The sequence below is a fragment of the Physeter macrocephalus genome, chromosome 8 (genome assembly GCF_002837175.3).
Source record: "Physeter macrocephalus isolate SW-GA chromosome 8, ASM283717v5, whole genome shotgun sequence".
NCBI lineage: Eukaryota > Metazoa > Chordata > Mammalia > Artiodactyla > Physeteridae > Physeter > Physeter macrocephalus.
This window is the reverse complement of record NC_041221.1, coordinates 74,825,149-74,897,237: the sequence shown is the minus strand read 5'-3', so window position 1 is coordinate 74,897,237 and position 72,089 is coordinate 74,825,149. Positions and strand designations below refer to the sequence as shown.

The 72,089-nt window shown below is 39.2% G+C and overlaps 3 protein-coding genes across 4 annotated transcripts in view; 1 reads left to right on the top strand and 2 right to left on the bottom strand.

Moving 5' to 3' along the window:
- ARHGEF28 (Rho guanine nucleotide exchange factor 28) overlaps positions 1-4,519 on the bottom strand; it is a 325,739-nt gene extending 321,220 nt beyond the window's left edge. The window contains exon 1 of the mRNA XM_024122262.3: positions 4,450-4,519. The gene's annotated coding sequence lies outside the window, so the exon portion shown is untranslated. The remainder of the gene's footprint in view (positions 1-4,449) is intronic.
- Positions 4,520-24,200: 19,681 nt separating this feature from the next.
- On the bottom strand, positions 24,201-43,455 carry UTP15 (UTP15 small subunit processome component). Of its 2 annotated transcripts, none has more exons than XM_007120765.4 (13): positions 43,324-43,455; positions 40,167-40,335; positions 38,234-38,326; positions 37,930-38,114; positions 36,617-36,795; positions 35,261-35,386; positions 33,522-33,657; positions 31,808-31,892; positions 30,813-30,962; positions 30,003-30,104; positions 28,359-28,492; positions 28,131-28,189; positions 24,201-27,626 (listed from the first exon to the last, which is right to left on the bottom strand). In XM_007120765.4, the coding sequence occupies exons 2-13, from the start codon at positions 40,254-40,256 to the stop codon at positions 27,406-27,408; spliced, it is 1,560 nt and encodes a 519-aa protein (XP_007120827.1). In that variant the 5' UTR covers positions 40,257-40,335; positions 43,324-43,455; the 3' UTR covers positions 24,201-27,405. The 2 variants fall into 2 exon arrangements, with proteins under 2 accessions (XP_007120827.1, XP_028348776.1); XM_028492975.2 differs by lacking the exon at positions 43,324-43,455 and adding an exon at positions 41,796-41,906.
- A 262-nt stretch (positions 43,456-43,717) lies between these two features.
- On the top strand, positions 43,718-54,197 carry ANKRA2 (ankyrin repeat family A member 2). Its single transcript, XM_007120764.4, has 9 exons — positions 43,718-44,080; positions 46,481-46,873; positions 47,505-47,663; positions 49,357-49,422; positions 51,426-51,523; positions 52,029-52,154; positions 52,449-52,515; positions 53,022-53,102; positions 53,676-54,197. The coding sequence occupies exons 2-9, from the start codon at positions 46,585-46,587 to the stop codon at positions 53,729-53,731; spliced, it is 942 nt and encodes a 313-aa protein (XP_007120826.2). The 5' UTR covers positions 43,718-44,080; positions 46,481-46,584; the 3' UTR covers positions 53,732-54,197.
- The last annotated feature ends 17,892 nt before the right edge of the window (positions 54,198-72,089 follow it).

The following is a 72,089-nucleotide window of genomic DNA, read 5'->3' as shown; positions in this document are numbered from 1 at the left end:
GACAAATGCCCTCCTCACCTTCAAATTTCAGGACAGCATAGAATGTTAGAACCAAAGGGTCCTTAGAGACCATCAAGTCTACCCCTTTCCGTTTGACCAGATGAGGAAGCTGAGACCCACAGAGGGGTCATACTTGCCCAAGGTTACACAGATGAGAGGCCACAGTCAACAGTCTCCATCCCTGCCTTGAACTCCCAGCCTAGGGCGCTTCCCCTTGAGATCACACGGACATCTCACTGCCTTCTGAAACCTGGAAAACCTGCTCAAGCTCCTTTTTTTAAAAAATGTCTATTTTCTATTTGTTATAAATATAACCATCATTTTCTGGCACTTAATCTCTGCCAGGCATTACCAAAAGGGCTCTCTGCAAATTAACTCACTGAATCCTCCCAACAACCCTAGAGGGCAGGTTACAATGATTATCCCCATTTACAGATGGGAAACCTGAGGTAGGGAGAGGTGGTACAGCCAGGACAGAGCCAGGACCATCTAATGAGACAGGCTGGCTCCAGAGTCTCCACTCTTAACCACTTGGTTAGAGTTTACGAAAGATAATTGCTTTAACTTATAAAATGATGGAAGAAGAGGTGCAAGCCTTAAAAAGGGCATGATCACTAGTGTATGATAATGAATTTAAAAGCTAAACCATACATTTCATTAATATATGCAATATACGGGCTTCCCTGGTGGCGCAGTGGTTGAGAGCCCACCTGCCGATGCAGGGGACACGGGTTCGTGCCCCAGTCCAGGAAGATGCCACATGCCGCGGAGCGGCTGGGCCCGTGAGCCATGGCCGCTGAGCCTGCGCGTCCAGAGCCTGTGCTCCGCAGCGGGAGAGGCCACAGCAGTGAGAGGCCCGTGTACCCCAAAAAAAAAAAAAAAAAAAAAAAAAATATATATATATATATATGCAATATATTTCATGATTATTTATTAAGGGAATGTCTGTATATTTGAGGGAAATACAGAAAGCATGTTAACATCTTAAGCATTTTTTAAAGGCAAAATGATCATGTGCACACCAGTCAAACAAAGCCTGCCACTTGAAATAGGCAGAATGTTATCTGAGTGCTGAGTACACACGCTATTATGTAAAGCGAAGGTGTCGTTGCCCATCTCCACCTATGCTGGCCTTCACTCGTGGCTATGAGGCATTTCTTTTACATCAATTTTCTATAGAAACCAAACCTCAAATTAATAAACTGAGGATTAAATAAGAAAACACACCTCTGAAAATTAAAATACATTTTTTATAAAAGTGTTCAAAACCAAGATCACTGGAACAAATGCCCAATATTCAATTATGTTTTCACTTTCCTTCATACTAAAAATTATGTCAAATCTCATTACCTTGGTTATCCAGGAGAAGAAGTCCAGGAGCAATAATGGTAGAAATAAGCAAATTTCAATTGTGCCAAAGAGCAAATTTCAAGGGAAAAATTGCAGTCAAGTTAAGAAGATGTACTATCACAGAAAAAGTAACCTGCCATTTTATCAGCCAAATGTCTTAGTGTTGAGTGCGGAGAGGCCCACTCAAAATGCAACAGATCCTAAAAATTCTAAAATCAGAAAAGTACTGTCTTAGACATGAAATCCACAGTCCAGAGAATTAAAGCAGAGAGCAATGCCAGGCATATAGTAGGCCCTCAAATATTTGTTGAATAAATATAAGAAAATGTTCACAAAAAGAGAGGGGCATGATAGAGACTACCAAAATGGCAACATAGCAAAGCAACACTGCTTTGAGGTTTTGGGAACTTTTAAACACCTGGAAAATAACAAAAGAACTAACGATTATAGACTGGACAAAAATGGCAGAGTACCATCCAATCAGGGCAAAATGCTCTGTGGTCTAGTACCTGACCTGCACTTAGTAAGAAAAATATCTCTAAGCCCAGCTTTGCCTATGGGAGGGATCTGGACTCAAGCCCTACAGCGTGGCATAATATTTACAGTACAACTCTAACATGGCAAAATTCCCTGAATTTGGTGCACTTCAAGTATAACACTGTTTTTAATTTAGAACTCTCAGTGGGAGTTGCCCAGCTTGACCCATCTCTTCGTAACAAATTTAAGGTCACAGGAAAATTATCCTATAGCTTCTCTGCTTCACTAAAGCAACATAAATATAAATGCAATTAGACAAAACCTACATAAACCAGATCCGTCATATCTGATCAGTAAATTAAAGCATAATAAAATTACAGTCAGCCTGGGAGTTTGAGAGTAATTTGGACTCTCTGCAGTACCATTCTAACCATGTGCCAATTGTAAAGGGTTTTCCGACATTTACTGGGTTGGCCAAAAAGTCTGTTCAGGTTTTTCCGTAAGACGTTATGAACTTTTTGGCCAACCCAATATGTCATAAACCTTTTTTCTGGGGAGTCACACTTGGTCATAAACTCTGGCAGAACTTGCAGGTAGAGCTTAAGTACCAATATAATGGTTACCAATTTTGTACAGAAGTAACATTATATTCCTTTATTTGTTTTAATACCTATTTAAAACACAAATCCTTTTCTCATTTACCAAAGGAGGTCATGTGTCACAGCTCACCTGAAATTCCTGTGCAACTTAAGTCTTAGCCACAACAGTAGTTTCTTATAAGAGCACAATGAGAAAATATTCCAAACTCTTCTGCAGTACTCACATGATTAAACAAAAAAAAAGGTGTGAAACACAAGTGAGGCCCCTGACGAAATTTCATAGAGCCTTAGTTACCAACTACTATTTCCTCTTTACCTTTAAGTGTTTCTAAACTGCTCAGAGGACAGGAGAGGAGCTTCAAAGGAAAGTCTAACGACACACCTGTTACATAACCTGTTCTTGGTTGGCCAGGCTATGTGGTTTTGATAAGGAAGAAAACACAATCAAAAGCAGGACAAACACTGATTCTCTGCTCTCCATTCTCCCATTAGCCAGGGCATTCACCTGAGTCAAACGCCCAATAGCTAGCTCTGTGCCTCAGTTTCTCTAACCACTAAATATGAGGTCTGATGCTATCCAAATTCCTACTTGATCAAAGTTAATGAGCACAATAATCACACAGAAAGTCCACATCAGAACATTACACTGAAATACTATGTTGTATAAGAAAACTCCAAAGGTTTTTGCAGTAGTCATTTCTTTTGCTCCAAATACTACAAAGGAATCAGATTGGCTATTAATCAAGATAAGGCAAATACCTATGTGCTTTAAGTATGTGTATATAAAAACCCAAGACAGATATACTAAAAAGCTTCCCAGGTAATCTGCTTGGATTATCATGTGCAAAGAGCAACCCACAGAACCCAAGAGAACAGGTCTTTGATTTTTTGTTGTGAAGAAAGGACTTCAATTCCCCTGACATCTTCAGGGCCTAGAACACAAGATGGCAAAGATTTAGAAAACCAGGGACCCCATGGGACCCCAAATGATCAGTTCCTTCTAAACATCTTAACGTTTTCGTATTTCTTACCCAATTGGCGCGGGTCTGGTGGTAAACCTCTTTAACTCTGGGTCTGCGGGGACTTGTCTCGACTCAGGCAGAGGTCAAGAAGGGAGACGCTGCGCAAACACAGATGTTGCTGCCAGCTACAACCAATGGGGGGCGGGGGGGCGCTGTGAGCTCCTAGGGAGAAAGATGGATTCTCTCCTGGAAATCTAATTGGTGTCTGGGAAACGAGAGTTGGGTTTCCAAGGCTGCCTGAGCACCCAGCTTCCACAAAGCCCTGCATAGGCGAGGATGCCTCCTTGGCCAACAGGCCGTCATTATGCCCCTGTGGAAACTCCCAGCACGGGAAGGTTAGGGGACCACCAGACACACCCCAGGTTTCCAAGAGGAAAACAGATCCACGAAATAATCCTAAGGAAGTCCAACGGAATTCTGGCCGTCTCTCCTAACCAAGATAACTGTAGATGCCTTTTAAAGCACAACATGTGTTTCCACATGAAAGAAATGTTAGCGCTTGTGTCCTGAGCTTCCGCTTGGTCTGCTGCTCTCTGGGGACCCGGCCCCGCCGAGCACCCTTACCCCGGAGCCAGGCACTGATGGGGAAGGGAAACCCCAGCTTTCGAGGCTCTGCCTTCTCCACCGCAAGGCCATTTATTTCCCCGGCGCCCGAAAGACAGCGGCCGGGCTTCCACCCGCCCATCCCCGGTCCCCTGAGCGGGGCCGCCGGGGGCGAGAGGGGCCGCGCGGTCCGGGCGACCCAGTGTTCCGCAGCTGCAGCCGCCGCGCCGGCCGCGCCGCCTCTGCACTTGTTGCCGTCCCCGAGGACAGGGAGGCGGCGGCCATCCCCCGCGCCGCCGAGCCCGCGGCAGCACCCCCTTTCCACCCCCGCTGACCCTCGAGCCCTCCGGGACCCTGGAGAAAGTAGCTCCGCGAGGGCGAACTCAGGTGAGGCGGCCAAACTTTTCCACCCCGGGCAGCCAGGAGACGCGGGGATGGAGCCCCCAGAGAGCACTTACCCGGAGCTGCTGTCCCGCAGCCTCCGACGCCCGAGCGAGGCGCTGCCCCTGCGCCCTGCCCGAGGGCGCCCGGAACGCACCGCCGGAGCCGGGGAGGCTCTCCCGAAGCGGCCCACGCCCGGCGGCGGCGCGGCCCGGGCAGCGCGAGGGGGCGGAGCCGAGGCCGCGCTCCGGGGCCGCGCTGGCTGCGCCCGCGGCGGGGGCCGCCCCGCTCGCTCCGCGCCTGCCGGCTGCCGCTGGATCTCCGCCTGCCCGCCTCCCGGCCCCGGCATCACATGGCCGGGCCCGCCCGCCGCCGCGCCCGACACCGGCTCCAGGAGGAAACCTGAAGCTGCCCGACCGCGCGGGCTCCACCGGCCCCCTCCCAACGCCCGCGGCCGCTTGCCTCGGCCTCGCTCCCCCGGCCCCGAGCCCCGGGACAGGGGGGGGCTCTGAGCCCGGGGAGCGCGAAGTTGCGCCCAGAGCGAGGGGTCGGCTGCCGGCTCCTGAAAGGAGACGTGCCGGGCCCGAGGGAGCCCCAGGCTGTCCTCGGCCAAAAGCCACCACAGTTGTGACTTAACGTGGCCCATTTCTTACCTAAACATCTGTAGACGCCCTCTTGTTTCTCGAGGCTCAGTTTCCTCAAGCCGAGAGCTTCGCGAGCTGCGATTCTCTGCGCCTTCACGCCAGCAAGGGGCTCCATTAGAAGTCACCATAATATGAAAACCCTCTTTCTTACCATGAACAGCAATATGAGAGGGACCCCCTTACCATCAATGCACTTTTCTGGTTAGAACTGATCGCAACCCCAAGCAGAGAAGCCTCTCCATCAGCCAGGCCTTCCTAAAAGAGACTTCGGATAATGATAGCAGCTTTAAAGGCAAAAGTACCGATTTGATTTTTCTAATAATTACCTGAGTCTTTGTTTTGGTTTTCCTGTGAAGACCTGCCTCCCGCAGAACCAGTAATCTCCACAGTCCTAACACAGGGCACCTTTGGAGTATTTCATATTTGTTTTTTTCAAGTGAAGTAGCCCGAGAGAGCTGGCCACCGAGACACCCCTCCCCAGCTGTCACCAACACCTCTCCTGGGCCTTAGCCATTTTGGCCTCCCTCCTGGTCCTCACCTTGCCCAGCCCACCTTGCCGACAGAGCAGCCTGAGGAAGCAGGCAAGGCTGAAGAAGAGAGCAAGAAAACCCTGCCTTGTGTCCTTCACCCTGTTCCAAGGCAAAGGTCCGGGCTTCTGCCTTGATAAAGGGACCCCACCCTGGCATTGCTCGCCTGACCCCATGCTGCAATCCCAGCTCCTGCTTCACGGAGCTGGGACCCCAAGTCCTGGCCTCAGGCACTGCCTTTTAAAGAAAAAGAAGTTCCTGCCCATTTCCAGGACTTCAAAGTACTCAAGACAAAAAAAAATAAAAAGTTTTATATTTTTCAAAACTAAAAAATATTTCCAACCCTAAAATGTGTACTGGAGATTAACTGAACAACACACTTGACAAAAATGGTTTCCAATCCGTGGTGAGCAAAAACATTGATGAATTTGTGGCCTTTGTTGTTATGCTTCTTTTTACATCACTGGTACTGTGCGTTTTCTTTTCTTTCTTTCTCCTCCCTCCTTTTTTTCATTACTTCTGTCAGATACATAGAAAAAAAATAAGAAAATGTGGGAGGAGGACCAACTATTTTAAGAAATTACCCCAAACCTCCTTCCCCACTAAAATTAAGAAACAAACAAGCAAAACTAGTACTTGTGGAACCCTCAGCAACTGAGGACATATAATCATGCTATCTGCAGTTTTCTTGCCCTCTCTCAAGCACTGAGCTTGATCAATATTTAAATATTTAAATATTTAAATAAGTACTTGGCTTTCAACTTCTCTTGGTTCAAATATTAAGCAAAGTGTACTCTAGCAACCTTAAAAGAAGCCCGTGGATGTATGCAGCAGGAAGCTATCAATCCTCTGCATCTGATTGATTTTGCTGCTCCAGATATAGGTCACTCAGGACACTGAGATAGTGCTAGGCTTGGCTGAGATGGCATTTGTTTAGAATTCAAAGACTACGTATTCTCCAGCCCCAGAAAAGGGACATTCAGCCAACAAGAAACCAGGCTGGTAATTCAGTTGGGAAAATTCTTACTTCCCAGTGAATATTAGGCCAGTGTCCCAGCTCAGCTTTGTCTTTTCTAGTTATTCAGTCTCCATTCATCCTTACAGACTTCAGACAGAACTCCTCCATAAATCCTGTCCAGTTTCTGCCAGCCTCTGAACTTTGGCAAAGTTTAATGACCTTACCACACAATTTAGCACCTGATTCTTTTCACTGTCATATGTCAGACTAATTCAGGTCCTTAGCCTCTTCACTTGTCATTTCAAGGGCAAAGACTGTTTTTTATCCCAGTAATCTCCACAGTCCTAACACAGGGCACCTTTGGAGTATTTAATATTTGTTTTTTTCAAGTGAAGTATCATATCAGTTATGCAGGTTGGAAAATGTATATCACAATTTTCAAACTTTTCTTTAATGGATTAAAACCACTCAAAATTCTATTAGCTACTTAATTCTTTCCTGGTCTTCATTCTATTTCCTTTGCCAATAATTCTCAAAGACTGAATAATGGTAAATCTAATGTTCGGACATATGAGTTAGGAAATTATCAGTGTTTCCTAAATAAAAGCATGACACTAGAAGACAATAGTTTGGGGGTGGGGGGGGACAAATTTTGGAACTAGAAATTGGATAAGCTTGGGAAGAGCCAGCCTTTCTAAGCCTCCATTTCCTCAGCTGTAAAATGAGCATAAGAATAGTATTTATAATCATGGTGAAGATTAAAGGACTGAAGGTGATTATGGGACACATAATAAGGATGTAGGAAATGGTGGCAATTAATTTTTCGGGGTATGTATATATTAGGAGAACACTTTAGAACTTTGAGAATTAACAGAGCATGTCAGACTCCAAGGTAAGAAACTAGTTCTGGACTACACACTTGGTTGCTCAGACTGAGAAGGTTAGGGAAGACAAAAGAGGCCAAAATGATCAAAATCAGGGGGCAAATCTTGTGGGGAAAGGCTCACAGTTCTCATTCTGGCTCCACATTAGCATCACCTTAGAAGCTTTAAAAATAAGACCTTGAGTCCCACAATCCCACCCCAGACCAATTATTTCAGAATCTCTAGGAGATGGGTCCCACACGTTGGGTTTTTTTTTTTTAAGCTCCCCAGATGATTCCAATGGTCTGCCAAAGTTGGGAAGAGCTGTACTAAAGGAACTGAATTCATTGCCACTGGAGAAGAATGAGAGCCAGCCCTCGATTAAAGGAGGCTAAGGGAATCAGCTCTTTCATTTCTACTAATGATGAACAATCCTATTTAAATTGCAGGCCAGTGGTGCTTCAGTGTGATGTCCATGTGAATCACTTGGAGATCTTGTCAAAATGCAAATTCTGACTCAGTATCAGATAGAGGCTGATACTCTGCATTTCTGACAAGCTCCAGGTGATGCCACTGCTGCTGGCCTGTGGACCATACTCTGAGTAGCAAAATAATAAGTCCAAAATGGACATTAGGAACAAAAAGTAGACAAATATTCATATTGTTAGAAGTCTTGACATCTCTGAATATTTTTAATCAATTAATATTTATTGTACACCAACTAAAAATATATTTTGCAATCTTTTAAGAAAAGAATAGGCCATTTCCAGCCAGTTTTTAAAAAATTTGTTTTTAACATTTATTTATTTATTTAGGCTGCATTGGGTCTTGATTGCGGCACGCCGGATCTTCCTTGCAGCATGAGGGATCTTTTTGTTGTTGCTGCGGCTTGCAGGATCTTTAGTTGCAGCTGCAAACTCTTAGTTGCGGCATGTATGTGGGATCTAGTTCCCTGACCAGGGATCGAACTCGGGCCCCCTGCATTGGGAGCGCAGAGTCTTAGCCACTGGACCACCAGGGAAGTGCCTCCAGCCAGTTTTAAGTGTGAGGACTTCTCTAAAGGGAAGGTACAGCCTCTCAAATAGGGCCAACTTCTCCACCAGGCACAGCAGGCTAAGTGCCCAAAGCCCACCATACTTTTAGAAACCAACAAAATGTTTTAATTTCTTTTATAATGGAAGAAAAAAGATGAACTTTTAGGTCAAAGAAAATGTTTTAACATATAATATTAATATATTTGTCTTTATAACAGTGGAGTCATAAGATGTAATTATTTTATTTTACTTTATTTTTTATGGAGGAAGAAACCCATGAAGGCAAAAGTGCCTAGGACCCACAAAAATCACAATGTGACTGTGTGCTCAGTCTAATTTAGTCCCAGGTAGTTTTAGGAAAGCACATGAAGCCTATTGTGGCTGATATTTACATGAACAGGAAGATATTGGGGAAGATAAAAATTGTCCCTTGAGTGGAGCTGCCCCTATAACCACACAGAGTTCATCACTTCCTACATGCATGATATGAGGAACACTGGGGATGCTCCACTGACAAAACATTGTTCCTCGTCAGCTGGTTCCTGAGGCTCTAAAATGCTACCATTAGAGACTTTTTCCACCGCCAGAGCCAGTCTATAGAGACACACTATCTAGAGACCCTTTCTCTGTAACATCGGCCTTCTTTCAGCACCAATTTTTTTTACCTTCCAGATCCAGGACCCCATCTCAGGAACTTATCAGGGGATTTTCTATGAAAAGAAGAAAACATAATAATGAGATTCCATTTCATAAGAAACACCAATTCTAATCAGCTCCCAAAAATTTAAATGTGGCCATACATGGCTAAACAACATCACCTTCATCACTATTATTCAGTACAGAAACCTCAACAAAAATTACTGATTGTTTTACTGTCCACTGCTATAGCCATTAGCTAGTAGACTACTTAAACTAATTAAAATGAAATAAAATCTAAAAATCAGTTCCTCATTGCACTAGCCACATTTTGAGTGCTCAGTAGCCACATGTACCTACTGGACAACACAGAGATAGAACATTTCCATCATCACAGAAATTTCCATCAGACAGTGCTCTTTCAAGGGTTTGAGTAGAGAGGGGACCACCCTTCTTGGACCCTCTGAAATGCAAGGCCAGTTGGGGAAGTATGCAGACTCTAGCTCAGGCACATTGTTTTGGTTCCCATTTGTCAACTGATCTACAACTACCCAGATCATCAGTCACTCTGCTCTTTTCTAAACCTTCCGAACCAAACTTTCTAGAAAACCAACTTTTTGTTGAAATTCCCTTGCCTTTCAAGAAAGCTAGACCTTTTTGACTTGTCAAGGGCATTATATACTATTCATGATCCACCCAAGGAACATCAAAGGTTTATCCCAGGATCTACAGCAGTCTTTATCCCAAAAAGTGATTGTTTATTTGCATCACTGGTATGTTTGGGTTTTATCCTTGCGGAATGACTCTAGCTGTCCTCAAGTTGTAGATGACTTCTTAAATTTTAAACCAACTCCAAGGGCCCTTTTTGATCTCCCAGGCATAACTGTACAAGGCAGGCCAGCTGGATAATGCCCCAATGCATGTGTCTATAAATAATCTCCCATCATCAGCAATTTTGTTTCCAAGAGCCCTGCTGGAGTGCTCAGGTATGGGGTGTGGGGCAGAACAACTACTCTCTAGCATTTCTCCAATCCCCTAACACCTGCTAAACACTCACATGAACATATTAAATCCCAGCCTGGAGCAAGTCTTCACAGCTATATAATAAAAGCCCTGAAAAAACAGAGTTGATAACTGAGATACTAACACCGTCCTAATTAGGGAGGAGATAACACGGGTGGGAAATAATGTGTGTGCAGCTGTCACATGGGCTGTAATTATGTTTAAGACTTCTGGTGACATGACAGGGTGAGAATGCAGCTTCAGTGTTCTGCACATGATGTCATCTGGAAGCCTCAAAAAGCACGTATAGCTTTGGGCAGCTATTACTCACTAAGGAGGATCGAGATCCTGTTTTTCCATTTACAAAGGGCAGGCAGAGGAAGGGAAAAGACAGGAAAATCTATAAATAAAATTAGTATGAATCAGTTTCCCCCCCACAAAAAAAACCTATATATTTTAACTCAGCTTTTTGATTCAGACCCATTTGATTGCTCCTAATACATAACCCAAGAGCTAAGTTTGGAATCTTGCTACTAAAGGATCCAAGAATATTTTAATAGCCTCAGTTAAATATCCTGGAATTTCTGAATCCAACTCAAAAGACCAAGATAGTCAATACCAAGTGCAGTGCACAAGAACTGTTTTGTGGTTGATGTTGTCGTTGTTTTGTTGTTGCTGTTTTCGATTCTGAAAAGACCCCGTTCCCACTCACCCCTGAAGTTGGATATTTTGGCAGAATTTTTCTTCAGGACTCTAAGGAGGTAGGTAAGGCAGGTAAGCTTACCGAGGGCCCTGAGACTCCAACTCAGATGGAGAAACTTAAGAATCATCCATAATGTACAAAGGAAAATGCAAAGACTTGGGAAAAAATGGAGAGTCCAAAAATAAAATGTCTTTAACTTCTCTTGTTTTTAAATAACAAAGGGTCCTATCCAGAGCCCTGCCATAAAAGGAAGTTAATTCTCTTCTATCAGAGAAAATGTCTTTAAATTAGCACTCTCTGATATTATTTCATAGTGCAAATAATTCATTGTTTTTCATCTTGAAAAATAATTTCAGCCATAGATGAGCATGGAAAGCAGCCACAAGAGAAGTGGTGAACAAACTCAGAGCTTACGAGATGGCCTCTGCCTGCCTCTAGACCAGGGGCCAGCAAACTTTTTCTGTAAGGGGCCAAATAGTAAATATTTTAGGCTTTGTGGACTGTATAGTCTCGGTCACAACCACTCAACTATGACACTGTAGTACAAAAACAGTGATATACAATATGTAAACAAATGAGCTTGTCTGTGTTCCAGAAATTTGTATTTACAAAAATAGGCAGTGGGCCAGATTTGCCCCACAGGCTGTAGTTTGCCTTCCCACTGTTGTAGACCACTGGAATATCATGGGGAGCTCTAAAAATCACTAAAGCCTGGATATTACCTCAAATATGGACAAATATATTACCATATGGAAATCCACAATATGGCAAAGAGTTCAAAATTCAGCTATCGAATTAAACTACAGAAATTAAAAGTTAAGCTACAGGGAAAAAAATAAAACAGGGATAGTGAAGGGAAGAAAAGAGAACTTCCATAAATTCTCAATAATATACTCCAGAGGTATAAAAGAAAATAATATATCTATCAAACAAGAACACGATGCTATGAAAAGGAGACAATCAGCGGACAAGAAGGTATACTCAGACATTAAAAATATAAGGTAGTAAAGTTTAAAAATTCAACAGAAGGTTGAAGATAAAGTTGAGAAAATATCCCAGAAAGTTTAAGAAAAGGCAAATGCTGGAGAAAAGGGAACGCTCCTACACTGTTGGTGGGAATGTAAATTGGTACAGCCACTAGGGAAAACAGTATGGAGGTTCCTTAAAAAACTAAAAATAGAGCTACCATGTGATCCGGCAATCCCATGCCTGGGCATATATCTGGAAAAGACAAAAACTCTAATTTGAAAAGATACATACACCCCAATGTTCACAGCAGCACTATTTACAATAGCCAAGACATGGAAGCAACCTAAGTGTCTATCAACAGATGAATAGATAAAGAAGATGTGGTATATATATACAATGGAATAGTACTTAGCAATAAAAAAGAATGAAATAATGCCATTTGCAGCAACATGGATGGACCTAGACAATATCATACTAAGTGAAGTCAGACAAAGATTATATGGTATCAGTTATATATGGAATCTAAAAAATAATACAAATGAATCTATTTACAAAACAGAAACAGACTCACAGACATAGAAAACAAACTTATGGTTACCAAAGGGCAATTAGGCGGGGGGATAAATTAGGAGTTTGGGATTAACAGATACACACTACTATATATAAAATAGGTAACCAACAAGGACCAACTGTATAGCACAGGGAACTATATTCAGTATTTTCTAATAACCTATAATGGAAAAGAATCTGAAAAAGTATACATATATATAATATATAAATTATATATATATAACTGAATCACTTTGCTGTACACCTGAAACTAACACAACATTGTAAATCAACTATACTTCGATATTTAAAAAAAGAAAGAGAAGGCAAATGCACAGAAAATATGAAATCAAAAGTAAAATTTTTAAGGATTAAGCTCACATATTCAACATACCACTAAAAAGAGGTCCGGGAGAAGAAAGGAGAGTGAAAGAAAGTATCAAAGATACATTTTTTTTAAGCTCTAAATTCAGGGAAACAAGTCTATTCTAAGAGTTTATCCTAAAGATATATGCAAGGGCATGAAGATACATACACAATTGTGCTTAGTGCAACATTTCTGTAAGAGCAAAAATCGGCAACAACCTAATTGTTCATGGTTGTTTGGTTACATAAATTACGGAACACCTATACTTATGTAGTTGTTTTAAAAATAATAATACGGTTCTAGATGTACTAACATGGCAATATGTCCAGCTTCTGGCACTAAGTGAGAAAAGCCAGTTGTAGAACAGTATTATTACGGGGAGCCCCTTTATATTTGAAAAATAAAATAAATAAAATGTTTAAAGATCAATATATGTTTGCAAATTGCAGCTAGTCTAAAGAGTTACTTAAGAAACTGTTAATAGGAGTTATCTCTTGGGAGAGGAGCAGGATTGGGGGGTTAGAGGAATAGTCCTTCAGCTTTGCATTTACATACATCTACATCGTGGCCTTTTTTTTTTTTTTACAATGTTTATATGTTTCTTCTGTAATTTCTAAAAATCAAAAGCAATAAGTAAATTATTTACAATATTATGGAAAGGAAAAAAAAAGTTTATCCCTTTACAATATCTCTGGGAAGATTATCAGGGGTCTGGAGGAAAAGAAAATGAAATTCCTAATTAGAAAAAGACCCAGATGAGGAACACAAGCAGTAAAAGGTATTGCCAGGCCCTTCAGGAGCTTATGTTAGAGTTAGGAACGTAGACTCATACAGATGGCCAGCGGTGACCAGGGCTCAGTGGTATAGCCTCCTGTCGAATTGTGTAGAATGTCAAAGCCTGAGAGCTTGGAGGGCAGAGACCTATGAAGACTGGAGTAGCCAAAGATGCTTCATGAAGGAAGTAAGACTTGAAGGATCATAAAGGCAGAAAGGAGAACATTACAAGCCAAACAGCCAGTAAGAGTAAAGATATGGATCCCAATGAGCATGCAGAATTCAGGCAAAGGTGAGGAGAGTAGCCCATTGAGATTAGAGGGATCATGTTAGTTAGGATTGGGTTTGGCTGCTTACTTAAGCCACTTATTTAACGGTGGCTTAAATAAGATAGAGGTTTAATTTTCTTTCATGTCAAAGGAGGCCAGGGATACAACGTCCTGGGGTATTTCAATAGCTTCATCATCATCAGGGCCTCAGACTCCTCCCTTCCTGCCTTACCATCTTTAGCACTGCTTCCAGTCTTCAAGGTAGCCTCATAATTGCAAGATGGTCTCTGTAGCATGAGCCATCATATCTATGCTCTCTACCGCAGGAAGAAGGAAGGAGCAAGGAAAAGAGACATACCTCCCAATCCAGCCAACCTCTTTTGAAGAGTTTCCTGGAATCTGCACCCAACAATTTCTACTTACATCTCATTGGCTACCCCTGTCAATTACAGGAGGCTGGAAACATGTAGGCTTTTTAAGCTGGGCACATTGATGTTCCTATTAACATAAGATTTGTAGAAGTAAAGAAGGACTGTTAACCATCTCTGCCAAGTGATTAGGTTAGACTATAAAGGTTTTTGAAAACAAGGCAGACAAAAGAATTTACATTGGAAAAGGGGAGAAAGAAATTAGCAAATTACCTATCATCCGTAAAGAAACAGGTAGAAAAATGAATAAACTTAAATGGAGTTTTAAAAGCATAGAAGAAATAAAATTTAAAAATAAATGAGAAACACACTAATAGCTACTTTTAAAAGTAGCTAATGTATTAGTTACACAATGAAGTGAATATACTTAATATTACTGAACTGTACACCTAAAATGGTTAGGATAGTAAATACTATGTTAGGTATATTTTTCAACAATTATATTTAAAAAAATTTTTAAGTAGCTAATTTATACTTTTGTAGTTACATACCTGAACTTACAGAAACGTGTGGCCCTGCTCCATTCGGAAACTTTGAACCTTCTCCTATTTTCTAAAAAGATTTAGTAACACTTATCCATGTACCCCTTATACTACCAATATAGGGTAGACTTCTGGTCTGCAAATGATGACAGAAGTCAGCCTTTCCCCCTTCTCACCCATATGCCCATGGTATGCTGAAGACACTACTATAACAACAGTTATCACCTTGTGCTTTAATTGATTGTTTATGGTGCCAGTTAAGAGGGGATGTGACTGAGTAGAAAGAGCAGCATAAGCTTTGTTCAGAAAGACCTGACTTTCCCCTTGCTAACTATTTTCCTCCAGCAAGTTACTTTAACTTTCAAAGATATGCTTCAGTTACCATTAAAGTGCAGACTATAACATGAATCTTACACATATTTTTCCGATTGTAGTGAGGACTGGAGCCTAGTACTCAGCAAGAACTCAGTAAAATAGTAGCCTTCATTATTGTTTATGTCTTCCCTTCTGGATTCAAAGGTCTTTAGGGACAGGGCATGTCTTACTTATCTTTTTTGTGAGCCCCTAGTGTCTAACACAGTACTGGATGCCCTGATAAGAGTCATCTGAGCAAACAGAAGGTCAACTGACAGATGTTCATGAAAGCTCTAAAGTCAGCAGTGTACAGCCTGCTCCTGTGGCGTGAATGTCACTGGCCCATCGCAGTACCCCAGAGCCAGGAGGGAAGCCATAGGAACTAAACTTCCCCGGGGACAGTAAGTGACATTGTAGAATTCTCCTTGTGGGACATTTGAAATTCTGAGATTCTAGATGCCTAACAATTGTTGCTTCTTTTCCTTTTTTTATACTTCATAGTTTAATAAATGTTTTATATTAACGAAGTTTCCTTTAGGTGCACTGTGTCCAATGTGCTTGTTTTAGCGTGTTTCCTGACAAACTCCCACATGGACAGTCCCTTTCGGAATGTGGAGATGCATTCAAGCCTGAAAAGTCCCATCTGTGTCCCCTCCTTTTGGGAATCCACCTACATCAATATCTTCCCTGGATGGTTGTGATGTAAGAAGCACAAAGGTTCTGCAAAAGCTCCGCAGACTCTCCCTTGTCTTACCTAAGGCAAATTTCTAAAGCACAGGGCACTCTACCCTAATCCCTTGGGTTGCAAAGCTCTTCCGATGCTCCTATTCCTTTATCTTTTGCCTCTCCCTGTCTCTTGACATTTGCACATGGGAGCATCAAATTGCAGGGTGGAAAGGGAAACCATCTGATTTCTTCTGTGTATTCAGGAAAACTACCCAGCGGCAGAGTGTGCCTGGCATGCACCTACGCTAAATGCATTCCCTTGTCGGGTTGCTGTCCCACAGTCAGGCAGAGCCAGCTGTGCTTTTTTAGGCTAGGCGCCTGAGCAGACATATCACCTGGAAGACCTTTCCCCATCACTCATGCCTGGGCCCCGCCCCTGGAAGTACTGAGTCAGCATATCCTGGGAGCATCCTGGGCATGTGTACTTTGAAAATGCTCCCCAGGTAATTCTATTAGGTTCTTCTCCAACTCTACCCTTGGGAAACACCAATGTTACCTGTGCTTCCCTTCTGAAGAACTACTCTTGGCATTGCTTCCTAAAAAGCCATTTTCTCATTGGCCACTGATCTCATTCACCAGTGCTATAAGGAACTGCGCTATAGAACATGGCCTCAGAACCCTGAGAGTGGCAGCTACCGCTTATGCTTAGCACATACCGGAGCCCTTTACTTATCCAAATTTATTTAACCTCACAACAACACTCTGAGATACTGGTGGTGTCTCCTTTTACCAAGAAAGAAACTATTAAGTGGTAGAGACCAGATTTAAACTCAGCCCATACTAGTAACCGATACTCTACATGGCCTCTTGCACCAAGTTTCAGAAGCCTCAGGAGTCACATATTCCTTTATGGTCAAACTAACCCCAGTCGCCTTGCTGACCACTTCTACCCTGGTCCATCTGGCTCCACCACCAGCCCCAGCCTTCCCCTATCTTTGGTCTGCTCAGCCACATAGCTTCTAAAAACAATATTGCGGATCTCAGTGTTTTTCTACTGATTTCCTAAGCCTTAGCTCAGGCTCTCCTTCCAGAAAATGTTCTCCACCCTCCACACCAAGCTGGGTTAGGTACCTTATCCACACGTCCCTCTTGCTCTGTGCATTTCTTGATCACCAAACTTACTATGTGGCATCATGATGGTTTGTGTTGGCTTCCATCTCCCTCAGTTGAGAGTTCACTAGGGTCAGGTGTATGTTTCAGTCATCTCTGATTCCCTGACACCTAGTACAAAATCTGGCAGAAGCAACATATAACTATTTGTTGAGTAAACAACATCAGCTTCAGTGATACCTCCACCCCTCATGTTACAAGAAGGGCTTATTAATTCTCCTCTGGAATCTGGGGCAAGAAGGAACATCTTCCATCAGCCCCTTATTAAGACATTATCTCTAGACACTACAGACATATTCTTTGCATCTATATTCCTCAAACCCCTGTCCCAATATACATATATTCTTTTTCTATAGCTGAGGTGCCAGGGACACAAGAGTCATGCTTAATATGCAAAAGATAAGCTCCTATTCAAACTCCAACTTTTCTAAAAGATAATGTCCCCTTTATCATCCTTAAATCTCTCTTTCCCACCCTGCCTAGACTTGTTGGTGGGGAACCTACTGCAACAGGTGAAATGGGGCCTTAGGGCTTCTGGATTGAGGCTCCAAAATGTAAAGGTATGACAAATTGAAACATCTGACAGTCATCTGCAACCTCAAGGTTGTAGCTACAAACTCTCGTCTTTATCTTTTAAAATTTGAGGTCTTTGGAATTAGTTGCAGCTTGTGAAATACTAGGAGATGAGCAGGAACTGTCAATGGAACCACCCAGTGGTCAAGTAGATCAATAAGCCAAGTAAGAAGAAACAAAGAACGGCAGGTGCTTTTCACAACTTCTCTGTAAAACTTTGCATTTGGCTTTATAGATAAAAAATATTCTTTTATGATTTCCATTAACAATTTTATAAATAATTTCTATTGACCCCCTAGAACACTCATGATATACCGCAGATTACTAAACATATTATCAACAAATCTCATTTGCCATCACTCTCTCACTGCTCCCCTGCCCCAATCACACTTGCATAGCTCAGGATATATTTGTTTTGCCAGTCATTTCAGCACTGTTAAAATGCACCCTTAAGATGGCTTTGATGACAAATACAAAATACCGTCATTAAAACATTCCTTAGTAGAAAACATTGCATTCTTCCTTCATACGTTATGAGCTGTCCTAAGAAACAAGGGAGGAGTGTTTGAGGGAAGAATGGAAATGGTGCTCCGTAAAACTTTTAACATGCTGCAGGTTGACTTTCGCCTTTGATACTGACTGCATGACAAATTGTATAAACTGTAATAAGCCAACATCACACCACAAGATTAAAGCCTCAGTGGGAAAGTATCATTAACCACACCAAACACGTATTTGCTTTTTTTGTTGGCATCAAAATGTAATTGTTTCTCTATAAGTCAAACATACCTCATGGTACGACGCTGATCCAAATCTGTGCGGCGGGCAACATAAAAGGGAAGCTTATCCTCTTTCATCCATTGTGTTGAATGTGTTTTCCTCCAACCAAAATGATCCGTTTGAATTAAAGTTTATTCTGTCCTCCTCTATACATGTCGCCAAACCCAGCATATCAAGTTTGAGTAAGTACAGAAGAATGATCTATGTTTGTCCACTATGTTGGTTAAAGCATACGGCTTCACGGGGTAGAGGGAATGAGGTCACAGACACATTTGAGAATTTGAAAAAGAGCTCAGATTTTTCACCCCAAAATAATACACATTCACCAAATCGTGAATTTACCTTTCAGGGGGTTCTTGACTCCCCCAAAGCCCCATTCCTGGTCCACAGGTTAAGAACTTACACGTTTGAATGAAACTTCATAGGATACAGAAATTAAATCATTTGCATTCCTTGGCAGCAATCATATTACCTAAGACTAAATATGAAAACATTTTGAAGTAGGATTTAGTAATAAACCAGTTTTAGAAAGGAATTTTACAGATCCTTCCCCTACTGACCCCTCACAAGGAGCCTGTCCATAAATATTGACAAAGCATCCATCTGATAAGGGGGTATTATCTAAAATATATAAAGAACTCATACAACTCAACAGCAAAAAAAAGAATAATCTGGCTGAAAATGGATCCGAATAAAATCTGAATAGACATTTTTCCAAAGAAGTCATCCAAATGGCCAGCAGGTACCTGAAAATGTGCTCAACATCACTAATCATCAGGGAAATGCAAATCGAAACCACTATTAATGGGAGAAGTTAGTGAAAGCTTAAGCCAAAACAGGATATTTTCATAATCTCAAAGTATCTCTCCTAAATATTTCTCAATTACAAAGGGAAAAATAATAACTTAATGGTGGAGAAACCTGGCCTGAAATGCCTTAATTAACTAAGGGATCAAAGCTAAAGTCACCAGTAATGAAACATATGGACATCAGGAAGACCTGACACGACACTCTGAGAAAGACACAATATCACTTCTGTGATATTCTTGCCCAACACTTGTAATGTGTTTCTAATCATGAGAAAACATCAGACAACCCCAAACTGAGGTACATTCTACAAAATAACTGACCAGGATTCATCAAAAGTTTCAAGGTCATGAAAGACAAGGAAAGACTAAGGAACCACCACAGATTGGAGGAGATTAAGGAGACACAACAACTAAATGCAAGGTAGGATCTTGAACTGGATCCTAGAACAGAAAAAGGACATCAGGGAGAAAACTGGAGGAATTGGTATATTTTCATTAGTAGCATTGCACCAATGTTAATTTTCTGTTTGATACTTGTACTGTTGTTAACTTTGGGAGAAGTTGGGGGAAGCAGCGCTATTCCTACAACTTTTCTGTAAGTCTAAAATGATTTCAAAACAAAAAAATGGGCTTCCCTGGTGGCGCAGTGGTTGCGCGTCCGCCTGCCGATGCAGGGGAACCGGGTTCGCGCCCCGGTCTGGGAGGATCCCGCGTGCCGCGGAGCGGCTGGGCCCGTGAGCCGTGGCCCCTGAGCCTGCGCGTCCGGAGCCTGTGCTCCGCAACGGGAGAGGCCGCAGCAGAGGGAGGCCCGCATACCACAAAAAAAAAATAAAATAAAAATAATAATAATAATAATAATAATAATAATAAAATAAAAACCATAGGGTTTTGATGCCTTCTGTCCTCGAAGCTTTCATTTTTATCTAGTTCTCAAGAGAGAACTAGAAAACTCATTTCCTTGTTTAGCCCTGAGGGAGCAAAAGCCACCTCCCACTCTGGTAGCCCTGCTCACCTCCATCTCAAGTCTGACATTAGCCTCTCAGAATTCACCCTTCAAGCAGGAAACATTTATTTAGCACCTCCTGTATGCCAAACCCTATACATAAGGTAGGTATGGGCCCTGTTTTCTCACAGCTTACTTCTCTTATCCATTCAACCTTTTGTCAATTACTATTTGAGTCACCACTCAAATTTTAAATATTGTACTCACCACTGTCCTTCCAGGATGGATCTAGGAGATTCATATTCTTATCTCCTATACTGCTGAGAAAGAAATCCAGAGATGAACTAATCCAGGTTACTATTTAGACTATTAACATAAGTTTATATTGGTTGAGCTGAACATTAAACACGAGTGTTCTTCTGACTATCAAATGACCTCCATGTCCTGTTTTCTAAGAAAATTTATCATCGATCACATGGCCTGCTTAATAGCAGCAGCAGAGATAATGTTTTATTTACAAGGTCAACCAGTTACCTGAGGTTCTTTGCAAGAGCTTGATGTACTTATCTTTTAATGACTTAGAAATCATCACATCCATTAACACTTAAGAAAAAGCCTGAAGTAAACATTAGAGTATCTTTGCTAGAAACTCACTGACTTGGGCAATGGTAGATTTATTCTTAACAAAATAAGAAAACATCAGCAAGTAAACTGCCTCAGGAACTTACTTGGTGATTTGAGGCCAAATTGGAGCTTCCGTGTTAACTACTTCAGTTTCTCCTCTTGCAAATGGGAGTAATACCCACTTCTTATGCCTTCATAGAGAGCATTGCACCCTGAAATTGTATAAGGCATGAGCCCTAGGAACTTTCATTTAGTATACGCTTCATGCATATCTCAGCTGAAATATATTTTCCCACTCAAGGGTGTTTTTGCTACCATGAAGCCTTCAAATCCTTAACTCCTTTTTGATACTGACACAATAGATGGGGGGAGAGAGGGGACAAAGCTGCTTACATATTTTACAAACTAAACCATGTTACCTTTTCTTTAGTTGGGAGCACACACACCTAAAGTGAGAGGTCTCCGAGTCTTCAGTGGGGAACATACTTACCTGTTCAGAGGTCTTAGTTGGAAGTATATTATTCCTACAATGTATGCCTGAAATATTTTTCTTATTAATTGAAGATTTTAACACAGATATTCATAAGTGAATTTATCGTGTTCTTGTATGGGGGAGAGGAGTGTATCAATCAGAATAGGCTGGGTTATGCTGTGATAACAAGCAATCCCCAAATCTCAGTAGCTTAGAGTATCACAGGTTTAATTCTTACTCGTATATCTACTGTGTCTCTTCTCCATGTCGTCTTCCCTCTGGGATGAGGTAGATAAAGCAGTTGATCTGGCACATTGCTGGTCTTCATGGCAAGAGAAGCGAGATCTGGTGAACCATGAACTGGATTTGAAAGCTTCTGCTTATAAGTGGCTCGATGTCACTTCTGCCCTTATTTTACAGGCCAAGGCAAGTTGCATGACCACACCTGACTTCCACAGGGTGGCGATATGTCATCCTACCACAGGAGGCCCTCAAGTCCTAGAGGCAAGGCAGATGCCTGTGGTCCGAAGAACTGCAACCTGTCCCCCAGGAGGGGCAGCAATACTTTGAACAACAGTACAACCTACCAAAAAGAGGTTTGTCAGGTCTACGTTTGTGTTGTGCTGGCTTCAGAAAATGGTGTTGGAAGTTTTCTTCTCTAAGTTTTAGATCAGTTTAAATACATTAGAATTTTCTGCTCCTTGAAATTTTGAAAGAATTTACTAACACATTTGAGTCCAGAGCTCCTCAGATTACCTTCGCAATTACTTCCTTATTCAGTGTTGCTTTAATCTCCAATCTCTTTGGGACCTATTTTGTTCATTTATAGTTTCAAGAAAAGCATCCATGTAATCCAGCTTTTAAAATATATTTGAATAAAGTTTTGTCAAATACTCAGAATCTAAGTTTAAATTTCCTCAGCATCTGTGGTTACTTCTTGTTCTTTGTTTCTTTTTACTTTTTAAAGTGGCTTATTCTTTCTTTTTTTTTTTCCAGCTTTATTGAGGTAAAATTGACAAATATGAGTGTATATGTTTAAGGTCTACAGTGTGATGATTTGATGTACAGTGATTACTAAAACCAAGCTAATTAACATACCATGATCTCACATAGTTACAACATTGTTTCTCATTGTGTTTAATTTGTATTAACTTCACACATTTTAGAAATACATATTTGCAAAAACAGTTAATTTTGATACAGTACCAACTCGAGTTGTGAAGATTAAATAAATTAGTATATGTACATTGGTGAGAACAGTGACTTAGTAAGTATATTATTAGTATTAACCATTATTATTATTCTTGTCCATAATTTTCCAGTTTTGATCACCCTTATACTTATTGTTGAAGCAGAATTATACAAGGTTCTCTTTAAAAGTTGACCAGAGTTTCCTACCATTAATAATGCACTGACTTGCACTATCTTAAATAACTTGTAATGCACTCACAAGATAAGTAAATAAAACCACTAGGTTACGTGTAGGTTTATGGGTAATAATGTCATGGTAGAAAATCATGTATATGAGCTCATAATATTCTCCTAGAAACTACAGAATAAGGAAGTTCATATATGCTACTATCAACAAATTTCACCGCAACTGGCTGTTTCATTTTCTCAATTCTTTGTTATCACTTAGACCTTGCCACTGAAAGATAAGAATGAGTTAGGCACGTAGACCTCAAAGTCTTTTACACTAAGAGGACAACTACTGCTTCCCACGTTTCCTATGAGGAAACTGCTTTTGACTTGTTTTGGTTTTTGGTTTTTTTTTTTAATTGGTAACACTTTGTCAAGCCTCTGTTAGTGCACCTGAAACTAACATAATGTCAATTATATCTCAGTTAAGAAAACACCTTGAAAAAAATGTTATATGAGAGGGACTTCCCTGGTGGCACAGAAGTTAAGAATCCGCCTGCCAATGCAGGGGATATGGGTTCGAGCCCTGGTCTGGGAAGATCCCACGTGCCTTGGAGCAACTAAGCCCATGTGCCACAACTACTGAGCCTGCGCTCTAGAGCCCATGAGCCACAACTACTGAGCCTGCATGCCACAACTACTGAAGCCTGTGGACTCTAGAGCCCATGCTCCACAAGAAGAGAAGCCACCACAATGAGAAGCCCACATACCGCAATGAAGAGTAACCCCTGCTCGACACAACTAGAGAACGTCTGCATGCAGCAACGAAGACCCAATGCAACCAAAAATAAATAAATAAAAATCAAAAAATTTTTTAAATCTTATGAGTTCAGTGTTTTATAGTAATGTTTATAGAAAAATTGCCAATCCTCATTAGATTAACACAGTTCATATTTTCAACCTTTTGGTCAATACAGCCATCACACAGTCACAGCTAATATAGTTAATATGAATAAAGGAAAGTCTGCATTAATATATGTGTTTGAAGACATAATTCTGCTTAAAATTTTTACTATAACACTAATGATCCAATGGGAACTCACATCTTGTTTTCATGAATGAGGGGTTACTGTCTTATTTGTACCTAATGCAAATCATACCATTTACTTTCAAAATGCTTGTAAGCAGTCTCTCTCAAATCAGTTACACCCCTTATTTAATAGTGTATGCAATTAATTTATTTTAAAAACATCCTTTATACCGGTATAATAGAAAACTTCAACTCAACCCTTAAATGATCCAAAGGATGTTAATAATCAGAAAAGCTAAGAAAAAGTTCCCAAATAGTGCAGGGCAAGTAGATTTTCCATAATCACAAACATGTGAAAAACACAGTAAAGCAGGTAAGACACTTTCGTATTTGTATTTATCCTCACAACAACGCTGCAAGGGAAGTGATATTAGCCCCATTTAACATATATGGAAGCTGAGGCCCAGGGCAGCTGGGACTTACCCAGGAACACATAGCTCACGTTCTTTCCATTTTTCTACAATGTTGAAAAGTTTAATCTTTAATTCAAAATCGTCGTTGGTTAGATTTTATTTCCATACTTCTGGCTAGCATTTAATAATAATTATCAATGACTTTTGAACCCACTGTGTCAACATTACAATAACCAAATATCTTGGTTGTTTTGTGAGAGAACTCACCTTATGACTTAGCAACACCAAACTGATTCAGAGAAAGGGCTGTGGAAAAAGCGGGTTTCTCATGGTTTTTGAAGTAATATTGCCACCTCGTGGACTACTGGTGAGCTACAGTCCACTTTAAGTCCATGGCACTAACCTCATGTGGGCCTTAGTGCTGCTGGTAATGCTACTTCCTTTTCTAGTCCATCCATTCCCCCAACAATAGTGAACAACAGAAATATTCTAGGTTACTCTTACAGGTATTAACTCAATTCTCACAAGCACCTTTTGTGATTTTGTTTGTCTGATTAACAGATGAAGAAAATGAAATACAAAATGGTAAAATAACTTTACCAAAGGCACACAGCTAGCGAGTGGCTGAGCCAAGATTCAAACCCAGGCAGAGGGCTCCAGAGTATGAGCCCTTGACCTCCCTAGAAGTACTTACTTTCTGTTCTCTCCTCAGACTTTCTAACCTCTGAACTCCTCCTTCTCCAACCTGTTTCAGTTTTTTTTTTTTCCCATAAAGGCACTTAGTAAAGGACTTCCACAAACCCCCAGCACCACAGCTATACACCTCATTACACCTGTGCCATATCTTCTGCCTTCCCTCTTGAACTATGCCCAAACGATTCATTTGCTGTCTAAGCCAACCATTCCATTTGGGTGCTCAGTCCCATGCCCCCTTCCAAGGACACCGCTCCAGCAATTGGTCCCCTCTCTCTACTCTAATCATCAGTTTCCCCCTCTCTATAGAGGGATTATCCCCACCAGCATACAGTCTGTCATTTCATTCAATAAACTACTATATTTTAATAATCATTTTAAATGGGGCTTTTAATTAATGTCTGATAGTTGATTTAAGTTGAACAGACTAAATTTCTTTAAACAATCCCATTTACAACCCAAAGTCCTTTAAACAGTTTAATAGCATTTATACTTTTAAGATATTTTCTTGTAAATAGCACTTCAAATGCTTGACCCAACAAGCAAAACCTTCCCAAGTACTTAACTCTTATAAATATAATAAATTAAATGTACAGTGGCTAAGTTCTCTGACATACTTCAGTATTTCTGCAGGCTTTGTAAGATCTTAAAATACATTTCAACTAAAATTTACAAGTCTAAAAATCTGTTAGGCATTTTAAGTTGGAAATGAAGGCCAGTGTTACATACTGTAATATGCCAAGTATGTTCCAATACTACTTCAAATAGCAAATACTACAGTTTGTCCCAATGACTATAAAAAACTATTCCTGAACTTAACACTGAAGTATTGATGGCGGTGGGAATTGTTCCTTAACCTTTTTGAAAATTTGTAATCATTACGTATCTCATGTAAAAACGGCAGCACTCCGTGGTTTGGGCCCCAGCAGGCGGGCCAGTTCAGGGTGCTGGCATGAGGAACTCAAGCTTGGGGGAGTTCAAGGGTGAATTAACTACTGTAGGAAATTCAATGATAAATGAGAATACCAACCTTGGATGGTTGTGGTGAGAATCAAATAATGTATGGGAAAACCCTTGTCACATGTGACAGTTGATGGCAGCTAGTTTTTTGGTAGAATTTTAACCTTTCATTCTTACTATTGATAGTATCCAATCTATCAGCATATTTATGAAGTTAAATTTTTTAAAAAGCTTTAAATTTATTTAAATAAATTAACCCTTCTTAACATGAAGACACAGTTTCTAACCTTGACTAATCTCATAATTACTCAGGGAAGCTAACTCCTGGTTTCTTATAAGCCACTGGGCTTCATGATTGCTTAAGTCAATTCATGAGGGGGAAACCAGACCCTCTGTTTGAGCATATGTCCTTATCAGAACATAGGAATATTTTTTTCTGCTTTAAAAAAATATATCTGAATTCACAGAACTGAAATTTTAAGAGGAGACTGCAATTACAAAATCTTCCTTAACTAAGAATTCTTCTGGCCTGACATTTCCTTACAGATAATTAACTACTAAAGGAACTGGGGGAAGGTGGAAAAGGTAGCAAGTGTAAAATCAGTGTGCTAGGAATCAGTAGCCAGTGACTATCCATCAGGAACTGATACATCTCAGAAAGCCAAGAAGAAAATATGAATTTCTTTTTAAAAAAATGTGATTTACATTGAACTTTTTTTAAAAAACACAAGTATTTTCCAAAACAAGCTACTCTGGCTTGGGGTTCCGAAACACAAAATGATGTTAAGAATAGAGGGAAAAAAAACCAAAAACCTAAACACAGATCAGATGGTTTTCAGAGGTAGGCAGTTACAAGATAAGCTCCAAATATATCAAAATGTATAAAAAACGCTGAAAGGCTATTAATCACAAGAGACATGGCAAATTTTATCATTCCGCTGACCTGAAGCCAAGTTGAAAAGCTGGTAGAAAGGCTGCATTATTTGGGGAAGAGGAAAAACATGGTCTGTAAGGCCTACCTGCAGACCTTGTTCTGAGAAGCAGTCAAGATTACAGAAAGAAAAAGAACCATGGGCTGGTGAGCACAATTTTTAGTATTCAAATCTGCCTCATCACACTCTCTGAATACAGGTCAAACTAGGGTCAATTATTCAGAGTTGGCCACTAATTTGCCACACTTGGAACAGATACAGTCCAATTACCAGCTAGGTGGAACATGTGACCTAGGATAAGTGATGACATCAAGGAGAGGGAGGCAAACTCAGCTGGGGCTTGGGAATCCCAAGTGCACCGATTAGAGTGCAGAAAGAATCTATTTGTTGTTGCCATTTGTTTTGTTGTTGCCATCTGTTTTGTTGTTGTTTTTCCAGGCTAGAAGGGAAAAATAAAGCCCTGTTCCTTTGGCAGGATTCGTAGTTGAAACCCTCTCCAGAGTTCTGAATGCCTACTCAAATGCTGAAACAGAACTCTGCTGTATTAAAATTAATGTCAACTTGTCCAAGATGGACATACACTATGACCAAAACAACTGAGAAGATCTTCCAGCTGAAGATGCCAGGAGATAATTCAAAATAGCACATGGAAAACCATGTTTAAAAACAGGTTCTTGGGGCTTCCCTGGTGGCACAGTGGTTGAGAGTCCGCCTGCCAATGCAGGGGACACGGGTTCGTGCCCCACTCCGGGAAGATCCCACATGCCGCGGAGTGGCTGGGCCCGTGAGCCATGGCCGCTGAGCCTGCGCGTCCGGAGCCTGTGCTCCGCAACGGGAGAGGTCACAACAGTGAGAGGCCCGCGTACCACAAAAATAAAAACAAAAAAAAAAAAACAGGTTCTTATTTTCCAAGCATAGTTATTCCAGTCTCTTCCATAAAATTGCTTCTGTAAAGAGTTTTTTAAAATGTATCAAAGAGATTTTCTTCCCAGTAGTTAACAGCATCAAATCTATTCCAAGTTAGTTCTTATGTGTCCTGTTAAGCGCACACTATGATTCAATCTTCTTGTTCTCTAGAAATCCATCAGATGTATTATGCTGCAACAAAGAAGTGCTTTCTTTCCTTGTCATGGTAGCAAAAAGCATATCCATCATCCCCAAGGTTTCTAGTAGTTCTCTTTGGTAATCAATCTCTTTTTCTACAAGTCCTTGAAGTAACAAAAACTTTTTATCAACTACAGGTGACTGACCAATCACAGGTAGATATATATCTAGAAAGAGAGAGGGGAAACACATTTACTAGAAACATCTTTCTAAACAATACATGAACAGCAATATTTAGAAAAAGTACAAAAATATTAAATATAAAAGACATCGAAAAATCTGTACTTATTTTACAACTTATGTTTTACATAAAGTAAACAATCCATCTGAAAAACATATTTCAAAAAGAAATAATTAAAGAAAGTACAGTGTTAAGGTTCTGACTTATTTTCATTTTCCCATTAAAAATTAGTCATGGTCATTGGAGGTATTTAAGGAAAAAACTTTTTAAATTATAATAACCCTGGTGCCAGCAACTGAAAGCCAATCCATTGTAAACATTTTATTCCCACTTTAAAATGCACTGATTTACTACTATTGTTTGTTTTCTCCATGAAGTCTTCACTGGAGAACTGATAAAGACAAGGTATATCAATCTATTTGATTTCATTATTTGACATCTCTACTTCTGCAAGTATGCTACAATTTTTCAGGTTTTAACAGCTACTTACCAATAATTATTTCGGCAGCATTAATCAAAACAGGGGCAAATCTTGGCTGGGACAGATTCCTACAAAGCAAACATTCTGTTTACTGAAACCTGCAAGCTTAAAAAAAAAATCCTTAAAATAGATTTACTAAACTGTTCTGTCAGTTCTTTACAAAGCTCAAACTAAAAGTAAATTTGGAGATAAAATTTCAGATGCAAAATACATGTGCTTCATAGACGTAAAACATACCTTATCAAAAAATTAAGAACACGACTGATTTCCTTTTCATCTCGACCTGCAAGGGCATTTGCAAGGACTCCTCTTCGATTTAGCTCCTTTATGATGGAAACTGTAATCTCAGGCGTCTTTATTGCACAATCGGGCTAGAAAATTTTTCAGAGTCAACATGAGCAGACAAGACAGTACAAGAAAAAAATCATAGTCTTGGAACTCACTAACAATTACCAAATTTAAACAGGTTTTTTTCTTCCCAGTTTTGAGTCATGGTAATGGACAAGGCAAGAAACAAAATGATTCTTTAAAAAATAAGCTCCTTGTAGATACATCAATTGTAACAAATGCACCACTCTGGTGGGGATGTTGATAAGGGGGGAGGCTATGCATGTGTAGGGCAGGTAGTATATGGGAAATCTCTGTACCTTCCCCTCAACTGTGCTGTGAACCTAGAACTGCTCTAAAAAAAAGTCTTAATAAAAAATTCACAATCTGTAGTGAGGTGGGTGGACCCAGAGTCTGTCATACAGAGTGAAGAAAGTCAGAAAGAGAAAAACAAATACCGTATGCTAACACCTATATATGGAATCTAAAAAAAAATGGTTCTGAAGAACCTAGGGGCAGGATAGGAATAAAGACGAAGACATAGAGAATGGACTTGAGGACACAGGTAGGGGGAAGGGTAAGCTGGGACAAAGTGAGAGAGTGCCATGGACATATATACACTACCAAATGTAAAACAGATAGCTAGTGGGAAGCAACCGCATAGCATAGGGAGATCAGCTCGGTGCTCTGTGACCACCTAGAGGGGTGGGATAGGGAGGGTGGGAGGGAGACACAAGAGGGAGGAGATATGGGGATATATGTATATGTATAGCTGATTCACTTTGTTATAAAGCAGAAACTAACACACCATTGTAAAGCAATTATACTCCAATAAAGATGTTTAAAAAATAAATAAATAAAATAAAATAAAATAAAATTGATTACCATCCAGCCCTTATTAAAACTCAGTTGACACAACTAGTATTTGAGAGAAGAAATCTATGGACCAAGTTAACCATCATTGCTCTAAATTGGTTTTTAGCTCTATCCTAAGTGAATTCTTACTTGAATTGTATTTGGTTACCTATTTGTTAAAATGACACTATAGAAGTTGCGGGCATTTATTATTATGTCTTTGGCTTTTACAGAGGGTTAATACATAATCCTATACTTGAGAATATTTCTGCATCTTCTAATGACATAAAGACTATCACCAGACTCCTATATTTTTCTTCGTGTTCCAACTAAAAACAACTCATGATAAATTTCTCTGTACTATAGTGTGAAAAAAAACTTTGTGTATTTTTTCTAAAATATAGATATATATGTTTCCTTTATCTGATAATAATAATTATCAAATTCAATCCATTATCCTTTTTACCTTGCTTCTAGGAAACTGGAATATACATTTATGTTCAACTCTAGTATATATTCATAGCCTAAGTTTCTGCATCTTTCTATAGTATGGGTATTCATATTCAATATGATTTTAGCAACCTATTTATATGTGTGTGTCACAAAGTACATCCACTTTTTTGAAGCAGAAAGTATAAATAAATTAAAATTTAAAAAAATACACACACACACACACACACACACACATTCCTCACTCACCTCAAGGACTCTGTCAAGTGCCTTAGAGATCCGGAAGTTTTTCAGATCCCTGTCATACAATTCTAGGTGTTTCTTTGATGGTCTGTTGATCAAAATGTCATCCTGCATTGAAAAGTAAATTTACAGAGAAAAATCAAATATCTATTTAGAGCTTCATTCAAAACAAACTTCTTCATAGTGGTATTTTTTCATAGTTCTGTGGTGTTCTTGAACTGTATCATAAAAAATGGTCATATGCCCATATTGTCAATTAAAAGAAAATGGAATAATCTGCCACATCACTGTGTTCTTAGTGTCCTGTGATTTTAACTTACGATACATACACAATACCTCCGTTCTGGGCAAACATTACTCACTGCAATTCTCTTTACATAGCAAGCAGTGATTCAGCAGAAAGAGAAAACAAGAATCAGAGAAACTGCCATCTAGTTCCAGTAAAGAATTCCTGGATCAACACAACTTCCTTATATATCCATCTTCTCCAACTTCAGATGCCAAATGGAGATATTTATTGGCTCTACTCTTTTTCAGGGTTGTTTACAAGATCAAATCAGACAGCGTGTGAAAGACACTGTTCTGAGCACCATAGCATTGTTATGATTTAGGGCATTAAGAAGTACAGTTCTTATTTCCCATTACTTATTAATTTAATGTCCCCAATCTAGCAATGTGGAGATAAATGTGAGGTACAGAAAAGCAAAATGACGCTAAATGCCATGTGAAATACACTTTTCAGTAACGCGCAGGGATGAAGTTGGATACTCTAACAAATTTCACCTTTAAAAAAAATTACACAAAATATATAAATACCTGTTGTTTCATATAATTTTTTCCTTTAATAAAAGTTCGATATGCAGGCCTTCTTCTCCTGGGAAGAGAATCCTTCTTTGCTTCAGATTTCCGATGTTTAACACTCAGTATTCCGTTGGTCATTCCTACAACTATTGTCTCATCTTCATGCTAACAGCAATTAGAAAAATAAGTTAGTATATTCCTAACTCATAATTCATCTTACTTTTTCTTCAAAATATCATTTATAATGTGTTTGCCACTTATTCATACTTTCAACAAGAACTCCATTCAGATATAGATACTCTAACAAAAAGTTAGAATAAAATCATTTTTTTCCTCCAAGATACTATTATATTGACAGAACTTTTAATTATACTTGGAAATTATCACTGGCAGTTTGTATAATAATACAGTTAATGACATCTTAAGAAACTTTCAAAATAATTTTTTTACCACATCTTCTTCCTAGAAAAAGAATGATATGGTAGCATGACTTTTCACAATCTTGTCAAGAAAATATTTTATAATAACTTTTCCCCTCCCAATTTCTATATAATGTATTCAAATATATTCCTCCTCAATGGCTCATGAAACTTGACAATGAACATTCCAGAAGGAGCAGTTAACAAAGAAAAGGAGATATTTCATTGTGTTGCCCCCTATTCTCCATTTTTTTTTTTTTTTTTTTTTTTTTTGCTCAGAGAACCAACTTGACTTTCTGGAGTATTTAACCCTTGGGGTAAATGTACTGAAGACAGATTTATCTGCTTTCCAGGTCCTGTCCTTAGTGTTAACAATGCCTACAATACTGTAGTTAGTTTCAAGCTATGCAGTGAGTGGGATCTAAATCTGAATTCATGCCTAGTTACTGAGACAAGTTACATGTTCTAGCAATTATCTAATGTGGTGAGAAGAAAATAATACTTATTCAAAGATAAACCCTAATATTCCATTTTAGTTTCATTTAACAGGCAAGGTTAGTGAAAGCTTTAAAAAGAGCTAAAAGTACTTACTGCAAGTGCAAGACTCAAAATTGAAGCTGCATAATCAAAACTGTGGACTACTTTGTAGGAAGTTGTGCTATATACTTTCACCTTCCTAATGAAAAAGAAATCTTTGTCACAAATCATCTTGGAAATGAGCATAAAAGGTAAAATTTCTATTTTTTGAAACTCAGTATATGAATATTAAAACTTATACAACAATGAAGAAAAACAATGATTAATAATATTAGTTACAAAATAATTCATCACTGGATCTCTTTTAAAAATGAACTGTTTATTGTTATGTTTGCATAAAGACTTCAACCAGCCACCAGAAGGATAGACCACTGTCTCCTGAAAATGAAACTTGAAAGTAAAGAAAAATCATCATGAATGTTCATCAGAAAGAACAGGGTTTCTCAACTTCATTCAGCATTATCGACATTTCGGGCAGGATAATTCTTTGAAATGGTGGCTGTTCTGTGCACCGCAAGATGTTTAGCAGCATCCTTGGCCTCTACTCACCGCATACCATCAGCACTCCACCCCCAAATTGTGACAACAACCAAAAATGTCCGCAGATAGTGCCAAATAGCCCCCAGAGGACAAAAATCACTCTGGGTTGAGAACTACTATGAATAGAGCCAATTTACACCTAGCTTTTGAGGGACACATCTAAAAATCAAGTCCCAAATTGCCTAGTAACACCATTGCAGAGAATTTGCTATATATTTACATAGTAAGCTCCTCTGTATTAGAAATATTTCCTAGCTTTTAAAATATGTATACTTTTTAATAAACATGTTGAAAAACCAAGGCTTTCCATATCAGTGAAAAAGGGAAATATGGAAATAAAATGACCAACAATAGATAAATACAAGTAAATTCTAGAACTGGGCCATCATTCTAGCCACATGTGGCTAATGAGCACTTAAAATGTGGTCAGTGAAAAAGAAGAAGGGAATTTTTTATTTTACTTAATTTTAATCAACTTAAATTTAAATTTTAAAACTGAGGCAGTATAAAATATTTTTCTGTTAAACACAAGTATATTTCACTTTAACTGTAAAGTACTACTACTGTATTAAGGGTATGCATTAGATGCTGAATTTGGTTATAGTCTATCATTAATAATTTTTACATTGAATACATATTGAAATAATGTTTTAGAGTAAATATTATTATTAAATTCATTTTACCTAGTACGTTTTAGCTTTTAAACTAAAACACTTAAAATTACATTATGTAGCTCACATTATATTTCTATTGTACAGCACTGTTCTAGAACATTAATTTATGAAACACTAATACCTACTGAAAATAGTAATATTTAGAAATATGTATTTCTATACATTAATGTATAGAAATTTTTACATTAAGTTTTAAATTTTAAAGAATACAAGCTAGAATATATATACACACTCATAAATATTTCAAAATATACAAACATACAATGTTTAAAAGAAAACTACAGAATAATAGAAATTATTTTAAAAGATTAACGTTCACATGGTTCAATAAAATTCCTCGAGGATATAAATCAATAAATTACCTCAAAGGAGAAAATAAGTTTGCTATATGTAAATGAAATATCAAAACTATTTTCAACTCAATAGATTTTTTTCATGGAAATCATTTGGTAGAATATTTATTCTATCACAAATACTGCAGAAATAACTCATTTCCACAAGCAGTAAACATGTGTACATTAAGAATGATCCAGAAAGAAAATTAAAATGCTAACCTATCCAGTGAGCCAGAAAGTAACCTCTGTCCAGAGCTGCTCAGACATAAGCACGTCACAGTTTTATGATGATTTTTCAAAGACACGAGCAACTGTCCTCCTTTTAGCATGTCCCAGACTTTAACATAACGACCTCCTATAAAAAGAAATAATCATTAGTTTGATTATGAAAAGATCTGAAAAGCACTCTTTACCGGACACTCCACAGCATGGAGTAGAGGGATTCCACAGCCAGACTGCCTGGTTTCAGTGCTGGGTCTACTATTTACTGGGTACGTGGCTGATAATAATTACAGTTCCTACCTAACAAAAACCTGTTATGATGATTAAATAACTTCATATTTGTAAAGTACACAGAACTGCCTGGCAAAATAAGAAGTATAATCAGGAAAGATTTTATTTTAACAAAATTAAAATAAAATCATTCTACAAAGGAATTCTGCATAACCATGGAAAAGAATAACATAGATTTCATTTCCTAAAAATTCTGTGAATCCCAACAAAACTGAAAAACTCTATAACTTTTACTCTAAGAATTGGAAGCATCTTTAAAAGCAATTTAATCCAGAGGTTTAAAAAGAATTTTTTTATTATGGCATCTTTTCTTTCAATGAAATATTAAGCAAAAGTCTAGTAGGTAAAATGAAAAAAGAGGCTGGGGGGCTGGGGGTGGGAGGGGATGAAGTTCTTAACTTATCCTGACTATGTAAAAGCTCCTGGAACCCAATTTGCAGTCCCTGTCTCCCCACATGTAGCAGCTCATGAATGAGATCACAGTTTGAAACCACTGATCTGGCCCAACCTCTCATTTTCAAGGTCTATATTGGTTAAAGGATTGCCCAAGGCCACACAATTAGCTACTGACACCATGGAGATTTGCATACAGGCATCCACTCTCCCTGTTCAACTTGTATGTACTTCCGCTTCTCAAAATAACAGCAAGAAAAATAGGTAACTCTGACAATATTATCAACTTACTTTTGAAATCAAATAGGTACTGGGGAAAAGAGTATAAAACAGGATAACTTCTATTTGGATTTTAGAATTAAGCAAAAAACAAAACAAAACAAAGCTACACACTACCTACGTATTCTTCTAATGTCAACACATTAATTTTGACTTAACAAATGAAAAAAGACAATTTACTTCTTCCATTATAATTTTTTAAATGCAACTCAGTTCCAACTTGATAAAAAATGTATCAAGGCCCCTTTGACTCCACATTATCTTCTTCTTCAGCACTATCAGCTATTTGCTGGGTAAGGCCATTTCAATCAAGAGTCACATAAAAAGAGATAAGTCTGATTCTAGATCTGAAAGAACCTGTGTTTTCAAAAGCTGCCGCAGATCTCTTACGTAGGAACAACAGCAGGAGTACGACCTGGATTTTTAGATTAAGTACACGATGAAGGTTCTCAAGTTCTGAGATTTCAGATCTGCCACTTACCACTTTGTCTTGGACAAATTACTTAAAACTTTTATTTATTTTCTTTTGCAAAACAGAGGGAAAACTATCTTGTAGGCTCACCTAGGGAACTGGAGATAATACGTTTATAATAGCATAGTGCCTGGCTCATATTAGCTACTCAATAAATGAAAATTGCTTGCCTGTCCCTGTCTGAGCAAAAACTGAGACATGTATTTCAAGTGCACACTGATAAATTATAAAGAGTAACTAGTAAAGAAATATCTGACTCAAGACGAACAATATTGGTGAAAGCAATTTTTAAAAGAAATACCTGCTGATACCAGAAGACCTCCAGAGGGAAAAAGCAGGACACTCTCCACAGGCTGCCCATGCTCAACAGAGATAACACTCTGGTTTGTTCGTGCATCAAACATCTTCACAGTGTGATCATATGACCCTAAAATGTCAATTTTTGTACTATGTGAGTTTCACTACTCAAAATAACAAAACTTATACGTGTGTGTGTGCATAATCAGACATAAACTTTAAAGGGAGAAGAAGCATAGATGAAATTTTAAAAAGACATATGTATACTCATGAAGACACAGTACTCCCAAACCCTCTGGTATCACTGACTGTTTCTGAAGCACTAACCTACACAGAATCTTAAATGATTCCTATCTTCAGACTACTGTCACTACTGAGTCGCCTGGGAATCTTTGCACAGGCACCCATTAAGACTGAACTGCACTATCTCTGTTTCTTGGCTGCTGGAGAACCTGTGAAAACCAGAGTACAGATACTTCCAAACACATCTGGAGGATGATAAGAACAATCCCCAGGGACTTCCCTGATGGTGCAGTGGTTAAGAATCCTCCTGCCAATGCAGGGGACACGGGTTCAATCCCTGGTCCGGGATGATCCCACATGCCGTGGAGCAACTAAGCATGTGCGCCACAACTACTGAGCCTGTGCTCTAGAGCCCGCGAGCCCGACCTACTGAGCTCACGTGCCTAGTGCCTGTGCTCTGCAACAACAGAAGCCACTGCAGTGAGAAGCCCGCACACCGCAACGAAGAGTAGCCCCCGCTCGCCGCAACTAGAGAAAGCCCGGCCCGCAGCAACAAAGACCCAACGCAGCCAAAAAACAAAACAAAAAAAAACCTTGCCTTAAGTCTGAGTCATAAACTTAAAATAAAAAAGCTTATTTCATAAAATAAAAAAAAATCCCCAAAAGAAAAAGAAAATAAAACAAATGGATAAACAGAGACATATTTTTTTATACAACTTTTTAAAACTCCTCTATCCCAGGCTAAGCTGGGATGAAGTAAAAGAGTGGCATGGACATATATACACTACCAAATGTAAAACAGATAGCTAGTGGGAAGCAGCTGCATAGCATAGGGAAATCAGCTCGGTGCTTTGTGTCCACCTAGAGGGGTGGGATAGGGAGGGTGGGAGGGAGACACAAGAGGGAGGAGATATGGGGATGTATGTATATGTATAGCTGATTCACTTTGTTATACAGCAGAAGCTAACACACCATTATAAAGCAATTATACTCCAATAAAGATGTTAAAAAAAAAAAAACAAAAACAACTCCTCTATCTCAAAAGAGTCCCAAAGCAATATTAAAGTATATCAATAAAATTACCAACTTCAGGAGGGAAGAAAAAGATTTCACCAACCTGTTACAAAGAGATCTGGGTTCAGTTTGCTAGCACATCCACACCTCACATAATCAGAATGTTCTTTGAATGTCAGAATTTCTTTGGAGTTTGGAATATCCCATAATTTAACTGTATAATCATCAGCCCCAGAGACCACATGATATTTGTCAGCTGTAAAATCTACTGTATGAACTGCTCTGAAAGATCAAGGATCGGTATATTAAAAAGCAAGGAAAAATTATTTCTGGCACCTTCTGACATCAAACACCCCTCTTCCCAAAATAACAAAAAAAGCAGCTCAGTTTCAGTGAGTAATTGTAGGGAGAAATCATGAGAATAAGAAAATCTTTAAAACAGGTATTTGTCCCTAAGCCAATTTAAAATTTATATACCCCTAGTACTATAAAGTTAATAAGAATATTAAACAGTAGCCTTAAAATTATATTTTCAAATAAGTTAACATTTCTACTTAGCACCTCAACAGAAAGTAAATGTTCTAAATGTTGGCACAAAGGTATTTTAATTTGAAAAATTTCAAAATGGGTAGTTCTTAAAAAATTCTAAGGACACTTGTCACTAAGTAGGATCATATTAAGTGAACTTTTTATATTTAAAATGTTTCACTGATGGACTAAGACTACCCTGATAATATAAAACACACTTTTGAGATTTAAAATCAATAGCAAATTTCAGCAACGACATTGGTAATCCTGAAAGATATAAAACTGTCCCTAGCCATTTAATTTATAAAGGGGCAAAACACCAAATCCAAGTAGAAAATAATCCACCTTCCAACTTGATTTCAAAATAACCACCTCTAATATAGTCCAAGCCTTCAGAGTTCTCATTACTAGTTGTGAGGTCGCCCTTAGATCAGCAGTTTATAACCTCAGTGGGGTCACGGAACTCACTGAGAAGTTAACGAAAGCTACAGGACATCTCCATAGATAACCACACATTTCCTAAAATGTCACATACAATTCTAGAAAATTCATGAGCCCCATCAAACTGGACCATAGGACTGAACCAAGTTAAGCACTGTCTTAGAACAACCAGAAAATAAAGTCCATGATGGTACATAATCTTCACAGAACTCTGTTTTTTTCAAAGCCTATAAAACCAGTAGAGCTTACAATAATACAAAACAAAAACACATAAAAACCAACTATCTGTAACTGTTATGGTGACAGATGTTAACTCAATTTATCATGGTGATCATTTCACAATATATACAAATAGCGAATCATTATGTTGTACACCTGAAACTAATATAACGTATGTTAATTATAGCTCAATAAAAAATAAATTAAAACAAAACAACTGTCTCTTACTTAGTATGGCCTTCAAACTGCCTGAGGGGAGCCCTCCCACTTATATCAAAAAGCTGAATGCCACCATCTTCACTGCCAGCCACAAGCAGTCTACCATCCTGCCGAAAAGTAGCACAGTATGCTGTGTCTTTAAATCGTGAAAAGGTTTTTATAGGTTCTTGGGAGTATCGGCCATAAATGTGAATCTACAAGAAGATAAAAAACACAATATTAAAAAAAAAAAAAAAACACAGTACTTTACTAGATGGCTCAAGACCAGTAGTAAATATAAACTACATAAAAGAAAAACAAAAATTATATTTACCCTTGAAGAAGCTGTGACAGCATAATTATACGGAGGCTGCGGAGAAAAGTCTACTTTTGACACTGCACCAAACTCCTTGATCTGAACAGGAGTCTTAATGAAAAATAATAGTATATTAACAAAGTTACAACTGGTAAGACATATTTAAGCATATAATTTCTTATTGACAATTTTTGTTCTTAGTAACTAGGTTGTATTTAATAGAGAATTATGAAGAAAGCAAAAAAGATCCAAATTCCATCACCTAGACAATCTCTGTGGCCATTAAAGTAAATAAATATATGGTTGAAAAGCCACACCCCACTTTTTCTCTTTATCTGTGGAGTTTTCTGTGATTATTACCAGGAAAAAGTTATGCCTAAACCAGCATATATTTAACCATGTATTTTTTTTTTTTTTTTTTTTTTGCAGTAGGCGGGCCTCTCACTCTTGTGGCCTCTCCCGTTGCGGAGCACAGGCTCCGGACATGCAGGCTCAGCAGCCATGGCTCACGGGCCTAGCCGCTCCACAGCATGTGGGATCTTCCCGGACCGGGGCATGAGCCCGTGTCCCCTGCATCGGCAGGGGGACTCTCAACCACTGCGCCACCAGGGAAGCCCTAACCATGTATTTTTTAACTGGCACAAAGATCATACCACACAGGCTGTTCCACACCTTGCCTTTTTTTCACTTATTAACACCTTAGCTAATAACTTTGCATAAGAGCAACAGCTTTATCATCCATTATAAGATTCATTATAATTTAATTTACCAGTTCACTACTAACAAACAGTTTTTCTGAGATTTCTTTTTTTAAAAATAAATTTATTTATTTATTTATTTTTGGCTGCATTGGGTCTTTGTTGCTGCGCGCAGGCTTTCTCTAGTTGCAGCGAGCGGGGGCTACTCTTCGTTGGGGTGCATGGGCTTCTCATCGCGGTGGCCTCTCTTGTTGCGGAGCGTGGGCTTCAGTAGTTGTGGCTCACGGGCTCTAGAGCATAGCCTCAGTAGTTGTAGTGCACAGGCTTAGTTGCTCCGCGGCACGTGGGATCTTCCCGGACCAGGGCTCAAACCTGTGTCCCCTGCATTGGCAGGCGGACTCTTAACCACTGCACCACCAGGGAAGTCCCTGAGATTTCTAATATTACAAATAACACTTCAATGAACATCTTTATACCTAAAGATAACATACTTTACACACAAATTCTGGAGACTATATTCATTGAGTAAGTTCCAAGCTGTGGAACTTACAAGACCAAAAGGTATTTTTATCATAATAGATAATGCCAGAATTGCCCTCCAGAAAGTCTGCACCAATTTCCCTCCCTCAAGTAGCAACGATGATCAAAATTTTTCATTTGTGCCGATATAAGATGAAAAAGTATCCAAATTATTATCCAATAATTTTATTACCCAATAAATTATTATCTAAAATCCAATATTGTTTTAATTTGCACTTCTTCAATTATGAGTGAAGCTGAAGCTCTTTTAATATATTTATTGGCCACTTAAGCTTCTTTTTCTATAACCTTCCCAATCCCAATCTTTTCCCATTTTTCTGTTTAGTTGTTCAGCTTTTTAAAAAAAATCATTTGTTAGCCTTTACATAGTCTAGAAGAATTAATTTTGCATCTCTTCCTCCTTAGATTAAGAAAAATGAAAAAAAAAACTCTTCTTTCATGAGATTCAAATTCTAAAATTTAATTCATTTGGCATTGATTAATCATCCATTCTGTCCTAGATACTTGTATGAATAAACTGATTAAGGAATATGGATTTTTATATAACTCCAAGAAAAAAATATCAGATATCAAATTTTCCACCCAAACTATAACCTGCTGATAGATTATTTTTAGTTATTAGTTCTCTATTAGTATATCCAAAGTATAAAATATGCTGAAGAAATTGACATAAATGTAAAACACCTCCCTCCCTTAATTTTGTCTATACTTACCTTATAGTTGTTCCAGTACACTGTATCTTGGGTGATTTTTTCACCAAGTACAGGATATGCCTGGATCACTACAGGCTTATAACCAGCCATACTTTCATATAATTGCACTGTTATCCAAGGGTAGATAGTTTGAAATTGGTGTTAGAAATAAAGTGACTCTGCCTCACGTCTGAAAAAGAAAACATTTTATAAACATTATTATTCATAAACCTGTATATAGTTATGATTTTCACTCTGCATCTTTTCAAAAAGCTGTGTGGTAACTTACAGATTAGTGATCAGTAACCACTTAATTTTAATACAGAAGGGACAATCTAAAGGAAGCAGGAAGAATACAGATAGAGATACCATAGTGTACTATCTACTCAGCTATAGGCAGAGGCTATACACAAGTGTTCCCACACCTAACTGACCAATTTACAACACCTGGAAATAAATCTGGTCCGGCCATCCAGTACCCAAAGCAGAGAGAAACACACTGGCTTAGAATGTTCACTTATTGACAACAGAAAATGTTAACGTGAAACTGCAAATACAAATGTTCCCTGAAATTAACCTAAAACGACATTTAATCTATAAGAACATAATCTAGGGACCTGATTTCCTGAAAGCCTAAAATTGCCAAGAAGAAAAGAAAACAAAGCTAATATTCTAATGCAGAAGATTAAAATTAAAAGCTTAAAATAAAAATCTAATATTCTGATGTAGAGGCTTAAGTTAGTTAATTTTAAAAGGTTTAAACAGTAAGAAAGAAAACAAGAATAAAGCAATTCTGAAATTAAATTCTAAATTAAAGTGACACAATAAAAATTAATTAAAACTTTAATTGACATGTAATTAGGCCGAAATGTCTTTCCAGAACCATTCAGTTGCAACAGAGATTCAATTATATCAGAAGATGATTCAGTGGTGCAACTAACTCATCTTTCCCGAAAGCCTGAAAACACCGTATCAGTAACACCAAAATAAATAGGTGTGACATATTTTAAAGGCTTTGATGAAACACGGCAATCAATGATTTAAAAAGTTTTCTGTTCACTGAAGTACCTATAATGTGTAGGACACACTGTTTTAGGCACTGGGGTGCAATGGTGAGTGAAATAGACATGGTCAGTGCCTTCATGTACTCCAATATTCTTCATTTCAGCTGGTAACTGGCATCTGGAATCAGCCTTGACTTGTCCTTCCTTCTCACTTCTAACATCCAAATAGTTAACAAGAGCTGATTTTACCTCCCAAATCTTTCTAAGCTCCATCATGTCCACTCCACCTAGTTCCACTGCTCTAATTCACATCTTCTCATCTAAAGGTCTCCCTGACTCCCTTAGCTACCTTCCAAATAGCCATCAGTTACCTAACTACCATGCAAATCTGGCTTTTGCTACAAAGCCCAACACTGCCCAGAAAAGAAGGTGCAAGCTCCTTTACATGGCATGTAAGGCCCTCTGTGATCTTGCCCTTGTTTACCTTTCCAGCTTGCCTCGTTATTCCCTTAACACACCATGCTCTTTCTTGTCTCAATGTCGTTCTTCATTTGTCCTCTCTGGCAGGAATGACCTCTTTCTACCTACCTCCTATTTATCATTTAAAGTTCAACTCAAGGATCACATTCTCCAAGAAACCTCTCACCTCCTAAGCTGGGTCAGGGGCTTGTCTTCTATAATCCTCATGACTCTGTATTTCTGTCAATGCACATAATCACACTGCATTTGTAATGACCTCTTTTCCCCATTGAATTGAACATTTCATATCTGAAAGATTACAAACAAGTGCTCAAAGAATATTTGTAGAAGGAAAGGAAGCACTGTGCTGGGTTATATGGGAAACAGAATTAAAATCACAGGTGGTATCTATTGTATGAACACTACTATAGAGCACAAGTCCACGAAGTTTTTCTGTAAAAGGACAAATAATAAATATTTTAGGCTTCGCAGGCCCACAGGCAAAATAGAGGATATTATGTAATTATTTATATAGCATGAAAGAAAAATGTCCCAATTTTTTACTAAGGAAACCGCCCCAAATAATTATAAGTTCAATATTTGGTTTATGAATGAAAGGAACAGGACTTTTTGGAGGAGGGGGAAAACATTTCACTTACTCTGGTTCAAAGTTAGTGTTTCCTATCATCAAATAGATTGCAAATATTGATCTATAAAAATCATTCTTGGCTCACTGAATACCCCAAAACAGACACTGGGCCAGATCTAGCCTGTGGGCCTTCGCCCCTTACTACCCAGAGCTGACCCTTGAACAACACGGGTTTGAACTGCGTGGCTCCGCTTAGAGGCAGATTTTTTTCAATAAATACTACAGTACTACAGAATTTCCGTTTTTTTGAATGCACAAGCAGAACCCAGGATGTGGAGGAACCTGGATAAGGAGGAACCACGCATATGGAGGGCCCACTGTAAGTTATCCTTCAGGGGAAGGTTGGGGCCCCTAAACCTCCCCCTCCCCCGCAATGTTCAAGGGTCAGCTGTATAGGCAAAGGAGTACATAACTCTGCCTTGAAAGAAATCGTTTAAAGCTTTAGAAGGAAAAAGTGAGGCACAGGAACAGTGGTTTGCCAGATTAAAGTGAGGAACAGCATTAGAGGCAGGGGAGGGGATGCAAGTGATATAAAAATGAATAGGAAGAAAATGATCAGGGAGAGGTTAGAGGCTGAGAAACTGGGACTAAATGAAAAACAGGTACTACTACATCACAATGCAGAATACCAAATGTATACTGTAAGTAACGTACAAAACACGGAGCGCTCAGTAGCGATTTTTAACTCTAACTGGGCGGCTGCCAGAAAGATTCAAAGTGTGCAATTCAGCTGGGCCTTTAAGTTTAACATTAAAACAAATTAACCATTTAACATGGGTGGGCGCTGCAAACTGAGGGAACCTCATAAGCAAAGACAGAGATGGAGATCAGCCTAAAGGCGTGTGGCTTACTCCGGGGACTAATAACGGTGGACAGTAGGTGTGGACGTGACGTGACTGTACAGGAGGAAAATCTAGGTCGAAGCTAAATTGCGGGGATCCTGAGAGGCTGGTTAAGGAGTTTAGCTATTCCGCGGAGACTGGGAAACCCCAGAGGAGCACGCTAGATACCAAGGAAGGCCCGATGTGAGTCTGGGCCACTCCCATTGGGAGCCCCCTTCACCTACCTCCGATGGGCCCGGAGGGTCCGCCGAGACACCCCGGCCTCAAGGAGAAGTTCTTGGACTCCGCCAGCCGCCTCTCCGGACTGTGCGGTAGAACATGCGGAAGGTCACGCAGATCCTGGAAGGAGCCGCCGGAACACGCCACGAACAGAACGACGAAGCGTGTCGCACGAAGGTGACGTAATGGCGCAGACTCCCGAGACGCACGCAACCCTGGTGCGCAGGGGCGAGCCCGGTGGGCGGGACGATGGGGAGGAGGAGGCGTGGCCGGAGGAGAGACCAAGGTCTGGCGCTAGCGAACCAGAGCTGTAGCCGACGGGAGGCTGTCTCTGTAGTACTGGAGCAGTAAGGATCGCGCAGCGGCGGGAAGAAACCTGCAAGTCCCTCCCTGCAACAGCTTCACCGGTGCGGCACGTTTTTTGGCCGGAAACCGAAAGAAGAAATCGGAAGTGACGTCGCGGTCAAAACAAGCCGGGGCGTGGGGCCCCTGCAGTGAATCTGGCAGCAGATGGGAAGGCCCGACTCGCTGTGGGCTGTCGAGGGCGGTCGCCAGGCCTTGCGCTCCCACACGGTCGGCCTCCGGCCCCTATCCCCGGGACCAGTCCGCCGCGGTTGAGCCAGAGTTTCCGCCCTCCCTACCCGAGCCGCGCTGGGATTTTTCGGGCAGAGTTGGCGGGAGGCGACAGAGCGGACTTCCCTCCCTGCAACAGTCTCCCCTCCAGCGGGTTCCTGTCCTGGGACGCCGGGACACCTGTGGCCTGTGAGGCATCATTCATTTTCATAGCACCTTCCTGTCCTTGTAGGACAAGTCCAGGATGAGGAAGAACCGGGGGGCTCCTGTTACTAGCACCCACTGTGGATTAACCCAGTTGCCCGTTTTATTTCGTTAGGGTCTCTCTCCCCTTATCCCTGGGCTCTGACAGATTGAGGTGATCCTAGCTCTCCTTGGCCTTACCTCTTTTTCTCACCGCCTCCTCTTCTCGATCATCTTTTTTTTTTACCCTTCTCTTATAGTTCAAAATTATGGCTTAACCAGTCAGTGTTGCTTCTCTCTGGAGTGGTGCCAAGATAAGCGTTCTGTTTCCACTCCCTCCTCCCCCGAGTACATTTGCTCTTCTTCCCTCAGAGACTGGTAATTCCGTTTCTAAACCCTGATTTGTAACATGGAAGATGTTTAGAATTGGAAAGAATATTAGAGATACCTATTTCAACCATCTTCATCTTACCTGAATAAAATGAGTCTTAGGAAACGTATATGATTTATCTGTCCAGGGTTGCACAGCTAGTTGGTAGTGATGTTGGGAACGGAAAGCCAGATTTAATCAGCAGATGTTTGTTGAGCATCTTGCAGGGTCATTTCAGGATAGAAAAGAATATGAACCTTTGTTAAGGTTCAGATCAGAAAATATTTATGGAGTACGTGATAGAACCAAGCACTGTTTGTGTGCAAAAATTAGTAAGAGTGCCCCCCCCATCCTAGAGGAGTTTTCAATTTATTAGGAGTTTAAATGGAAATTTTCAAGAGAATGATAAATGCTAAAATAAAGATATATGCGGGTGCTGAGCGAGCTCAGGGGAGTTGCACTTCACCCAACTCTGGGTAGGAGTCTGTGGGAGATGGCTCTTCCCTTAGGAAACACAGTTCCTATCTTGTAATATACTTTTAAAGACCTCTGCGTTGCCCCGCCACCTCCATTTGAATCAACTCATTTTATGTTTTAGTCTCCTTCTTACCGTTTGCTGAAGTGCGTTGACTTTGTTACTTGTTAACTTTATTATTATTATCGTTTATTATTTCTTCAACTCTTTCTCCCTTGGAAGTTTTGGATTAGTTTAGTGCTGCTTTTTCTTTTAACGAACAGGGTGATGGAATCGTGAGCTTCTCTTTTCTCTTCTCTGTAGTGAACATGATTACCTGCCCTGACTACTCAAAGGATTGTTATAAAGATCAATCTTGGAAGATGTTTTAAAACTGTAAAAGTGATCATCTATAAATGTATGATTTGCCAACCTTTGCTCCACTGTGGTCCTAATGCACTTTTCTCTTTTAGTTCCAATTAATTACAGTTTTAAAACACCCTGCACCCTCAAAATTTCTGAGGCAGTAAGCCCTAACATGAAAAAATTAACTGGATGCTATTAATTTTCCTCTTGTCTCAGTGACTATATGTGTAAGACAATTATATGCCTCAGAGTTCTTCCTCTTTTTAGAAGCAATTTTAGGGACAATAATGAAATTTCTCTTGAAATTATTTTAAGGTCCATAGGAAAGTGCCAGTGATTACCTTACTGAAAACTCATTTTAAAACAATAGTAAATGATTCAGTAACAGGTGTGCTTCTAACCTCTGTTTTGAGAGTTCGCATTTATTGAGTTCATGTCTTGACAATCTATATTTGGGGAAAAATCAATAATTCTAATTTCTTAATACTTATTACAAAGATTGGGATCAAAAATTATACTTATAATGTCCTAGAGATGCTAAAGCAAAGGAAGCCAATCCATAATCTGTACACTTTATTTTTCATAAAAACCTGTATTAAGTTGCTAACACTTGATCTGAACAAAAACTGATTAATAAGTATGTCTTCAGTTCATCATAACCAAAACTTTGTAAAGCCTTTCACTATGCAGGAATCATGGATATTGTAGATGCTGATAGACTTGGGTACAACATGAGTTCTATCTTTTCTTAAATTCAAATTTTAACAGCATGTTAAAAAATGAACCTCAGATTAGAGGTTAAAGTTTTTACATGAAAGTTTATTTTTGTTGTTAGCCTGATTTTTAAAAAATCCATTTGGCAATATTCAGGAATAGGAAAGGGGAGAAAAGGATAAGTAAAATTGGTTGGGACCTAGTGATGGCTGTGAGAATGTTACTGTATTTCATTTGGTCTTTGCCAGGGTCCTGTGAGGTTACTGGTGTATAACCATTTTACAAGTGAGACTGAGGCTTAGAGAGGTTGAGGAACTTGTACAGATTCACACAGCTAATAAATGGTGAAGCTTGGATTTAGACCCAGGTTTTTCTACCTCTGGAGATTGTATGCTTTCTATTATGTATAGGTGCTAATAAGAGCACTGTTTGCATACGTGATTGAAAATGATTATTTTGTATACATTAAGTTGATATAATACTTTTAATTTTTTTCTTTCAGATGTTTTAATACCCAAATTTGAAGAATACACTGTATGCCATTCTTATAAAACCAAGGGGAAATCATGAAGAAATGTTTTAATTATTGAAACTACAGTTGAAATCATGGCTACATCAGCAAATTTGGATATTGGAGCCCAGCTGATAGTAGAAGAGTGCCCCAGCAGTTACAGTCTAACTGGCATGCCAGACATTAAAATAGAACATCAGCTGGACTCAAATACAGAAGAAGGATCAGCTCAGGGTGTTGCCATGGGGATGAAATTCATACTGCCTAACAGATTTGATATGAATGTCTGTTCTCGGTTTGTGAAGTCCTTAAATGAAGAAGATAGTAAAAATATTCAAGATCAAGTTAACTCTGACCTGGAGGTGGCATCTGTCCTATTTAAAGGTTGAAAGTTATGGTATAAATATCTGCATTTGTTTTGTTTTTGTTTATTTATTTTTTATTTTTTTCCCTTTCTGATCATGAGATTTTGAGTTTGTGAAGAGTTTGGAAGTCATCTTTAATTATGATTTTCTAGAATCTCATAGAAACCAAAATTAAATAATTTCATGTTATATAATGTCCATAAGTACATGTTGATTTTTACTTCTTCCTTGACCTTTGTTTATTTACAAATTCTCTAATAAAGTTTATTATCGTACCTTTTAAAATTATAGGAGGAAAAAATTTTTTGCCTTTTGTAAATGAATTAACTCCATGAATATGTGATTGGCATTAGCTTCCAATGCTTTAATACAGTGAAATCTGTCATCATATTGTAGACTTACTTTTATAACAGTCTATCGAATAAAAAAAACTAATCTCTGGATAAAATTGCTCAAGATGAATATTGATTTTTTTTTCTGGAACTTTTACTAGTACAGATTTTTTATGCCAAAAAAATAGTATCACTTGAGAACCAGTTGAAGATATTATACATCTTGTATTTCTTTTTTAATGTAAACATTGACATAGAACTTTGAAATGCTTTGTTGTTAAAATATTGTTTTAATGTGTTTAAATTAATTTTATTTAGCTGAATGCAGTATCCATACATCTCCTTCTCCGGGAATTCAAGTAAGGCATGTCTACACTCCCTCTACAACAAAGCACTTCTCACCCATAAAACAATCAACTACTTTAACCAACAAACACAGAGGAAATGAGGTCTCAACCACACCTCTGTTAGCAAATTGTAAGTATTTCCCACTGATGTGTTAGAATATTGTTATTACTAATGTAATGGTTTCAAGAGTTTGGCTTTGAAACATTATTTTCATTAAATGCATATTCTATTTTGGAAAGCTTAAGTGATGTCTTGATAGTTTTAGTAATTTAAAACTCTTTCACATATTATTGCATATTCAAATATTTCATGTTTTATGTTTCTCTGTTGAGAACAAATACAGATTGAAATATTAATTCTTAAAACCTTCATCATTTTACTATAAAAACAATGAGTTATTCTGAACTTTGTGCAAAGCAAGACATTGTGAGTGTTTTTGTGTTCTTGGAGTGCATTTTATAAACTAGATCACTGATCAACAAATGATTTGTAGTAAAAGCTGAGCGATGTCTACTATAATTTCAAATTTGAATATAATGATATGAATATGAAATCACCTCTTTAAAAACTTTGAATTTACAATTTTTTTAATGTAGAATTATTCTAGAAGAAATAAAATGAAGGGTTTTCTCTGTAAACTAGAAAATATTCTATATAGTACGGGTTTCTTAATGAGAGGAAACCAATTAGCAATTTGATGTTAAGAATTATATTTGAGAATATAACATAAATGCATCTGTATTCTGAAGCATGGTGAAATATATGTTTTTACTTTGGAAACACTATGTCCCTCCTGATTTTGAATTGTATGCTGTAGCAGGTAAGCCAGAAAGGGTCCATGACTCTAACTCCACCTAAGAGCCATTTCTGTTTTATTCATGTAAATTTGCATATGCCTCCCAATTGCTTTCCTTTCTGTATTAAGGCCACCCAATCATATCATCCTAAATCAAGGATCAAGTGATACTGATTTTTAAGATGAACTGTCATAGAACAGTACCTGTTTGGCTTGGTTTTAAAATAAAGAGATTGTCTTAAAATATTCCAACCATAGAATTTTTTTTTTTTTTTTTTTGGCCACGCCGAGAGTCTTAATGGGATCCTAGTTCCCTGACCAGGGACTGAACACGGGGCCCTGCAGTGAAAGCACCGAGTCCTAACCACTGGACCACCAGGGAATTCCCCAACCATAGAATTTTTGAAAAAAACAACTAGGGAGCATGTGGTTCACATACCTCATGTTATACAAAAATGTTTAATCAGGTCTCCAGGGTCACACAGCTAATTAGCCACAAATAGGTCTGTACTCAAGAATTTTCTCTCAGCTAGTTTTTAATTTACTATCTTAGTCCTCCTAAACTTAAGAAATACCCGTGGCCTCTTGAAATAATGATATTTGGGACTTAAATGAATACAGTCAATTAAAAAACAAGAGTCTTTTAGACCCAACTTCCTTATACTTCCTTATAAGTTTGGATAGAGATACCATGTTAAAAATTCAGTACCTAAACCATTTCTTTAATTGATAAGATCAGTAACAATTTGCATTGTTAATAATCAAACAATTTGCATATTCACTGATAATAACACTTTGCAGATGTCAGAATTACCTTAAACATATATGAGTCAATTCTCAGACTCTTAGATATTTAAGGTAATTCTGACATCTGCAAATGTTAGGCTATATTTTAAGTTAGATTTTTTTAAACAATAAAATGATAGTTCGTGTTTTGGAAAGGAAAATTGCTACACAGACATGAACAATGAGATGATGAAAGTGTACCTACAGATATACATGAAACTTTTTATGGTATTGTTTCAGCTTTGTCTGTTCACCAGTTGGCTGCTCAGGGAGAGATGCTCTACCTGGCTGCTCGTATTGAACAAGGTACTAGCCTATTTTTTAGATGTATTTAAAACAAATTTAATAGGATTTATCAGATTTGTTATTGTTTTCTTTTTATACAAGAAAGTATAAAGACAAAAAAAAAATAGTTGCATAATCTCACCAGGCAGATAACCCAATAGATACATTAAAAAAAACAGTAATATAAGGTATAGAAGTTAAAGCTTCCCTTACCACCCTCGCCTTTCCTGCAGAAGCAAACATTATAAGTTTCTTATATTTTCAGAAGACTTTTCTGGAAAATATTTATACTTGGGGTTATATGTGAGAGTATAGTATATATGTGCTTTTTTTTATTTACACAAGAGGGAAAATATACACACTGCATTGCGCTTTACTTTTTTCACTTAAATTTTGAGATCTTTCCATATAAGCACATAAAGAGATCTATTTCATTCTTTTTAATAGGTCTGTGATTTTGCATTGTATTGCATATGCATATACTATGTTTTTTATTTTTTAACTAGTTCCCCTGGTGGTAGTTGATTCCAGTTTGTTTCTATTAAATAACAGTATTGTTGGCATTCTTTTAAAGTATATCCATAGGGTAAATTCCTACAAGTATATTTGCTGGGTCAAAAGGTATATGAATTTTTATTTTTATATACATTGCCAGATGTTTGCCCTGTCCTCACACCAGAGTTAGAGTTTCTACTTCCCCATACTCTCACTGACACAGAATATTATCAGACTTTAATCTTTGCTAATCTTATGGGTGAAAAATGGTATTTCATACTGGTTTTGTTTGCCTTTTTAAAATTATGATCTATTTGAATTTCTTTTTGTGTGAACTGCCTGTTTTATATTGATTTATATGAACTCTTACCTAAATTAAAGAAGTTCACTTTTTGTTTATGTTGAATCTAGTTTTTTTCCCAGTTTGCCATTTTTCCTTTGACTTTATGATGTTTTCAAACACAGGCTTAACATTTTTAAGAGGTAAATTTATTTTTTTCCTTGTGACTTCTGAGTTTTATATCTTGCTTAGAAAAGATTTCCTATTCCAAGATTTTAAATAAATTCACTCATACCTTATTCTAGAACTTCTGTGGTTTCTTTTTTACATTTCAATCTTTGACCCATGTGGAATATGTTTTGGTGTAATGAGGTAAAGGTGGAGCTTTACTTTTATTTTCATTTTTCAAAAAGTTAGCCAATTGTCCCAACATTATCAGTTGAATGCAGGGCATATGATTAAAGAGTGGTTTTTTTTTAAATCATGTCATTCTTTTATAAGAAAGACTTCATCATTATATTCCTATTTGTTTATAAACATTTGAAGGTTTTATTCTCAATCTACTAAATAAATTTAGGGAAAAAACTGTGGACTTTATACCTGGTAGACTGAATCTAGGGAACAAAATGGGTTTTGAGGTAGAATTGCATAGAAATGTGTTTCAGATTATTCAGTCTTCATTCATATTATATTATGTTAGCAAACCACCAAAAATTTTAAGAAACTCAAAGGCAGCAGTATTGGCTAGAGAGTAAAAACAGCTTTACTAATTTGGGGCTTTTTATAATATGTATTTATGTAATGCTAAGGGCTATCGTATAATCTCATTTTTATTGTGATCCTCCCAGCTAACTACTGAGATAAGCAAGGTATTATTCTGGATATTAGAGGAATTAAATGACATGCCCAGAATCACACTGCTAGAAAGTGACAGTCAGGATTCAAACTCTGGTCTCCTGATTCTGAGTCCAGTGTTCTGTGGACTGCCCTGTACCTAGCATTATGTTGTGTCTGGTAGTTTATACTTTAAATAATATGCTATTTGAACTCAGCTACGTACCTTGAGGCACAGTTTAATACATTGAGACTGCAAATTGCAAAAACACACAGCACTTCAGTGAACACAAGTCAGCACAACGTGAACCTCATTGGGTAATATAGTCACCTTTTTAGAATGCCAGTATTTTCATAGCGATATTAATATGTGATTGTTAAATTAGATCACAAAAATTGCTTTTCTTTTAAATAGAAAATGTTATCAATCACACGGACGAAGAAGGATTTACTCCTCTGATGTGGGCTGCAGCACACGGGCAAATAGCTGTGGTAGAGTTTCTACTTCAGAATGTAAGGAAAATGCCTCAGAAAATGTATATGTACAGTTACTTAAGTTCAGTTAAGTATTTAGTAAAGTTTTTACATCTCCAGCCAGCTAGATGTAATGGTAGAGGATCCAAAAAATGTTTACATGCTCTTCATATTCTTGTGGAGCTTGCATCTGGTTGAGCAGGCAAGTGTAGTCGTCCATGAAGCTGGAGAGAGAAGTGAATGCCCAGCCCCGCTAAGCACGATGGGAACAAAAGTCCTGTCAGCCCTGTAGGAGAAGCTTCTTGGAGAAGATACAATTTGACTCCAAAGTGACAAGATAGTTAGGACTGAGGTAGAGGGAGGAAGGCAGGCCTTCAGACAACCTTGATAACAGAACGTCCAGGAGTAGAAGTTTGTGTTCTTTCTTTATTAACCCCAGAACATTACGTGACCTAAGTGTTGAACTATAATTATTATTGACAGAAGTAACAATATTCTTGTTTTCATAAACTGAGAAGTCTTTTATCTCTATTTCCCACTGCAGGGTGCTGATCCCCAGCTTTTAGGAAAAGGTCGAGAAAGTGCACTGTCATTAGCCTGTAGTAAGGGCTACACAGATATTGTCAAAATGCTGCTGGACTGTGGAGTTGATGTAAATGAATATGACTGGGTGAGTCTGTAATACTGATTTTTAAATTACTGGAACAAACTCTAGGATTTATTTGGTTTGGGGAGACATAATAAGCTTTATTTAAACCCTTGGAAGAATAATTAATTACCTTAGTTAATTAAACAGCTGGGAGAAAAAGTTAATGTCCTAAACTCAATTATCAGTTCTGATTTAAGTATTCTTCACAAAATATTAAAATTACCTTAAACTACTTTTACATGCCCAATTCACAGGAGCATTAAATTATTTGAATCTTGCTCACCTTGAAAAACTAAATCACCTTTCCTTTTGCAGAATGGAGGGACACCTTTGCTTTACGCTGTACATGGAAATCATGTGAAATGTGTAAAAATGCTCTTAGGTAAGCAAATAAAAGTGGAAATATTTAGAAAACACCACATGAAGACATTATTTTTTACAAGCTAGCCTCAGGAGAATCCTGAACTTTATTAAATACGTTATTCACCCCTGGAGCACCCGCTGCCCTAAGGTTCCCATGTAAGCCATAGCTCCATCACACAGCACGCCTGCAATCGCAGTATCTGTCCTTGTTGCTTTCCTCTTAGGGATCACATGTGAATCCTCGGCTCTTTTCTCTGTCCACGGTGTCTTTAAGCCTGAGTGCTGTCTGTAGTGGTGTATTAGTTTCAGTTGCTCTAGAGGATGCCTGTATGTTTGAAGTGTCTTCCCTCTGACCCACCAGAGTGAATTCTATGCCCTCTGTGTACTCTGTACTTTGTCACACCATCCTGAAAATACCTTCCAAATTTGCGGAAAATCTGTCCCGCTATTTGCACATGAGCCAGTGATAGGCAAACATATCCATATTTTCATTTTATTTATGTAGATTTTTCTGTTTTGGTACAGAAAATGGAGCTGACCCAACAATTGAAACCGACTCTGGATACAATTCTATGGATCTAGCTGTAGCCTTGGGCTATAGAAGTGGTAAGTGGTTTAGAACTCTCAGGTTTCATTTTAGTAAAGTTCTATAATAATACAAACCAGTGGTCCAAACTGTTCTCATCACTTGCAGTTATAGAACATGCATGTTATCCTAACTCCTGACATATACTTTCAACTGTGGGCAAAATCAATAGATTCCTACAAAGTCTAGAAATGAGTTTGTTACTATTACTTTTCACCAACCCAAATAAATAGTTGCTGGAGGATACGTGTACACCTGTTTACAAGATGTGTTTAACATTTCATAGCAAACTATTTATAAAATTCTTTATAGTTGCCCTTTCTCTGTTCCTTAGAACAACCTTGTATTCTAGACTCACCTTCAGTTTCAAAATTTAGAAACCAAGAACAGAAAACCCAGTAACTTGGACAATTACTAAAGTCAGTGACAGACTAAGTTTGAAGTATTGCATTGTAATCTTATTGCCCTCAGACTATGATTATATCCTAATTAGAAATTATTTTAGGAAAATGTTGGTGATGTTAAGTGGAATTTGATAGTTTTTAAAATTTTGTAATCAACATGCTGTTGTCTTGATCACCTGTGTGTTCTAGTTCAACAGGTTATTGAGTCACATTTACTGAAACTGCTTCAGAACATCAAGGAGTAGACATAGTCATCAGAAAGTGTTGTCTGCCCTTCCGTTTACTTTTGGCCCTTATAAATGATAGTTTTGTTTACTTATAAATTTTTACCTCAGTTGCAATATTGACTGATTTTTAGTAAGTTTTAATAAATATTCCTCTGAGTAATTCACTGGTTTATAATAAAATTAATGTTGATGCTCTTTTATAAATGTGTTTTACCACATATTTAAAATTATAAATGAGTGTTTTGTGGCATGTAAATTTTTATGGTACAGATAGTTATCTGTGTTTGTATCAAGTGCTGTAATTTAACATTTTTGGAAATTATTCTGCCCTATTCATCTTCACTCTTGTATTAACTCACTGACTTTATATAGAGTTTGCTATAAATCCATAGGAAAAAAATTTGTTATTATTGAATTTAAAAATGCACAGTGTGGTTGTTTACAAAATGATATTATAAATGAATAAAGTACTTTTCTTCTGTTAGTTTGCATGCAGGTTGTTCTTTTTACATTGCATAAGATTATTAAGGTATCTCTTTGGGATTTTTAGTTTAACCCTTCTGTCCTGCCAGGATACTCCATTAGATCAAACAATATAATTAAAATAAATTGAATGTTAATTAGTCAACAAAGACTTATTGATTGTCATTTCTAGAAGTACATTGAGAATATTTTTCCCTTGTGAATAAGTTTTCAGTAGGAAAAGCCCTCTGTGAAAGAGAACTCATTTCTTCAATAAAAGTCGATGCTCTTTAATTCCACTAAAGGAGCACTATAAACTCATGCTACACCAACATCTGGAAGAGAGCCACGAGCTAGAAGTTGACATGACCACTGAGCGTGGGACTTGGGTTAAATCACTTCATCTGGAAAATAGGTGTGATATCAGTTATGACATTTGGGTTGTAAGCCACATAAACTTGATCTAGCTAATTTAAGCAAAAAGGAATTAATGGAAAGACACAGAATGGAAGGAAAAGCTGAAGAAGCAGGCAACACCAAAGGGATGAAACTAGGCCAGGGATCTCAATCAGGAAGTCATGGCCAGTCATTTTGGATGCCGCTTTGGTAATGCTTAAATCCCCTTGTTTATCATTCTGCTCTGGGTTAAATTTTCCAGGAGGCAGAAATCTATTTAGCATGGGATATAAATGCACCACTGTATGGAGTTGAGGGGAGAAGGGGATGACTGGTTAACAACCCACCATTGCCCCCAGACCACCTAGAAAGCAGGAGGCCTAAAGGAAAACCACGGGAAGAAAAAAAATGATAGATATTCACTCCAAAGGCAAGCTAAATCATACGTGAAAATAGTACTAATGCTTTCCCTCCCTTTGTCAGGCATATGCTTTAAATCGATTTTACCTAAAACCATTCACCCTTCCATTTGGTTCCTTTTCTTATTGATGGAACATTATCCATGAAGTGTTTGTTTGTTACTTCCTGTTCATATTATAAAGCAACAAAATCCAATGATCCCTTTGGGTACATCACTTAGTATTGTTTGCAAGTGCTCTCCGCAACTGAACAGCAACCAAACAACCTATGCTGGGATTGACTCTAAAATAACCACTCCTAATCAGACTCAGGTCGACAACCAACAGATCTCAGAGAATATCTTGAACAAAATTCCCCTTTCCTATTCTATCACCTTTTAGCCTCGGGGTCCCTGATAACAAACCCCAGAAAAATCTCTTAAGAAATAGACAAAGTTAATTAAAACAACAGGAATGATACTTATGGGCCAGTTCTGAAATTCCTCTTTTAAAAATCAAGTACCTTGGACTTCCCTAGTGGTGTACTAGTTAAAGAATCCACCTGCCGGGGGCTTCCCTGGTGGCGCAGTGGTTGAGTGTCTGCCTGCTGATGCAGGGGACGCGGGTTCGTGCCCCGGTCCGGGAGGATCCCACATGCCGCGGGGCGGCTGGGCCCGTGAGCCGTGGCCGCTGAGCCTGCACGTCCGGAGCCTGTGTTCCGCAGCGGGAGAGGCTACAGCGGTGAGAGGCCCGCGGAATGCAAAAAAAAAAAAAAAAAATGAATCCACAAGCCGTTGCACCACAACAGAAGAGTAGACCCTGCTCTTCACAACTAGAGAAAGCCCATGCTCAGCAACGAAGACCCAACGCAGCCAAAAATAAATAAATAAATTTATTTAAAAAAAAAATCAAATACCTTTTAGGTAGTGTTTATTGATTGCACAAAAACTTATTTAGAGCTTATGTACCAGACAGTGTGCTTGATGTGAGGCTAAAATACTGAGCAAAAACAGACACAGTCCTGCTGTCAAGGCACTCACTGCCTAGTACAGTACTAGGGCTCATTACCGCCACAGAATGAAATACACTAACAATAATTTTCAAAAAGTTTAAAAACATTATTCTATGTAAATATAAATTGAACACCTGTCAAAGATTTTATTCAACTACTTAATTGGTAAGGAAACCAGTTGGATGTTAAAACTAATTCCAAGGGCTAGATATTTTAGGCAATGTTAGTATAAGCTTACTGAGTTAGACACAAATCTGATGAACATCCAACAAGGCCATAAACCGTAACCTTTGAGGCTATCTTTTCCACTGGACAGAAATTACTGGCATCTCTACAGTATAGATATCTACAAACTAACATGTGACTTCACTAAATCCAGTACTTTTAGTCAATAGTAAGCAGTGAGTTGAACTAAGTAGTTTTCCCCAGATTAGTGGTTCTCAAATTTTAGTGTATGTCAGAACGATCTGAGGGCTTGTTGAAAATACAGATTGCTGAGTCCCACCCACAGAGTTCCTGATTCAGTCAGTCTGGATTGGGACTCAAGAATTTTAATTTCTAACAAGTTTCCAGGTGATGCTGGAAATGGACTATCCTTATGTGAACCTGAATTCTTAAAATGTTTCCTAGCTAATGATTTCTGTAAGAAAAATATTTTTCTTAATACTCTAGCACACAAAATACCGGAGGAGGTTCAGTTTCTTTATCTTCTGGGATTTAAGGGAATATTTGATTCATGTAAGTGACTATCTTTGTAAACCAATCTAGTTTTTTAATACCCTCCAGTGTTAGGAAGATATTTCTCTTACACAACAAGAGGTAAAGGTCTTTCTTAATTATAGACATGCAGACACACAAACAGAGGGAGAGCTTCTAGCTTTGTCTATTAGCTACAAATCAGAAGTGAACCAGAAACAAAAACTTAGAGTTATTTTTCTTCCAGTGAGCACGTAGTTCTTAATTGATTTAAGGTTGCAAATAGACAGAGATTTTTTTTAAAAGAGCAAAAACAAAAAAGAAAGAAGACTACTAAGTGGATTCTCTGTCATTTTCCACCCAACAGAGAACAGGTCTTCATTACACACCCATCAGAGATCACCAAATAGTCAGACCATAAGAGCAAATCCCCAATCATTGCTGACACCAATTCAGACTAACTTATTGAAGGTGTACAAGCCAGACATAAAAACAAATACATAGTATCAGTAGAAAAAGAAAAAAAGAACTAGAGAGTCAGAAAATTTAAAGTTCTGTTGCCACCCAGGATTCACTTCAGAAGCCAAGAAAAGATGTGCAGGCAAATAGATTTAATCTGTCTCCGTTGGGTTAATCCCCTCAAACATCTCAGTGGATGACCTTCAAAACTGATCAAATATAATTTTCAAAAGGTTACATGACTCATGTGAATAAAATGAACACATGACAAAGATTTAATTCAATTTCTTAACCGATGATGTAACCGAAAGTGGGGTCCAGCTGCTCACCGCTCAAAAACCGATAAAGAGGCAAGGTTGGTGGAAAGGAAAGTGGGCTTTATTTTGGATGTCTGCATCCGGGGTGGGGGGTGGGGGGTGCAGACTCCTGTCCAAAGGCCGAATCCCACCACTTACAACCAGGGGGCAAGAGCTTTTATAGACGGAGGGAGGGAGGGGGCTACATGCAGAAACAGCACCGACAGCTCTGACAGGCATCTTGAAATTGGTCATCGGTGGTCTGGCCAGCTCATCTTAAGTACAATTAATCTTCAGTTCCAGGGTCGGTTTGTTCCCATTTTCTTGAGGCCAATTCTTGGAATTGTGGCAGCTTATGTCATGGCTACACTCTGGTCATCATGTAGTTAACTTCTTCCACCGGATGGGGGTTTCAGTCTCTATAAGACGGCTCACAGGATATGGCTCAGAATATTATCCATAGCCCTTGAGGAGGAACTAAAGTCCTTGACTATGCTTAATGACTAAACTATTATTATTGGTCTCTTTTTTTTTTAACATCTTTATTGGAGTATAATTGCTTTACAATGGTGTGTTAGTTTCTGCTTTATAACAAAGTGAATCAGCTATACATATTACTGGTCTCCTTTGACTGTTTTCCTTTGTTTCTGCATTTTCTCACTTCTCTGATTAAACTTATTCTTTGGCTAAAGTTTTTTCACAGACAAAAGGCAGGCTGCGGACACGACACGGGGCGGTGGGGGCAGGGGGTGGGGGGAAGGACCATAGGGTCCTGCTCTGTTTCAATGAGGAAACCAGTAAGATATGAAAACTGGCTCTAAGAGCGTTTGAGAAGCTGAGCATTTTTAGCAATGTTAAGATAAGAGTGCTGGGTTATATACAAATCTGACTGTTGTCCAACAGGGACAGAAATTGTCATTTGGGGGGATTTTTTCCACAAGTCAGAAATTATTTGCTTCTCTACCAGACAGAAATATCCAAATTAACATGTAACTTCACTAAGTCTGGGACCTTGAATAAATAGTAAATGGTGAATCACATTACATTTCTCTAGGTAATCCTTGGGTGGCCTTCATCTCACATGACATTGAAAAAGGATGTGTGGCCATGACCCTTTTTAGTACTTCAGTGAAAGCCAGCCTGGGAGTAAGGTAATCACCTTTGTAATGGCTCTTCGGTCATCAGCTGAGAGGTAAACTAATATAAGCCTCCTAGTGTTGGTGACAACGCCTCTCTCACATCCTCCTCCTGACTAGACCATATAATTCATTTTCACTTTCACTTTCACTTTTTCCATGGTGAAAGAAGCTGTGAACCAGAGAGCTCAATGAAAAAGGTTAATCATTTTAATATTCTCGAACTTTCAAAAAATATTGCCAATAGCTTGAAAAAAATGTTTGTTTTTATGGAGGATGTTAATCACTAAACTATAAAGATTTTTAAGGTTTATAGCTTTGAATTTTCTCTAAAATCCAGTTAGCCTACTGATTTTAGAAAACACTATGATTTCATTACCATTTCCTGTCTCTTTATCCATACCTAAAGTTAAAACTTTAAATTCTTTTGATAGAACAAACTGGTTGTATATTAATACACTATATATTTACATTTCATGCAAGTTATATCATTGAATATTTATATTTCCAGTAGGTGGCGTTGAATGCACTTCTGTTAGGTGATTTCCTGTGTGATAGATAAAATGTTTACAAATCTGATAGTTGTAAAGAGAAAAAAAATAGAATGAAAGGCAGGACAAACTCTGGCTATTATAAAATCCTTAAAGTAAGTGTCCTTTCTCTTTAATATTCAGATTTTTTTCTGTGACAGTCCTTCTCAGATTTACATACCTAATAAGAGCTTCAAAAGTTCACCACCTTACTCCTTTGTAGTGGATACTCTTGATAAAACTCGGGATGGCAAGAGTAAGTTTTCACATTTTTTTGTTGCTTAGAAATTTTTACAATACGTATAGATTGGTTTTAAAATAACAATAAAGATATGAAAAAGGACTGTAACATGATTGAAACTTTTTTAGGTGTGTGTTTAGACAGGAGATGCAACCATTTAAGAAAAGGGATACAGCCCACAGATATTTGTGTAAATGTTTTTTGATTAAAGTAAACTTCAAAGGTTTATGGTCTGCTGTGTAGATTTTCCTCTTCAGACAGTAAAGCCTTTTCTGAGCTGTGTAGTAGGAGCTGGTGCACAAAAACGCGATCCACCTGCATTATTATCATGTCAGTGACGGGAAGCATGAAATTATTATTGGTGATTTTATGCTCTGTGGGATTGAAACTACGATTGGATACATAATTATTACACTGAGAACAGACCCTCCCAGACTCACTTCCTGCTGAATTTTCCTCTCTGTGAAATGGAGTACAGACCACTATGATACATTTGCCCCACATTTTATTTTTTATTCATAAATTCAGTGAAATTGTTCATTCAGATTCACTCATGTTGGTTTATGAACCTGGGAAGTATCTTAAACTTGTAGATGTTTCTGTTATTTTCCTTCTTCACATGCCCTGAGAATAGTTGGATATATTACATATCCCAGAATCAATTTGTGGAAAGTATCTTGAATACCTTCTTGGTGCTTAATTGATTTTATGTTCACCATCTCTCCTCCAAAAGGTTAAATGTTTGAAAAAAGAAATTTCCTCTAACAGTTATTCAATCCTTCAACACACATTTACTGAGCCCATACTCTGTGCTGATTTGGACTGGGCCCTGGGGATGCAGTGGAGACCCACACTGACCCAGTGCCCTGCCCTGCCCTGCAGATCTTATGTAGTGAATCTGCATACCGAGCGAGTGTGGCTCTGCTAAAAATCATCTCCCCTCATCCCATACATCCTGAGGACAAGTTAAAAATGTCATGTACTCAGATGAATGGATAAAGAAGATGTGGTACATATAGACAATGGGATACTACTCAGCCACAGAAAATAATGAAATAATGTCATTTGCAGCAACATGGATGCAACTAGAGATTATCATACTTAGTGAAGTAAGTCAAAAAGAGGAAGACAAACACCATATGATATCACTTATATGTGGAATCTAAAATATGACACAAATGAACCTATCTATGAAACAGAAACAGAATCATGGCCATAGAGAACAGACTTGTGTTTGCCAAGGGGGAGAGGGTTGGGGGAGGGGTGGAGTGGGAGTTTGGGATTAGCAGATGCAAACTATTATATATAGAATGGATAAACAACAAGGTCCTACTATACAGCACAGGGAACGATATTCAATTTCGTATGATAAACCATAATGGAAAAGAATATAAAGAATGTATACATATGTATAACTGAATCACTTTGCTGTACAGAAGAAATTAACACAACATTCTGAATCTACTATGCTTCAATTTAGTTAGTACTATGTCATGTACTAACTGAAGTTAGTACAGTTAATACTATGTCATGTACTAATTGAAGTATGTTCAAGGCTCAGATATGTCTATTACTGGGTTTCCCATATGCCACTTGTTCTGCTGTGTTGAAACATCAGTGCTCCTATTGACACAACAGAAACTCCTATGTCCTGAGGGGAACCAGAGGGCCCAGCAATTTAGAGTGATGGAAAAAAGGTCCATTCCAAGGGCAGCTGGTTCTCCATTGCCACGGTGGAATTATCTGGAGAGGTTTAGAAAACACTGAGGCTTGGGCTTCCCTGGTGGCGCAGTGGTTAAGAATCCGCCTGCCAATGCAGGGGACACAAGTTTGATCCCTGGCCCGGGAAGATCCGACATGCCTCAGAGCAGCTAAGCCCGTGCGCCACAACTACTGAGCCTGCGCGCTAGAGCCCGCGAGTCACGGCTACTGAGCCCACGTGCCTAGAGCCCGTGCTCCTCAGCAAGAGAAGCCATCGCAATGAGAAGCTCGTGCACTGCAACGAAGAGTAGCTCCCGCTCACCGCAGCTAGAGAAAAGCCTAGCTGCAGCAACGAAGACCCGACGCAGCCAAAAATAAAATTAATTAACTAATTAATTTTTTAAAAAAAAGAAAACACTGAGGCCTGCCCTGTGCCCCCCACCCCAGAGAGTCTGATTTATCGATCTAGGATGCCGTATGAGGACACATAATAGTTTTCCAGGTGATTCTAATGTATAGCCAAGGCTGAGAACCCCTACTCTAGGGGCGATTAGCTCCTGGCTGGTGGAACCAGCATATTCCAAACCACATCCTAACATTTACCTCTCACATTGCCATCTTGTCTACAAAGAACCTTATGAAAGAACCTCGTTTATCCTTTCTCTCTGGCCTGTTGGTACCTGCTCTGATTTTTTTTGTAAAGATAAACATGTACCCTTTTAAGCCTATGTGACAAAATAAGGAATTTTGAAACCCTAATCTTACCTTTTGTAATTCACCTTGTTGTTCAGCAAGTTGTTAGCTGTGACTCAACATCCTTTATTAACCTGCATTTCTTAAAGACAGAGCCCACTTTTGATGCCCTGTGACTATTTACTTATCTTGCTTACCTTTTGGATAAAAAGGAGTCCTGAACATCCAGGACAGCAATTTGCACCCACAAATACCAAAGAGCTTATCTTGTTATTCCTTTGTTCTAGGATTTCCTTGGAGACATGGGTGTTGACTGAAGCACGGGCCTCCAGAACCCATGCCAGCTCACAGGGGTCACAAGGCCAGGTAACACCTCCTCCATCATGCATGCCTGTTATGAAAACCTTTTCCTCTTAGTTGGCTGTCCTGGTGTTTGCCCCTCTTCCAAGGAGACTGTCAACAAGAATTAAGTCAATTGCATGTACCCCTGTCTCAGTGAGCCCCTTCCTCAGAGGCCCCCTCAGCTGAGTCAGGAACAGCGTGTCAATATTTAAGGAAGAGCCCATTAACCTAACCAAGCCAGACTTTGGCCTGTTCAGAAGATAAACCACTCTCTCTGCGCCATTCCAGATTCTTCTTTTAAAGATAATGTTGCCTTGCCTATGTTGATGAGATGTTATAGGGCCCTCCCCGAGAGAGCATTGTGTACTTGGCCAGCTTTCACATAGCCTCCTACTTGGGGAGAAATCAAATATATCAACCACTATTGTCTTACGAGAAAGAGCCTAGCACAAATGTCAAGCTTTGTGCTGGCTGCTGGGGTCACGGTCACTGTGCCTCAATGCAATACAGATTAACTAATCACAAAGCACTATGAGATAATAGATAACAAAAGCCATTGTCAAGCAGGAATAAACTGGAGAAAGAAAATTATTTCTGTGGCTTTAGGAAGCAAATGTCAAATCACTAATACTTAGGCATTTTAAAACATTGATCTTTATTACTTTTCTGACTATAAAAGTAATGTGTACTTCTCGTATCTGTTGTTAGGATGCTTTTAGCTATCAAATAAGACCCACCTAAGATGGCTTAAATAAATAAGTGAATGTATTTGTTCACATGAAGAGTTAGGTACACTTCAAGTTTGGTTCATAGATAGCAGCTTAACAATGCCAAGTAAGACCTGGATTCCTTCAGGCTCTGCACTCTGCTGGCCACAATTCAGCTTCATCCTAAGTCTGGTTGCCCTGCGGGTCATAGTGTGACTTCCAATAGCAGGGGCCATATGCTTCCTCGTTTCTGTCCAGTCCACTGAGAGAAAAAGGTGTCCCATACCCCCTTCCAATAGAGTGAGGAAGAACTTCCCCAGAAGCTTCCAGAAAAGCTCTCTTCTAGTTTTATTTCCTGCAATTGGGTCACATGCTCATTTCTGAACCAGTCATGGAGGTTGAGATTACCCTAGTACCCACCAGTCATGCCCATTCAACTGAGAGTCAGCATCTTGTGTGTCACCTGGGCTGAGTGGGGAGAAGCACTGGCCTTCCATTAAGAAGGAGAAAGAGGAACAAATACAATACATATGAAATTCACTTTGGAGAGCCCTGACCAGTCACCTTAAGTAGATAAGCAAAAGAATAATACAGAACTAAAAAGCTAACCGAGAAGATAAAATGGAATGATAAAAAAAAATACTTGATTGATTCAAAAGAGGGCAGGATATGAGAAATACGGGAACAAATGGGGAACAAAGAATAGATGGTAGACTTAAATTCAACATTAAAGGTACGAGGACAGGGGCTTCCCTGGTGGTGCAGTGGTTGAGAATCTGCCTGCTAATGCAGGGGACACGGGTTCGAGCCCTGGTCTGGGAGGATCCCACATGCCGCGGAGCAACTAGGCCCGTGAGCCACAACTACTGAGCCTGCGCGTCTGGAGCCTGTGCTCCGCAACAAGAGAGGCCGCGGTAGTGAGAGGCCCGCGCACCGCGATGAAGAGTGGCCCCCGCTCGCCACAACTAGAGAAAGCCCTCGCACAGAAACGAAGACCCAACACAGCCAAAAGTAAATGAATTAATTAATAAACTCCTACCCCCCCCAAAAAAATGTACAAGGACTAAACATTCTGAGAGACTGGACTAAGGAAACCAAGCAAGAATCACCTATTACTATTTTAAAGAAACATACTTTAAGTATAAAGATGCAGATAGATTGAAAGTAAAAAGATAGGAAAAGACACCATCAAACATCAACCAAAAGAATGTTGGTGTGGCCACATTAATGTCGGCACAAGGAACTTCAGGGACCTAGGCTGGCCAAAACTTGAAGAAGAACAATGTAGAAAAATTAAATTACCAGATATCAAAACTTACTGTAAAGCTACAACGATTAAGCCAGGTGTTGACAAAACAAATAAACCCATGGAACAGAATAGAGAATCTAGAAACAGATGTGTACATATATAACACTGATTTACACAAAGGCATCACTGCAACTCAGTGGAGAAAATAGTATTTTTTTTTTCAACCAACAGTGCTGGGTCATTAAATATCATTGTGAGAAAAAATTAAGTTTCAGCTTTCACATCTTACTACAAAATTAACTAGAGATGGATTATAGATCTAGTTAATTTTGGAGGAAACGTAGGAGAATACCTTCATGATCTTTGAGTAGGGGAAGATTGTTCATCAGCCCTCCATGGTTTCTAACTTTTTAATCTTCTTCATTCTAATGACTTAAAATGGTAGCTTGTTTCCATTTTTTTTTTTTTTTTCCGGTATGCGGGCCTCTCACTGTTGCGGCCTCTCCCGTTGCGGAGCGCAGGCTCCGGACGCGCAGGCTCAGCGGCCATGGCTCACGGGCCCAGCCGCTCCGCGGCATGTGGGATCTTCCCGGACCGGGGCACGAACCCGCGTCCCCCGCATCGGCAGGCGGGCTCTCAACCACTGCGCCACCAGGGAAGCCCTCCATTTTAATTTACAATTTTTTAATCACAAGCAAGGTTGGACACCTTTTCACAAGCTAAGCCACTGGTTTTTCTTTTAAGTGTTCATTTGTCCCACTTTTCTGTTAGGTTATTGTTCTTTTTCCTATTAATTTAAAAAGTTCTGTATATACTAAGGAATACTTCTTAATTTTTGAAGACTTTATTTTTAGAGCAGTTTTAGGCTGACAGCAAAATTGAGCAAAGGTACAGAGATTTCCCATATACCATTGTCCCCACACATGCACAGCCTCTCCCCTTGTCAACATCCCCACTGGAGTGGAACTTTTGTTACACTTGATGAACTTACATGGACCCATTATAATCACTCAAAGTCCATAGTTTACATTAGGGTACACTCTTGGTGTTGTACATTCTATGGGTTTGGACAAGTGTGTAATGACATATGTCCATCATTATGGTATCATACACAGTATTTTCACTGCCCTAAAAATCTTCCATGTTCCGCCTATTCATCCCTTCATCTCCCCTAAACCCTGGTAACCTAGCAAATGGAATTCTATTCCTTGAAAAAGGAAGCCCTAGTACCTGCAAATAATAAAGAAAAGAGCTACTGATACCAGAAGAAAAGATGAAATACTAAGCAACAATTTTTAAAATTTTATTTTTAAAACATTTGTTTGTTTGTTTGTTTGTTTATTTATCTGGGGACACAGATGCACAGCTTGCAGGATCTTAATTCTCCTACCAGGGATCGAACCTTCACCCCAGCAGTGAAAGTGCCGAGTCCTAACCACTGGACTGCCGGGGAATTTCCTAAAAAATAATTTTAGATGCATTTGGAGGCTGAAATTTTTAGAATGAAACACTGTCTTATATTTAGTAATCAATAAAATTTTCCTCATGAGGTGGTCTGTAAAAACTTCTTTTCTGAGATATCTGGCTTTCAAAGTTTGATGCTGTTCCTTAAAAATGCAGCTTTTAATCTCTAAAAATCGTGTATGCTGACTGGAAGTCATGGATAACTGGATTCACACTGAGATTTGTAACTCTAGAAGGTATCAACTACCATTCTTCTATGTTAAAAACAAATAGTCTCGAACTTTTCCTTTCTCTCCTCTCCTTTTGTACATAAAGGTATGTACAAAGTAAGGTGATTAGTTCATTCATCTTAAAACAAGGTGTTCCAGGAAGTTTATTCTGACAATCAGGTTGTCATTGTCTTTTGGCTTTATGCTGATTTTTCCAGAGCAGGCATAGTTTCTTTTCTTAATAAATTTATTTATTTATTTATTTTATTTTGGCTGCACACGGGCTTTCCCTAGTTGCGGTGAGCAGGGGCTACTCTTTGTTGTGGTGCACGGACTTCTCATTGCAGTGGCTTCTCTTGTTGCGGAGCTCGGACTCTAAGTGCGCGGCCTTCAGTAGTTGTGACACGCGGGCTCGATAGTTGTGGCTCGTGGGCTCTAGAGCACAGGCTCAGTGGTTGTGGTGCACGGGCTTAGCTACTCCACGGCATGTGGGACCTTCCTGGACCAAAGCTCGAACCTGTGTCCCCTGCACTGGCAGGCGGATTCTTAACCACTGCGCCACCAGGGAAGTCCAGGCATAGTTTATTTTCTGTGTAGTTAAATTCACCAGTTCCCTGGTGCTCCTAAAACAATGTCTCAAATCACTTCCCTTCAAAGAAGCCAAAAAGCCCAGGTGCTCCCTTTCCTAGCTTCTCCTTTATCCATCCTCCCTTGCAGCTAGAATGCAAGTATGTGATGAAGGTTTAACCAATCAGATGCTCCCACCCCAGATTTTTGAATTGGTGGCTACTGATGCAAAGCACTAAGAACAGTGGAGTCCATAGCAGTGATGGCAGTGACCACAGCAATATCCAGTTTCTGGGAGCAGCAGATACTGCACAAAATGTCACAGCCATGTCTTCACTGGTAAGATGTTGGCTGTGGTCCCACAGCTGCCTGGTTTCCCATGTTCCGTGCCTTCCTCCAGCCTGCTTCTCAAGGCTTCCTGGTACTTTTGTGAACCAACTGCTTTTCAGTCCATTCCTTTTCTGTTTAACCAGAGTTGATTTCTGATGCTAAAGCTTTTTGCCAGTTATGAGGAAACAAGGAGAAAATCCCTCTCCCACACTCTGTGTCCCTCTTTGCCATCTGAGCACTAAGAATCCTTCATGAAAACAGCTCCTTATATACAAACAGCTCATACAGCTCAATATCAAAACAAAAAACAAAAACAACCCGATCCAAAAATAAAAAAGGGCAGAAGACCTAAATAGACATTTCTCCAAAGAAGACATACAGATGGCCAATAGGCACATGAAAGGCACATTGCTAGTTATTAGAGAAATGCAAATCAAAACCACAATGAGGTATCACCTCACATCAGTCGGAATGGCCATCATCAAAAAGTCTACAAATAATAAATGCTGGAGAGGGTGTGGAGAAAAGGGAACACTCCTACACTGTTGGTGGGAATGTAAACTGGTGCAGCCACTGTGGAGAACAGTATGGAGGTTCCTTAAAAAACTAAAAATAGAGTTACCATGGAGAAAAGGGAACCCTCCTACACTGTTGGTGGGAATGTAAACTGGTGCAGCCACTGTGGAGAACAGTATGGAGGTTCCTTAAAAAACTAAAAATAGAGTTACCATGTGATCCAGCAATCCAACTCCTGGGCATATATCCGGAAAAGATGAGAACTCTAACTCAAAAAGATACATGCACCCCAATGTTCATAGCAGCACTATGTACAATGGCTAAGATGTGGAAGCAATCTAAATGTCCATTGAAAGATGAATGGATAAAGAAGATGTGGTATATATATAGATACAATGGAATATTAGCCATAAAAAAGAATGAAATAATGTCATTTTCAGCAACCTGGATGGACCTAGAGATTCTAATACTAAGTGAAGTAAGTCAGACAGAGAAAGATAAATATCATATGATTTCACCTATATGTAGCATCTAAAAAATAATACAAATGAATCTATATACAGAACAAAAATAGACTTACAGACATAGAAAACAAACATATGGTTACTAGCAAGGGACGTGGGGAAGAGATAAGTTAAAAGTTTGGGATTAACAGATACACACTACTATATATAAAATAGATGAACAAGGACCTACAGTATAGCACAGGGAACTATATTCAGTATCTTGTAATAACGTATAATGGAAAAGAATCTGAAAAAGAATATAGATAGATAAACCGAATCACTCTGCTGTACACCTGAAACTAGAAAAACATTGTAAATCAACTATACTTCAATTAAAACAAAAAACAAAAAAAACCAGCTCCTTTAGTCATGGCTGTGTGTTTGCTCACCCTCCCCACCCACTTCTTTCATCTCTCCAGAGCTCAGGTATGATTTCAGGTTCCGGAGCACCAGCCAGCAGCTAGCAGCAGAGACGTTCAGCTTGCTCTCTCTCCATCCCTCACTGTCTCAGCCTCCTCCACAAACCTTGCTGGAGAAGAGCCCCACCCTGTACAGCAGGGCTCCTATAAGTACCCTCCTGGAGCCACCGTTCTACTCATTCATCCGTCTGCCCAGACAAGTCCAGCTGCCTGGCGAGCACACAATTTGGGCCTGGTTTAGAACCCCTACATATTGAGAAACTGGATACTCTGGGAAATAAATTGTCCTTTTTCTAAAAAGATCCTTCTAGATTATCTGTAGCAGGACTAAATGATTCCTGTTGAACCTGACACCTGCTTCCTAAAGGCTTGTCCCCTCCCTCTTTCCTCCCTCTCTTCCACCAGCATTCACAGAGCACACTTTATTGAGACAAGATGGCAGAGCCTCAGCTCAGCCCTCCCTCAGAGAAGTCTCACTTCACTCCAGTATGCTGTGTAACCCAAAATAAGTTCCTGCGCATCAGAATAGTCAAGACTGTTCCTCCTCTTGTAGGTGACAGAAGTCTCTCCTCTTTCCACTGCAAAGGAAATGCCTTCAGATTGGAAGGCATTTACTTTTTCCAAAAGTAAATAAAATGGGACTTCCCTGGTGGCACAGTGGTTAAGAATCCGCCTGCCAGTGCAGGGGACACGGGTTCAAGCCCTGGTCCAGGAAGATCCCACATGCCGCAGAGCAACTAAGCCCGCGAGCCACAACTACTGAGACCACATACCTAGAGCCCGTGCTCCACAACGAGAGAAGCCACTGCAATGAGAAGGCGGCGCACTGCAACAAAGAGTAGCCCCCGCTCACTGCAACTAGAGGAAGCCCGTGCGCAGCAACGATGACCCAATGCAGCCAAAAATAAATGAATGAATGAATGAATGAATGAATGAATAAATAAATTTTTAAAATGGCTCTGCAAAACAAGAATCATTCGGTCATGTCCCAGGAGCCACTCAGTGATACCTTCTCTGTGCTTTAGCCAATGGCTTCAAGGCACCTAAAGTAGCAGTAGGTGTTTCCCAGACTCTGGCTCCTAGGAAACTTTACCTGGAGGGTGGTTGCAGGTATATTCTGAGTAACCAAGCTGGTTGGGGTTAAATTCCACTTAGTCCCTCGGGGTTCCCAGGGACTAAAGATTATGCACAGAATGGCTCAGATACATCCACTGCCAGTCACTTGCAGGAACCAACTTTCCATAAGTGTCAATATGCGGGCTTCCCTGATGGTTCAGGGGTTAAGAATCCACCTGCGAGTGCAGGGGATACAGGTTCAGGCCCTGGTCCAGGAAGATCCCACATGCCGCGGAGCAACTAAGCCCGTGAGCCACAACTACTGAGCCTGCGCTCTGCAGCCCACGAGCCAAAACTACTGAGCCTGCGGCTCCACAACTACTGAAGCCCACTGCACCTAGAGCCCGTGCTCCGCAACAAGAGAAGCCACCGCAGTGAGAAGCCTGTGCACCGCAAAGAAGAGTAGCCCCAGCTCGCAACAACTAGAGGAAGCCTGTACACAGCATGAAGACCAAACACAGCCAAAAATAAAATAAATAAAATATAAATTTTTTAAAAGTCAATATGCTTATATTGACATATGAATATGACATACATATATAATAGTTTCATTATATAAAGGCATATTTTAATAAAGTTAACTATATACATAAACACACATAGTCTCAATTAAAATAAATATATAGGTTAAGTTTTTTGCCCTAAAAGTTATAAGCAGGCTAAATTATTTACAAAATAATAAAAACCAGCCATAATTTTCATCCTGCTGAAGATGACTTTCCATGATCATGACCTAAGGAGATTTTTCACAGGCCACAGGACCCGGAGGTCAGATTTTCTGCATCTCCAGGTGCCAGGGGCACACACATTTATAATCCTCTGTCAGAGACTTAGTCAGGACCTGGGAAGGATTATTCCAAATCAGGGCCATCAAGAGGAGAAGGAGAAGGGAATCCCCAAGTGACAAAGCCACAGAAGAGTTCAGGAAGGCCTCTGTCTTCACCTGCTTTGAGGAGGGCTGGCTCTGCTCCCCACAGTGTCCCTAAGTCACAAGCTTCCCTGCCGCCTCAAGGGCTCATTTTGGAAACTATCTTTGGCTGCCTAAAGAGAGGGGTTCATGCTCCAGCTCAGGAAGTCCCCACATACCTGCCACATAAACGTAAACCTGGGAGAAAGTTGAGGCTGCTCTTGGGTGGGCTTCCCAGCAACCTGTGCACCAAACTCGTGTCCCCCCACTGAGTAGGACTTCAATGCCATTGCCAATGGCTTAATGGCCATCCATAAGATAATCTGTCATCGTTTTTAAACCTTAAAATTGGCCAAATTCTTTACAGCACACAGACTTAGATCCAATACTTTATGTTCCAAATTATTTTAAAAGTCAAAAAAATTTTAAATTGAAAAGTTTTGTTTCGACTACCTCGGGCACTTGCCAAAACACTCTCCAAGTATTTTTTTCAGCGATTCTCATTATACATTTGCAGAAAGCTTTTAATAGTTATCAAAATGCATCTGCCCACTGCCTCACTGGATTCACTCAGGAGTCCCTAGGAGCTGGAAGGATTGGTGAGTGTATCCATTTGACAATCAAGGAAACCGACACCCAAAGAGGCATGAGACTTGCACAGCTAGTAAACAGTAAAGAAGCCAGACCTCCCAAGATTTTGCTCTGTACATGCTCACAATAGAAATACACAGAGGACTGTCCCTTGGCATTTTCCAGGCTGAAACACTGAGGCACAAAAAAACCCCCAAGAAACCCACTACCTATCTTATGAGGTCTGTTATTAACTTTTTTATTTAAAAGAGAAGAAGTTGACTGTGAATAATTTTCTATCTACATTTTTCAAAAGCAAAGAGAGAGAGAAAATAAAGGAAGATGATCAGGACTAATGATGTACTGATGTAAGAGCCTTTTCTCTCAGCAGGTGAAAGGCAGGCAGCAAGCACAGGTTCTGTGAGGCTGCGCTGCCGGCTGTCACCTCCTCTGTGCAATAGTGACATTTCATCAACATTGTGTATTAATGCTGGGATTTAGTAAGTCAAACTGTATTTTTTTAAAAACCAGAGTCATTATTTAAGGAGCTAATATGAACATTTTATGTAAAATGAAGAATTAGTCCTTAATATTTTTTTAAATTTATTTTTATTTATTTATTTATTTATTTTTGCGGTACGCGGGCCTCTCACTGTTGTGGCCTCTCCCTTTGCGGAGCACGGGCTCCGGACGCGCAGGCTCAGCGGCCATGGCTCACGGGCCCAGCCGCTCCGCGGCATGTGGGATCTTCCCGGACCGGGGCACGAACCCGTGTCTCCTGCATAGGCAGGCGAACTCTCAACCACTGCGCCACCAGGGAAGCCCAGTCCTTAATATTTTTATGCAAATATACCCTATTCAACGATTCTAAAGTGCACTCTATTTTTTTCTCATTTTAACCTCTAAAATCAGCACGCATCTGTGAAAGTAGGACGCAGTCAATGTGTCATACAATAACTGTCCACCAGGTGGCAGTCATAACGTAGTAATAAGAAATTTTCCATTGACGCATTCCAATAGGATGGAGAAATCCTCAATCTCAAAAGCACCTTAGATTTGATGAAATACGTAATGGCTTCTTTGGAGCAAGATACAACTACAACAAGTGTTTATTTTAAATAATACTAGGACCTAGGTTATATTCTAATCCTAGTTTTAGAATTCACCAACAGAGTGAACCCATGAAACCCTAAGCACTCCAACTTCCACCCCAATAAAGGCAGAACCCCGGGTCCTGTCGACCCACACCACAATCTCTCTGTGTGACCCCAGGTGTGCTCTGCACCCTCTAGGACTTCTGAGTAATAAACCTTGTCTTTTCAAAGTTCTCTGATACAACCAGTTGTTGTTGAGGTACGATTTGCAACTATAATAGGAACCGCAAGGGCAGGTCCAGCCACGACATTGGTTGGGGAGTATCTGTGGGGGGCCTCACCACAAGTAGTACCTGCTGG

Coding starts and splice junctions, on each gene's coding strand:
- UTP15 (XM_007120765.4), bottom strand. CDS start 40,256: ATGGCTGGTTATAAGCCTGTAGTGATCCAGGCATATCCTGTACTTGGT. Junction 38,115..38,233: donor CTGTCACAGCTTCTTCAAGG/GTAAATATAATT, acceptor ATCTTCTTGTAG/ATTCACATTTATGGCCGATA. Junction 28,493..30,002: donor CACTTGACAGAGTCCTTGAG/GTGAGTGAGGAA, acceptor AAAATTTTCTAG/CCCGATTGTGCAATAAAGAC.
- ANKRA2 (XM_007120764.4), top strand. CDS start 46,585: ATGGCTACATCAGCAAATTTGGATATTGGAGCCCAGCTGATAGTAGAA. Junction 47,664..49,356: donor CACACCTCTGTTAGCAAATT/GTAAGTATTTCC, acceptor GTATTGTTTCAG/CTTTGTCTGTTCACCAGTTG. Junction 52,155..52,448: donor ATGTAAATGAATATGACTGG/GTGAGTCTGTAA, acceptor TTCCTTTTGCAG/AATGGAGGGACACCTTTGCT.